Source organism: Homalodisca vitripennis, chromosome 6, assembly GCF_021130785.1.
Source record: "Homalodisca vitripennis isolate AUS2020 chromosome 6, UT_GWSS_2.1, whole genome shotgun sequence".
In the NCBI taxonomy this organism is placed as follows: Eukaryota; Metazoa; Arthropoda; class Insecta; order Hemiptera; family Cicadellidae; genus Homalodisca; species Homalodisca vitripennis.
In genome coordinates this window covers 159793444-159865532 of record NC_060212.1, presented here as the reverse complement: position 1 = coordinate 159865532, position 72089 = coordinate 159793444, and the positions used below count along the sequence as shown (strand labels likewise).

At 31.2% G+C, this 72089-nt stretch overlaps 1 pseudogene; it reads right to left on the bottom strand.

Annotated features, from left to right (window-relative positions):
• Positions 1–62320: 62320 nt before the first annotated feature.
• Positions 62321–62437, bottom strand: LOC124365646 (annotated as a pseudogene).
• Between the last annotated feature and the right edge of the window lie 9652 nt (positions 62438–72089).

Sequence of the window (72089 nt, the reverse complement as noted above, 5' to 3'; positions counted from 1 at the left end):
GTAAATCATAAATTACTGTTGTCAAAATTATATTAAAGCGATGTGTGAGGAATAGCTTTAGATTGGGTTAAGAGTTTTCTAAACTCTTGACGGTTGACATCAACAAGTTAGAATTGGTGAGCATCTTAGCCCACCCCTGCTTGTATTGTCCGGAGTACCAAAAGGATCAGTAATTTCTGCTGCACTGTTTTTAATCTTCATTGAAGATTTATTGACACAAAATGTCCGAGGTAAAGTTAATGCCTTTGCAGATGATATTGTGTTTTTTATACTGAAAAAGATACGGAAGTCTTGGGGAATAATATAAATGACGATTTAATTATGTCGTGAAGTTGGCTCAGAACATTAAATGTAAAAAAAGTATATTAATTTTAGTATGAAGGACTTTTGTTTGCCTTATCCAGTGTTAGCCTATATCATTAAATAAACTGACCTAGATAATCCAGTGGTTGCCAAAAAATTCAAATATTTTTAAATATTAGGGTGTTATTTTAGATGAAAATGTTAACTAGCCCGACCATATACTCATGTTGATACAACAATCAAAAGTTAATCAGAAATTTTTATTTCTTGAGAAATTGACTTATCAATGCTACGAACCCCGTATTTTGAATTGATTAATAAAAAAAAACTCAATATGGTATTGTATGCTATGAGTACGTTTAAGTATTTAATATAAAAAATAAGGTTACCACAAAATGGTTTTGTACGCATAATTTGTAATAAAAATGTTAGAGAAACTTCATTTAACCTGTATTGCCAACTAAATGTTTTGTCTTTGAACAGGCACATCTTTATGTTTTCAGAGTTCTAAGGATTTTTTTATTTTCGGAGCGGACTAACAATTTATTGTACAATACATGAAATACACAAAGTAGATTTTTTTAAATTTTCAAAATTTAACAAAGAAATATTCATAGGTTCCTTATCTTATGTCGATCCAAAATGTTTTAATAATTAATTTAATTGTTTAAAAAAATATTTTGTAACAAATTCAAATCCTGGATGATTGAAAAACTTGATGTTAGTTATTTATATGAAGTAGTAACTTAATAGTTATGCAATAGTAAAATATTATGATGAAGTATACAATTTTTATAAACTTCTTTTGTAATTTGACATTCTGACTGACATTAATGAATAGTTGTATATGATTACAGCAGGATTTAAAGTGAAGTATAATTAGTTTGTCAAATGTTCTATAACGCTTTGAAGACATGTTTGTTGATACGGTTGATATTGCAAATATGTTTGTACTTTTTTGACGTGACAACGTCTTAAATTAGGTTGCGGCTCGGAGTCACTCATGAAAAAGTGTAACGCCCGGTAACGTTACGATGCCCGTCCAGTGGGTCCGCCGCACGGGATCCGCACGGGATAAAGCAGATAACTGTGGGTCCGCCGCACGGGATAAAGCAGATAACTATGTTTATTCGTGAAAATGTGGAGTGCTTAGATTCGTCATTTACAACAACTACAACAATAAAGGTAAATAATTGTACACTGATATTTCATTATCGTAAACTATGATTGATTGATTAATTGTTAGATTGACACAAAAGTTGAGAAACTGAGTTTATAGGTTATGTCATACTATTGACAAATGTTGATAGTGTTAAGTAAATTATTAGTTTAAATCACTCTGCAATCAATCGTAATTCAGTCGATTGAGAAGAAACAGCGCGTATTGCTAGTCAAACATTTAAAATAACAAATTATAACCTCTAACCTGTCATAACAGTGCGACCAAACAAACGAACTAAACCGACCAATCACCACGCGCGGAGTTAGAATTTAACTGTGTTTAGCAAGAATTTCAAATTCCAATTTTAGTAAATGTTTTATTCAACTTTACCATTTACAATAACAAATTTTAATTAATTTCAAATTATGAACAATGTTTTAGTAAACAAAATATATTTCTATAGTTAAAATTTGTGCAATTCTTATTTTCATTCAATTCCTTGTCCCTTTTGTGCAATTTAATAATATTCATATCAATAAATATTCTACCGAGAAAAAGACGTTGTCACGTAAAATCTTCGCCCGTAAAACCGACTTTACAGGCAACCAAAATTTTTTTATTAATATATTGGTATTGTAGTATTTTTAATAGGTTTGTACCTATTAATATTAAAGTGTGTACACAAAAACCTCGAGGGCAGTGCTGGTAACGGTTTGGTATTTATGTTATGAATTTGCTCAATTAATAGTTTAGTTTACTATGTATTTTATATTACATTAGCTAATTACACTACTGGATAAATGATTAGCTGTAATTGTTAACAATGTCAAATGTAAAAAAACCTGTTGTATTGAAATGGAATGAATAAATTATATTATTATTACTAAAATACTTAAACTAGATATATGTACAGAATTAAATCGTATCCACTCGTTGCTAGAGAGATTTGATCACAAATAATCATATCTAAACAGAAAACGTAATTTGAAATTTATGACCTAATCGCAATTAGCTGTAATTCCTAACAATGCTAAATGTAAAAAAGTGTGGTATTGAAAAGGAATGAATAAATTATATTATTATTATCATTATTAAAAGACTAAAACTAGATATATGTACATAATCATATTGCATCCACTCATAACTACGATAGTTTGATTACAAATAATCAAATCTAAACAGAAAACGTAACTTGAAACTTATGAACTAATTACAATAATATATTTTAAATTAATCTCTAATCACAAATAGTTATACATTATAATATAAATATAAAAATCATCTGCTGAAAGCAGCTCTGGAAATCTGCCCTTTTCCGGTCGACATTTTATCTTCAACAGAAGTGGTAGACTAACACTTCTATCTCATCACATATTCATGTGTTCTTCCGAAAGTTTCAGCCAAACATTGTTATTGTCTTCTCCAGTGCTACCAACTACTTGATCAAACTTTTAGTATTTGAAATGTTGGCACTTTTACCAGACACATTCTGGCAAGTTACTGACACAACTCAAATAGTTATGACGGTTTGCCTCAAGCAAATAATACTTTAAATTTATTTTTATTTTAAATAATATATTTTCTCGTATATGTTTTTTAGCTAAACAAGTTAACCGTCATCATGTCATTAAATGTCAAATCAGATTTAGATACTCGTATACACTAAATTAGACTTTCAGACTGATATATACTTGTCTGACGGTTACATAATATTATTTATTTGCCTGATAATAATTTTTAAGCGCATCAAACTAGAAAACGTATAATCAAAGACCAAATTACCGTTTCACTATTAATAACTAATACCACGATCACATTTCGAAATTCACAAAAATTAACGCGGCTGATTATCAGTTTCATTCTTAGGGAATTTTTTTCTCGATCTCAAGTGATACTAGTTTGACTCCTAGACAATTACTAGCATAATGCAAAATGCTTTATTCAATAAATTACACCACTTTAGACCACAGGTGTTGAGGGTGTATTGTACCACAACCCTGATCATCACTTATCACACCTACTCAGTTGTGGACAACCCCTTTAGACACTACACTGCCTCTGACCTACTAATTTATATATGCCAGATGGACTTTACTTGACAAATTAACATAAATAAACTAACTTAAAAAAGCAAATTTTATCCATGTTGTCTGGAAATCCATTTTAAATGATTTTTTTAACTTTACTGAGGATTGAATCTATAATTTAAATAGCAGTTTATTGAGTTTATTGAATGAAAATTTTTATAGTCAGACTGGTTCACATTTTTTACCTCAATAAATATCAGTCTGTCTTAAAACCGTATAAAAACTATATTAAAGCCAAAATAATAGTAATATAAGTTTTAAAATAAGGTTTCCTTTCAATTACACATATCTAAAAACATGATTTATTTATTACAATTAAATTACTAAAACTTCATTTTTATTAAACGTAAAAGAGTAAGAAGTGTAATATAATTGTAATGTTGGTAACAACTGAACCCAAATTGATCCAAATGACCAAAATAGTATAAAACCACTTGTTGAAGATGGAGCTTGTATTGGCTACTGTTAACTTATTTACATTTAAACACATAAACCAATACTTAAAACTTTTATTTTTGTGATGCCTTTCGATAGCAAGGCTATCTTCGTTAGACACATCACAAAAGTAAAGTTTAAGTTTTAATTATTGGTTTATGTGTTTAAATGTAAATAAGTTATACGCCACTTGTATTTCTTTCAATCCATGGGGTTTGCATTTTTCAAAGAAAAACTTTTTTTAATTAAAATAAAATAGAAATGTTAAATAGTACAAAGAAAAATGTCCGTTACTTCATACACAATGCATCCCGCCCGAGGATCTATTACGAGATTGCTAGCACAGTATTTAGTACACGCCGCAGTTGTTTTAATAATTCTGAGATGCCAAAAGAATGTCATATGATAAATGTAAGTATAACATAGAACGCCAGAATGTATTACTGAGTGTACTACTGTATACTATCATAAAACTCCATAAAACTGTCAATTTTCCAATTACGGATAGGGTAGAAACTATTATTTTGGTACAATGACTATACACATCTTATGGTTGTACCGATTCTAACCAAAATTAGTATAAACAATCAATGTGCTGATTTTAACTAATAATCGTTTTTCAGTGCTCTTAAAGGTAAAAACTATAAAATACGCAATTACCCAAAGATGACTTTTAATTCATATATTTTTATGTCAAAACTAGCTTGATCTTTTATACTCATGATAACCCAGGATAACTTGTTTCCCTTGACTTTGGGGCCAGGGCAGCAGAACCTCAGTGCCTAAACAACTTTCAGTCAATTTTTTTCTGGGCATCCAACATATCCATAAATATGAACTATGCGTTGAGAGAGGAGTCGGGTAATGTGAAGCAAAACTGTGTCCTACTTTGAATACTAAGTTTAGAGGCTGATAGGGCAACAATCTTCTTCTACCACGAAGGCTGTGGCAATGGGAGCCTCCCCATTGTAAGAGTTCCTTGCGATCCCATAAGGAACTGGTCCTGAAATCACTACTATTTACAGTAACTATAATTACAACGACAAAATATTATAATTAATAGTTTTTCATACAACCTGAGTACAATAGTATGAAACATGTGTCATATTATCACTTGTAGCATTTTGTAAAGCATTACTCTGTTCGATTACTCATTATTTATTATGCATTTTCTTACTACCATCCTGATTAACTAAAATAAAAATTGAAAAGTGTGGATTTTCAACTACATATTTATTTTTATTGCTACGTCAGACAATATAAAATAATAATAATATTATTTAAATATTTTAAAAAACAATAACCAAATAATTTATAAACAAATTTGGTATCATTGTAGCTTAAACCGTCTAATTGCAACAAAATATGTGAAAGCTGGCCAGCTTTCATTTCAAAGTACTATAGACAATTCAGAATGGTTACCTGGTCGGTATCTCTTCTCCAAATTTCTGTATCGGGTATACCATGGTCATAGCTCAAATACGACCGCGTAATCGTCAAAGAGAATTTAATTTCCTACAAAAAGTCGTCATTTTTCGTATCTCAATCAATTAAGCCACAAAATAACATAAAAGTTAAAACTTTAGCTCAGTTTTGAAAACTTATCACGTAAACCCGCTTACAACCGAATATGTTATTACTAAATACGGGAGACTTGGAGGGAGCTCAATTATTTGTCAACCAACGGGCCAACACAAGTATTATCACTGATAGATATCAACTGTTACACAAGTGTGCATCTAGAAATATATCAAACTACAATTGAGAATGTTCCATTAAGTAGTTTCGGAAAAGGATACCAATTATCGTTTACTCTACTAGTTATAACTGTCTCGCGATACCACACTTACATTATTAAAAAAACACTAGTAATACAACAGGCAAAACGAAACTTTTCCCCAGTAGCAAACCTATTCGCAATTAACTTTTTTAATCCTGCCAATATGCTTTGAGATAGTTACATATTTATGTTTAGGAAAGTACAACCAAATTGTACATGATGCCGAACTACATTAAGCTTATACTTTCCTCGTATCTGGAAATGTAACAGTCTTAAAAGAGAATTCCACCGATAATATAAACAGTACCTTAAGAAACATGTATTGTAACCGACTTAGAGCAACAAGGTTCTAGTGATCATTGATTTTCTGTTAAATTTAGTATATCTACAACAAATTAATAAATAAATTTATGTATTATGTACAAAAATAATTATAGCTTGTTTGTATATAAATCTCTCGTCAACTAAATTCTGGAATTACAGCACGATTTGTCTATTAAATTCCCTGACAAACTTTCCCAGTCCAACCTATGACGAATTCCGATTTATCCCCAAACATCACCTCACTTTGGAGCCTGGGGCTGACCCCCCAGCGAGATAAAGGTATTATTAAATACTTCTGCATATTGGTGCATTATTTCTAAACCAAATTACAAGTTTTAAGTTTTTATATTTTTGTACTATTTGATTAAAATATATTTAATACTTGTATATAAAAGATAATTAAATAATATATGAATAACAACGTTTGAAGTGTTTTCTTACGAAATGATTACGTAATTACAATCTGCTTTAATAGTTGAATCCAATACATTATTCTCAGAACGTTATCTATACCTCGTCTGTATATCAAATGTGTCATATTAATATCACAAACTTGAAAACTAATATCACACCCCGGATACAATATATCACAGGCAAAGCACATCTCAGTATCGAGCGCTCTTATCTCGGTCGTTGTACTGAACCGACTTGATTAACAATTTATGGTTCACTAATTTATATAATCTGTTATCTCATCATGCATGAATTAGAATTTAACCATAATTAATAAATTTATCACTTTATTTTGAAATAAGAAACTGCGGTTTCTAGGTTTTTCAATAAATCTCTTTTATTTTTCGTAATGCAATACACAAATTATTTGTCTGATAATAGTTATTCAAAATAAGTCTTATAATATTTTACTGACCTAATATTCTTCGTATAATTTCAAAACTAGATATATAGTCTAAGATTATCTTTCCCTCGATTAACCAAGTGAAAGGAGAATCGAAGGATGCAAGATACATAATTTTTTACCAATATGAAATGAAATGAAATAAAAATTGCTTTATTAGGAGGTAAAGTTAGGTCTATATAAGGCAGTCCACTCTGCCACTTCACTGAACTGACATAGTCCAATACATTCCCACTTCTACATATATATGATAACTAACATGGCTCTGAAAATCTATATCCATTCACCTTCTGCCCATTGACTATTTGAGCCCAAAATCTGCAAAGTTCTTCTTTGGACCAAAAGGATCTTATGCACCAATTCTCAATCCTTATGAACTTTATATCCAACGTATTCGCAGAGATGGAAGGAAGGAAGTACAGACGTTAAAACGGGTTTTCAAGGACCTGTTGTGGATCCTCTATAGTTAATTTAAACATACAGTATATTTGTTGGATTAATAATTTTGCCAACAATTTTAATGAATACCTTTATACGATGTAATATACAGACATACGGTAAACCAAGTAGAGTTAGCACTATATTTAAAAAAACAGTAACAAAGGTCGTTTACTTAATGTGAAGTTATTACTCACTTAATCTTATTAGTTTGTACTCTTAAATCGTATTTTATAAATTTGTACTCCCTGCTCAATATAATGTATAAACTACAGGCAGTTAAAGACAAATAGCATAATGCCAATACAATGAGTCCATACACGTAATAGTAAACCTTTCAAGAAATAAGGAATCTGTGGTATTTCATATTCTTGACAACAAGATAAATACGTAAATAGTAAAAATATTATTGACACTGATAAATAAATTTCGAAGACAGATATCTTATTCTTATCGACAGCTAACCTAATTACTTTCCCCAGTTGCAACATATATACTAAAACATTTACGTAAACCTATTCTAACTTATTTTTAATGTACTGTAAAAGATACTTTACAGGCTTTTAGTGTTTATTTTTGACAATGAGATGGTAGTTTTAATTACGTTCTTATTTTCAGCAATCAACCTCTCGAAATAATTTCCTACAAATTTAACTTATTTGCTTCCCTGTTTATAGTTTAATAATATATTAACACGTAGACAACAAGCTGGATTGGAATTTAAACGATCTAAATTTGGTAACTTTGCTCTAAAATGGCTAAATTTTATATCTACTCATATATACAAACTAATAAAAATGTATTAAATTTATATTTAAATTACGTAATTTTAAAAGAAAAATGTAGGTAAAAAATTAAAATGTGTTTGATATATGAAGAAAGTTTTATCAACATATATAATGACAATTCAAAATACAGCTTAATTCAAATTTTATTTTATTAAATTACTTAGTTTCAAAACAAACTTGTAGGTAAATACGATCCGTACACCAATATAAAATTTGAATGATAATATTTAATTGTCATTGATCAAACTTGCTTCATATATTTGAATTTCATTTAGGTATTTACACGAAACTTATAACTGAAGCTTATAAATAGGCTTTGTGTAGAAGAGTACGAACAAGTCATGTGGAGAGTCCTGTTAAATACAAGAACTCACATATTTATTAAATTTCGCCCTAGAATAGTTTACTTACCCCTAGGGAATCCCTAATTGGAATGGCCTAGGGATTTTTCTTGGTTTAATACATGCTAAAACCCTCACATCTACGGTGTACAAAACTGTACAGCCGTAACTAAAAATCTGACTGCTGTGCAGTTTTCATTAGATTATAATAGCACTTTATAAAAGTTAAAACATTTTATCTAGACTTGCAGAAAAGTGTGAATGAGGTTCTTCAGATCGTGATTACTAAAATGGTCAGTATGTTTACATCATGTAAAAGTATTAAACCGTTAAGTAAACTAGAACTACACGTATGTACTGATAACATTTCAAGGATCTCCACTAATATTTTCTCCAGTATGTTTCACAACACTTGCTTAGTGAGTAATGCGTTATGAGGTACCTAAGTGAGATGGGTCTATTTATCTCTGAATAACTGAGAGCCTGTTTTAGTGCTCCAAGAGCGTAACAGTTTCCTTTTATGGGTAATATCGATATTCCATTTACATATTTCCTTCAACGGAAGTAACCTGCAATATTCTGAGTATTTTGAATACGACAGCATTGTTAACAAATTACGTTCTTTGTACGAGTGAATCACCTATAAATATGGGTAAACGATTTATTTTATATACCGATTTATTGAATTAAAACGTTGTGTTTCCTTTTTACATGAACAATTTTCAGTTCCATTCAAGCATTTATGGACTCTCAGCAAGATATTTGTTTGAACTTTGAGACCTAGCCTTAAAATATTAAGACAAGATCTGAGAAGCAATTATTGGTGACCTCTTAATAAGCTTTACTTTTCCTCACTTTCATTTGTAGTTTAAATTATATTAAATTACCTTAGTAACGGACTTGGTTTATTATGTAATGCAAATTTTCATAACAAATATAACATTTTACCGTATGAAATTCCAAAGGTTTCAATATTTACCGTAAATATTTACCATACTTTCTTTTTAACATAAAAAATGTATTATACACAGTTTGGTTAATTAACTTTTCTTAAATAAAAGGGGATATTATAGACTATTTTAGTATATTGAATCTTCTCGTTTGGGTTTTTTTCAACTAGCCACTTTAAACCGCGGTTACTGAGACTCTACCAGACCACTGAATATCCCACTGAACACAATCTAATATATATAATACCTATAACTTATCATGACGCAATGATCTTTACATGACATATAAAAATAAGTCATCAACTGAATTCCAGTAGGTCTTCTAAGAATATTAATTTGTCAGTTCACCTGAAATAAAATATAAATAACCAGCTTTATTTCATGGTTTATGTATTCCGTTATGAAAGTCCAAAATTTTTGTAATTGATTGGTTTTATATTCTATATCTCTAATTAAATCAATCGATCGCATCTAAAAAAAAACAATTATAGCAATTGAGAAATCACAATATTTGTTAGTATTTAACGAAAGACTCAGTTCTTACTACTTGATATATTTTTTTATTTTATTTTCCAAGGTAGACTTTTCAGACCAATATGTGTGCAGTTCTATGTAACAAAAAATACCTTACACGCTAAGTACATTACTATGGTCCAAAGTTCAGGCCAGAGTAGACTTTTTAGACCAACGAAAGTATACTTTCTTGATCTATTGAAAAAAGTAAACTGTATTACACTAAGAACATTTTTTAAATGAACTAGACTTTTCATACCAACGTATGCAACAATACAAACCCTACTAATCCTATTTGTATTGGTATCCATCGTGAATAATATATACCGCAAGAAGTTTAAAGTGTTTAAAAGTAGACACTTAAAGTAAGCAAAATAGGCTTTTATTGCCACTACGTATACTTTTTATCGCGACAACAATCCAAATTCTACTATGGCCTGTGAAATATAATTGATTAGAACCAATAACTCCAATTAATATAATTAACCTGAAATGAGAGTCAAAGATAATTTTATTTAACTTGGGACACTTTAAACCTTTCAAAATTTACTCTGAAATAATATTTATCATAATAAAAATAATGGTATTTATTTATAATATTTACACGTGTACTGTCGATCCACTAAACATTCTATGGACTTAAAATTTCTTTACTCATTCAATAGCCTAAATTAATTAAATTGTTATTGATATTTTTTTAACTAATTATTTAAATACTATGCAATGTTACATTTGTTGATAGAGAAGAATTTGTGTATATTATTGGTACTCATAAAAACTATTTCACTCCGATCAGGATTTTAGGAACTACAACGCCCTTTAAACTTAATTCCAATTATTCTTAAATTAAATATGAGATTTTAATATCCTCCGACGATTTTCAGGAAATGTTTGTAATGACGTATAGGGAGGATATATCTCTATGACGTACCGGTTTGGTAGGAAACCACGTGCAAAAGTCACTTTTAACTGCTAGTTTTACTATAAAAAGTAAAGTATGTGTCTTGCACAAGGTAGAGTGTAGTGAAGTATTAGTTAGAGGTATCGAAAAATATTAAATGTTAATGTGTAATATTTTAACTTTTATTGTTACTAAGGTTTCATATTCAAACTGTTGTGATTGGAAGACACATATTAAGACGAGAGTTACTTACACACGTAAACCTTCACTAAACCAAAATTGCTTCCACAACAACTTCAGGACGATGATGTTTCGCGTAAATTCAGGATGTTATCAATATCACAAATCAGCGATTTAATCTAAGCTAAGCCTATAAGTTATCAGCAGTATTAATAGTGAACTCTTATACACAAAACCTTATATGCGCCTCTAGTTAACAATATACCAATATTTTATTTCAGTACATATAGTTTTCAAAGTTGTTTAAAATTTCATTCAACAAACAAAGACACTGGTATTTGAACTGTTAAATATTTTAATTAAACATGTTATTGGATATACATGGTAAGACAAAATTTGCAGTATGTCGATTAGTGGTCTAATTTCAATATTTGATGTCATTTGATTTCTTAAAACATTTCCTATAAAGAGTTATTTTTAATCTTTTCTTAACACTTGTACTTTTTAAGATATTTAAATTTTTTGCAATGTTGTAAATGGCCACAAGTGTTACGTAAATTGAAAGTCTGCGTATATATATATATATATATATATATATATGTGTGTGTGTGTGTGTGTGTGTGTGTGTGTGTGTGTGTTTTGTTTCTTCTTAGTATAATATAATATACGTACCATCTACGGGGGGAGGGGAGAGGATTGTTTTTTTAGTGGGTAGGTCTGCCAGTCTGGCAGGAATCCCACACACTACCCCCACGTATATCTGCCGGAAGATGGACGGTGGAGTTTAGCGATGGTGGTGTCTTTGGAAGATCTTTTTTCAAACCTCTATAAAAAAAAAAAAAAAAAAAAAAAAAAAGTATAATATAAAAGAACGATTTCCTGAATCTATGAAACGAGTTTTGAAAACACCTGTATATAAAATCAAAGTACAAATTCTTGTACCACTCTTATTTATAGACATTTGCAGAACGTGTACGATAACTTATATTTGATATATAAATATATAATAAGGCTCCAGGTCCCTGTCAATTTACGTGTATGTCTTATAAATTGAGTATGATAGTTAATATTTACCACGTCAGATGAGAGAGCAGGATGTCACAATGCACTGTGAGCTTACAGGTACAAGAGAGGTAGTACGCCTCAGCACACCGCAATTACCATCCTGAAGCAATCAGAGCCCCATGAAGTTTTAATGCCGACTGAAATTCACAAATGATATCTCCAATTAAACGTTTTAATCGCATTACAAAATATTAAAGCTGTCCGTTAAATACAGTGTGGTTACTGTATGTATGTGCTGTAACATCTGCTACATTTTATTTTATACATTTAATAAAATAGATAATCATAGGTGAAAAGATGTATAAAATATTTTAGATTGTAGAAAGTAGAATTGTTAGGGCATAGATAAATTACAAATTTCTTAAGAAAGGATCCACGAAGGTAGGTAATCGTAAAGAGAGACTGTTTCTATGGAAGTCATCTACGATAACTGATTACAATGAGGTGGAACATTTGATTTGCTTCACCCTTATGTTTGGATGTTCAGAGAGCAATCAGAGGTTAAGGTAATGAGGAAATGTAGGTTAGGGAAAGGACTTTACTCAAGGCTCTGATTCGTGACTTTTACGTCATTTTCAGCCTTTGGCGTATTATTTAGTTTTGTTTCAATTTTCAGTGCCCATTAACCGCTCTGCGTGCGAGTTATCGTGAGTAAAATTGTATATTTGAATTGCGATTTTCATAACGCTAATATACGTCTCCTATAATGCATCTCTAGAGACCAAGGTGGGATTACTCGTATCTTTATAGGCCATTGGAGTGGAGGTCGGAGAAATTTTTGCAATAAAAATAGACAAAAATGTTCACCACCTACTCTAAAAATGTCCATGTAAACTTTCAGCACAATCGGTGTAGTAGTTTTTATGTATTTCAGTAAACAACACCAAACTACCTACAAACGCACAAACACATAAATTTAAAACTATCTAATTAAATTTGTAAAGTTGTAAGCAATTTATTGTTACCTAGTTACCTTATTTATCCATTTCCTACGATTTAGTTGTGAGATGGAAAGTAGTTGTTAGATACAATATTAACTAGCAGTTACCCACAGCGTTGCAAGCAATTTAGTAGGAGTTGCACGTGTATAGCCACTGTATAATTATAACATAACTTTTTATCCAATAAATTAAGTGGTAAACGTAATACATTATCTAAATACATTTTACTTTTATTTGTATTGTAAATCAAATTACGAGGAAACAATGTCCTTAGCTTACACATATTTTTAAGAAAAATCTTGTAGCATGTAAATGACTAATACTATTTTCAGTAGTAAAAGACTAAAATATCGTGTTATATGCATAAATAATTTATTATTACTAAATTATAATGTTTCAACTTATTCATAATGAGCAAACTCATAGATCAAAGTGAAAACAAGGGTTGGGTAGTGTTTAGTAAATTGATCAAATTATTCTCAGAACTCAGGTAAATAATATTTCTAAGCTCACATTTTTTTTGTGATGGACCGAACAAGGTGTCGCTGTTCTTCCTATGGTAAATATTGTGAAATATTTACCATAAACGGAATTTATTAAATAACGATTTGCAACTGCCACGTAATATTGTATTTATACAACCTGAATATCAACATTTAACACAGGATCATCCTAATATTGTTAAGGAATTCCGTTCATTTTAAACATTTTAAAAATATAAACCAAAAAGCATACGAATTAAATTAGGCCTAAAACAGTTAACTAATAAATATTTTAAAAGTCTTTCCCTATAATAATTGACAATATTCATTAAATAGAAAGCACTAGAGTTGACTTTTATAGGTAAAAAGTAATGCTTTCAAAAAGCATTCTATTATTTTACTAAAAAAATCTTTCTGTAACCCGAACATTTCGAACAAATAATGTGTGGTTACACTGGTAAAGGCAGTTTATCGTAGGACTATGATAATAGTGATACAAAGTGGGCTCAGTATAATTAAAGCCAATATCCAATACTGAACCGTGTCCGAGCTCACCACACGTGTCCATGTTGTTACCTTACAGCCAATGTGTGGTTACACTGGTAAAGTCAGTTTACAGTACATAAACTTGGTGTATGTGAATGAAAACTTTATAGTAATAAATCTATGATATAACGAAGCGTACTTTTACTATATAAAAAATAAAACCCCACATATTGATATATACGTTTAGTAGTAGGTTTCGTATCTAAATAAAAAACGAAATAAAAAAACAACCTTCTCTTGAGGTTTCAAGAACCGTTAGTTCGGAAGAACTGGAGACGGCTATTACAGTTTTTACAAGCCGACAGGAAAGGATAGAATCTTTCAATAATGTTTGAAGAACAGTGGAACAACTTTATCTTCGCTATCTATATCTCCTTTCTCGGAGAAAATTTTAAAGAAATTAAAACTAAATCCCAATTTCCAAATCTATTCTGCTTTTATGACAGGGAAAAGTTACAAATATGCAAAGAAAATGTACTTTATGGAGGTGTTCAAGTTAGCCACATTGAATATCCTAAGTCCTTAGGAATCCCACTTGATCGCCACTAACGATTAAAAGCCACCTTGAAAAGTGTCCTGGTAAATTCAAAACCAGAGCCTACTATAGAAGTAAAGTCATAATACAGAATCTAGTAGGGTGATCATTGCGTCGGACCTCATCAGATCTATCTCTGGTCTATTCCACGGCTGAAAAGTATATTCCAGTCTGGCTGAACAATTTACATACTAGAGTGTTTAACATACAACTAAACAGTGTTATATGAACAGAAAGTGCCACTCTGGGTTTCACTACTCTTCCATGGCTTCTGGTACTTAGTAGCATCGCATTCCCTGATATATACCACAAAGAATACTTACTAAAAGAATGTAACAAGATTTTTCCAAACCATGAATTGCCCATCCGGATCTCCCAAAATATTTTCAGGTCCAGGCAACCACCTTTAAATTCCAGTCTCCTAAGGATTTCGTTTTCAAAAAAGGCCTGGATAATGTGTTAGGATGCGTTTGATACCAAATTATTGATTCTCAATCAAAAAGAAAGCGTTAATCTACTTCGTTGTAAAGAACAAAAATCAACAAATTACTGTAAGTCTAACCCAAAGGAATGATTTCAAACTTAAAAATTACTATGTTTTAAATAAGCAAGCCCACATTAACAATTTTTTTTTTAAACCAAGGTAAATTACTTTTTTGTTACATTTGAGACATTTTGAGTGAAAATTGTTTGAGATCAATGTATTTTAGTCATTTTTAATTTGTTTATTTATTACGGAACTTTTGATATGGGAGAACTCTCATCTAGAACAGGCTGATGATACAGAAGTTTGTGGGGCCTACAGTTAAGAGGATATAATAAGAAAATTATTATAATCACAAGATGTCTGAAACACTATCACTTTTTAAAAGATTACTCGTAGATTCTTACAGTTTACAATCAATACATATATAACTTTTGTTGTTTTTAAAAACTAACCTAAATAATTTCAACATCAGACAAGACATTCATAGCCATGACACACGTTACAAAACCATGATAAATGTTCCACAACTTAGGCTCAGTAACATCTCGAACACTTTCAAAGTTAATATGATTGTAAGTTTTAATACATTTTTGCCTACAGTCATTTTAAAATGTAAAAACCGTTATATATAAATGACAGGCTAGTGAAGAATTATTTTACTCAGTTCATAGGTTTGTTACAATTGAACTATAAACTAAATAGTGCACTCGTATAACTAGCCTTTTATGTTTCATAGTTCAGTCTAGTTTTAAACGATGTTAACAAAGTTTGTAGTAATTTGTCGATGCGAATTTTCTTGTAACAAGTGATATACGAAAATTAAGTATGTGTATTTGTATTACTTGTACTTACACATTAGCGTTATATTTTTTAAGCAAAAAGATTAATTGAACTCAGAAAATACATTGACTGACAATGAAGAAACTAATCAAAGTATCGCAAAATAATAATTTTAAAATTAGCAGAAGGCTCTTCCGAAACAAAATTGAATCATCTCCAACAAGATTACCAGTTAACATTTCAATTAACTTTATTTTGTGAAAGTGAGATATACTTTTCTCTTTACACTAAGCTGATCTAAGTGATGTTGACAAAGTAGCTAGAGTTAAGAACCTTAAGAGATTTTCTTGAGTGGTAAGTACATTTCACTTGTCTTTATATAAAGTGTTTATTGTAACAAAAATACTCATATATATATATTATATATATATATATATATATTATATATATATATATATATATATATATATATATATCCTTTAAATGTCAATGTTTAGATTTTTTAATTAATAATGCTAAACATCCTTAGGTAAAATTAAGGTTTTAACCAAAGTTTACTTGAGAAAAGTTCTATTGGTACTGAACGTAATATGTTAACCTTGTACTCTTATGAAAATTTCAGTATTTATAAAATGAAAATTATAAGAAAAATTTAAAGAATTCCAATCCATCCTTATTGATTGATTTCATTATTATACTATAAACACCGACAGGATTTTAAAAACGCTCACTGCGTACTTTAAAATATTTTTCCACGGGCTAGAACTACGTGCAAAAAATAAATGCGTGCAAAAATTAAAAGTATATGGCTTGTCATTTACCCCTGTCTGCCTCTATGTCTTTTATTTAAAAACTCTTATTTTAAACTATTCAACATTACGTGTACTCATACCTTTTGAAATAAATCAATAAAATAAATTCTTATTTTTTTGCTATCAATAACAAAGATTATACAACAAGATTTAAACTTATACTGAAAATACAATACCACTGTATGGAGCAACGTGTTAAGGTTACAAAATAAAATATAAGTAAAAATATAATCTAGACCAGTTCTTCTTTAATATTGAGAATAAGGAAGGCATGGATGTGTTGCCTGCTACTTATTTCTCATACAAGAAACAGATGAACATTAATTTTTAAAGCTATGTAGAAGGACCAAACTTTTATCATACATATAATATTATTTACAATACTTAAAATCAAAGTAACTACATTTGTATCAAAGCTCTTAATTCTATATAACCACTTTTACAATCATTAATAATATTGTGAATTAATTACGTACCATTAAAAACAATTAACAACACTAGCATTCATATCTATGGGACAATATTACTTAGTACGTAGTGTGTAAACTTTATTAAATGGAATTCTATTTAATTACATAATAAATTAGAATATATTAAATATCATTAAACCAAACTTTAAAAACTGTTCTAGTGAACAAGATACATAAATAGAATAAGTTTGTTTGAGTCTGATAATTATATTTAAAAAAAAAACAGCTAAAACCGTTTACATATTACAAAAAAAACTAAAACAAAATATTTACTAACCTTATAAGAAAGGTAAAAAAACAATTTTCTTGTTCAAATGTTATCTAAAAATGTAATGGTTTATTGTAGAATCGGATACCAAATAACTGACTTATTGCATGGTTTTTTCAGACCATAAATGTTTTTTTTTTTTTTTTCACAAAAAGTAACACAACAAGAGATGGAATAACGACCAATAAAATTATTTTTTATGTTTTAATTTATTTACACTGTTGCACTGTAAAAATTATTGTCATATTTGCCGAACGTGATATGAACAATAAATGTCCCATCACTTCTTTGAAAACCTAAGTAAGAAAATTGTTTGCATATTAATGAATTTCTTGGTGTAATGAATATTTATACCATTTGAAACATATCAAACCATTTTAAAATCATTACCCACAGTTGCTTTAATTTAAGTTTATTAACAGTGATCCTTCCTACAGTCATCGGTTCAATAACAGAAATAAAGCTGTACTGCATACACACCATTATTAAAATTCCTTTACTACATGCTCTCAACTGTGGAACCCCACAACCTTCTTTAACCATGCTGCCTGACATCGCATTGCTGGTGAATTATCATACACTACCCTACTTTGTGTTATATATAATTTAGTTTTTTCTACTTTGATGGGGCTGAAGTAAAGTGGTAGCACAATCGCCCGAAAAACGAGAGTTCAGGGTTCGAGTCCCTGCAGAGCAAGTACTTTTTGTGATTCAATGTATATTGAAAAATTAAATTAGGTTATTGCGATCTATACAAACTTGATTAATGTAAGTAAAAGTAGTTTGACAGGTATTTGGTCTTCCGATCATATTTTAGTTTGGTTGTTTAAACTCATATGTGACAGATACAGAAAAATAGAAAATAATTGTTATAACTATTGATGAAACGCACTGACTGAAATTATTGCCCAGGCCACCAAGAATGGCTTTTAAGGGACCTCAAAATTTGAATAATAAGGTTCACAATTTATTCATGTTGGAAAAAATTCTCAAAATTTATCTTTTTGTTGTGAACCATTTAATAAACCAAGTTGTGGTATTTGCAAAATTAGGGATAAACACCGATCAATTCCAAAGTAGCGTCACTAAGAAAACTTACCAAATATCTGGTAAATTGGACTGTACCTTCAACCATTTAAGCTAACCTGTAGCTTTTGTCCCAAGGACTATATTGGGCAAACCTCAAATTCTTTGCTGGTAAGAATGACCAGTCACTGTTTTTCAATTAATCACAAAAACGAAAAACCCAGTAGCCTTAAACGCTATTCACCATAACAAAAGCTTTTAGAGTTGCTATAAACTCAAAGATATAAACAAATTAAACCTTGTAACAATAGCTCTCGAAATGATTTGAATATAAGGAATCATGAATTCGCACAACAACTTGCATTAAAATCGAAGCAACCTATCGCCAAGTTATTGTTTTCCACTTGAATCCTTAGATTCTTATCTACAAATTTACCTAAAATCAATATTATATCATGGTATATTATTTTTAAAATCAACAACTAATCAAAATTGTTATTTCCATTTAGAAAGTTTGTTATCTGGTGTTTCTTCTTGTGTTTGTTTATTTTTATTCAGCGTACGTGTATCCAGTGTAATTGAGAAAGTTTCAATAATCACAAAATATTGTGCAGTCAATAATTATTGTAGTTTTCATTTTAAACTACTCCAAAGGAATATAAATATATTCCTTTAGAATATAAATAAAAAAATTATATATAAAATGTAATATACTTAATATAATAATAAAGTATTATTTTGATCAAAGATTTTATTATTCAACAATGCTATGATTAGCCGTTTCGTAAACCAAGATATTCACTATCCTAAGCTGTACAAGTCAGAGTTAAATTTTGTATCATACTACTGTTTCTAATGGTGTCTACAATCATTCTTTACGTTTCTTCATAACTGTAAATAACAAAATAGATATCGTTGGCCCTTAAACTCCAACTAGTAAAGATAAAGTACTATATACTATACTATACCGTACTACTTATATAGGTAGTATAACTAACTGACACTTGTAGAATATACGGGAATCATATCAATCTGGAGCGGGCTAGTTATATTGAAATAAACTAAAATATGTGTTATAATAATTTGGATAAGATTATAGGAATTAAAAAAATAAGTGTTATTCTACTGCCGGTAAGGTAAAACAATGCATATAAATCCAATATAATAACTCAGCCAACAAAATATTAGATCTAGTACAATACCGTCTATATCAACAAATCCACGCTGCCGTAATTTCCTAAATATAAATTATTTTTATATTATAAGTTTATAAAAATTGTATAATAATTAAATTTAAAAGTTATTGCCTTGTGAGCAAACTGAAGTTTTTAATATTTTTCTTAATACATGTTGTATGACTACTGACGTAATGTATTGTATAGTATATCTGCGCAAATAAATTTGTAAAGAATATTTTGACTAGAACTGTACATACGGATAAAACCATTTCCGGAATTTAAAAAAAAGTAGACTAAAACAAATCACTAGACGCAAATAACGTAGTGAATGTAAATATTTTGTTTGATGTGCGGCAAAAAAGAAACTCTTTTAACATTCAAATCAAAGTCTTCTCAGAGAAAAACACCCGCTTCTCATCTGCATTACTCCAATCTACTGATAGTTTGATTTTATGTTTATGTTTTAGCAATACTCTTCGTATGCAAGGTTTGATACATTTTTGAAAACTAATCAAGACTTATAATAGTAATTATTATTTTTGACTGTTCGATCTATCTTTACATTTAATAATGTTGCTTGGTATCCTGTTTCCTTTTATTGTTGATTTAAAGAAGTTAAATAATTGCCGGATAAATTCGTAACGTGGAACATCTTTCGGTTTTAATTCAAGCATAAATACGATAACGCTCTTTAATTCCTTATCGGGCAGTGTTGACTTTTTTGGGAAGATTAATTATCATGCATTCATTAAAAAATTTCAAATATTGTAAAAATTGTATAATAGTTAATTTTAAAAGTTATTGCCTTGTAAGCAATTTTTACAACCCAAATGCGCGTGAATCTTTGAAAATTGTATTTACACATTTCATCATATCTTTCTTTACTTATTTAATACAAGCTGTTACCCACACCCTTGCAATTAGAATGTTTTAATCGAGGTACACAGCCTACTTGGTAAAAACATTTATTACATAATTTGTCGGAGCCCTGTAATTTTATTTAAGTCTATATTTAGTTATTTATATTTAGTGATCGTTGTTGATTTTAGTTATTGTAAGTGCATTCTTATAATAAAGTAGCATACACATTTTAGAAATGTTACACTAATAGATTGGAGGTCGATTCAATCTGTTCTGTGTGAAAATTAATTTATAAAGAACTACTACATATGTCATTACATCCATCTGTGCATATGTACCATGAGTATAAAATAAATCAATAATATCAATACACAAAATCACACGCAAATACTTTTTATTATTGTTTTATTATTTATTAGAGCGTTTGACTTTTCTGTATAAAGTAACTCATGTTGTTTATCATTTATTCAATCTCACTCACTACATATTATAGAATGAAATCATAAACTGTAACCAACCATATTATGTAATAATTTTAAAATATTACGATAAAGTATACTTCTTGATGATGTAAGGGTTGAATACTAAAACAATACACTAAGCAAAAGCTCACTCATCCGTACAGTTAAACAGATTAGAAGTTTAAGACAAAGTTTATGATTCCACAACCTCCACTCTTCCAAAGTAGTTTCCCTTTGTCATTTGCAGATTGTTCAATAACAAGACGTAATATAATTGTAATCTATTTCATCCGTTCCAAAGCTTGAATAAATACATATTTCTTGTGGTAGTTATATTTCATGGACATTACAGTCATGTTATTATTTCTGCAACTTAATTTTAAATACATTCTAGAAGTTCCTTTCTTATTTAAATTTTTTATAAATTTAAAAACACAACACTTCAATAAAAAGTATTCAATTTTCAAAGATTCACGTGTCTTGGGGGTTATAAATTGGTCATAAGAGAATAACCTTTTAATTTAATTATCATACCATTTTTATAATTTTTAAAAACTTTGAAAAAACATATTGAAATGGCATTTAAAAACTACTCAAGCAAGTTTTGAGGCATTTTTTCTACGAATTCATAGTAATTAACTATCCCAAAAAGTTAACACCGCTCGACAAGGAATTACAGAGTGTCGTCATCATCCTATTTATGGTTAAATTAAAGCCGAAATATACAATGAAGGTTCACTTCTGGCTAGCTTATACCTTCCTGTTTAAGGTACTCTGGGTACAGCAAAACTTATGTACAGGAGCAGCACACCACTAGCCGTAAATGCCATGATATCGTGGTGAAAGGATGGATTTTGAGGTCTAGTTTGCTGTGAAAATTGCCCACCACGTTGGAGTGGGTGGAGCTCCCTTAGTTTAAAAGGCTGTTACTACAAAGCCCAGCTAGGAGATAGAAAGGATAAGAAATACATCCTTAAACCCCTATTATTCCGGAAGCAAGAGTAAAGTTCATTTTATGACTAAGTGTAACGAAAGGGTTTCATCACCTCCTTGTCCTAAGTGAATATAAACACGTTGATTGGTCTAGTACCAATAGCGTATAAAGGTTTACTGCTTCGAAAAACATGTTGTGGCTACAACAAAGCTGTGCACTAAAAAAATTGTAATTTCCTATGTTTTATCCCCACCGAGCTCTGTAGCTTCGTAATAACATAGTGTATCCTCTGTGTAGTTCTAGTAGAGCTATTTATTGCATTTTAATCTTATTTGTTTATTTTTTTAGCGTTAAATCATAAAGTTCCGTACCATGCAAACATAGTCTAATTCTTTTCAGTGCGTATATGTCATAATTAATGTTGTTGTATTTGCAGAAGCAAAACACTAGCTCTCAAAATATTTCTATTAACTTAGGTTTGAAGTCTTAAGCAATAAATAGGCTCTAAAGGTTAAAACACAAACTGAATAGGGGTAATATGGACTATTTTAGCCGTGTAATTTGATGATTACTATTTCCTATGAGACATTTTATTAACAATTTTTAACACACTGTTTCAATAGTAGGTAAAATATATTTTATCATTTGCCGTTACTCTGAACAGTATTATAATTACCAAAAATCGGACTTAATTACGTCATGCAATTAAAAAACTCAAAAGCAAGAATTGATTCCTGCAAATTACATGTCAAACAATATGCGCCTGCCTGTCAGGACAAAAGTAAATAAAAGTTATATTACAATGGCCATATTCACTGACTATCCCAAGCGACATTTCTCTACACTAAATGGTTTTTATGATTGTGAGCCCGCTTCATTAATCAAGCTCTGCTCGTTTTTATCAGACACCAGCAGCTTGAATTTTTTAATCTCCTCTGTGTAAAACCACTTTCATGTATTCTCAATTACGGTAAAATTTTTTTAATGTAAATTAATTATCAATCCTTTTTACCAACTTCAAATACTTTAAATACATCGTATTTTCAGATGTCTGCTACGTAGAGTAGAAAGAAATAAAAAGTGTTCAAAAACAAATATTACACTCACTAACTTTAATAGGATATGAGCTTTATCTCTCCAAAACTAAATTAGTATTGATGTAGTCCAAAGTAAGGACAAAGTTTGCTACGTAGAGTATAAAATCTTCCCATATGAGTAACTCTTTTTTATAGTTTGAATAGAGCAATTATTAAAGTAGATAGATTTATATAGAAAATATGATGGGGTTTAACATGTAAAAGAATCCTAACCATTAATTAATGATGCAGATGAAGTTATAGCAATGAATAATCGATATAAATTAAATGATAATAAAGAGAACAAACAATAAAAACAATGTATACGAATAAATAATGATAGATAGAGCAGAGTACGTTAACAAAATAGCAGAATAGACTATAAACATACAAATTATTTGAAGCTGTAAAATAATTTTTATTCATCATGGAGATCCCGCGACTTTTGTTTTGAGCACCTATATGAGCTTACCTATTAATGCGTAAAGTGACAACATTTTACCTTGAGAAGAGAAAAAATATAAATGTATTCAATGATGGCATGCGTGGTTCAGTGTTGGGGTTTGTGGGTTAAAAAGAATTACTGTCATTTTAAAGTACCAAAGCATGGATTTCTATAATATTTTAAGAGATTGTGTGGGTTTAAGATTACATCAAATACGCTCAAATACATATAATACGCTTAACTATATTTTGTTTTTTTCCGATGTCCTACAAAGTTTAAATTAGACATACAAGTGTTTTATGCACACAACAGACAAAACAAAGATTTTTCATGAAATAATCTACTTACCACCCATGGGAGTTGATATGGGCTGGAAGCCATAGAAGACATTGTTTTCTCTGCTTGAATGACCATCGATTTACTTAGGTTACATTAAACTCTGGATTTATTTTCTATTATTTTTCATACCAAAATAAATGAAATATTTGAATAATAAAACCCGATGTGATAAACAATTTGCTAAAACCCAGAAAACACGTATATAATATTATTTTTTACTACTCACTATGTTAGTGATAACATTATGAACAGTCCATGTTGTTTATAAAGAAATTTTTTACTTTTAAATACATAATATCATTGTGAATACTAAAGATAATTTATCTTACATTAGTTCAACTTTTAATATCGTATTCTTTATTGCCTGAGCATTAGTGAAGTGGACCGGAAAAAATGTCATTTCTGTCTGTCTATCTATATCTCAAAAACGAACTTATTTATCTTTGCTTCAAGGGGAGTGGAAAATGTTTAAGGTACCTAAAAAGTCCTTAACAGTTTCTCTAAGCATGTAAGGCTCGCACTCAGAGCCGGGAACAATAATAACTGTTATTTAAGCTCCTGCAAATATCTTATAGCTTTTAAACTCATTTAAATCAGGATTCTTTTCCAGATACTTCTCCGGTTTAATCTAGGTTTTGTATTTCTTTATTCTGCTAATCATGCCTGCAATGTGTTCCCAGGTGTATTCATTCTCCAGCATTGTTTGTTTCCACTGTCAGATGCTGCCTTTTATCGCCTTTCTGTGGCTGTCACTGGCTACATAGAAAGGGAGTATGCTCCACTGTATCCCTACCCTCATGGTATTACTAACTTTGTGCAGTTTGTGTTTTATCTATCCTGCGAAGATAGTTGCGTAAACTAGAATGACCACTGGACTTTAAACTGTCCATAAAACTTCATTTCTGTATAAGCAACACTTGCTTGAGGATTGTGTATGTCACTATGTGGAAATTGACTGAGCATTAGGAAAAATTTTAGATTAGTCTTATGAGTATGATGGCAATGAAAAAATAGCAGAATAAATAAATTTGTAAGCAAATTTAGCACTATAATAATATGAGGTAATAACATTTAATATCTTTATTCGTAACATAAAAAGAAATAATATAGTAGAAAGTAAATGACCAGAGTTAGTGAAAAGATATGATTTCAGCATACTCTTTCGTTGTGCAATATCCTCTAATTTACCAAATTTTTAATATTTGAACACTGCTATGAAACCTAAGTTAAGGAGCAAAAATGTGAATGTATCACGTGACAAGATATCTCGAGGAAGATTTCATCTGTAGACATGAACTTTTGCATGATACTATTTTAATACTATTGAGATAGGCTATAGGCTATAGGCTATAGAGATACTATAGAGATAAATAATATATTCACAACGAATATACTATTATGTTTAACAACATTTGTAGCTAAGAAAAACATTTTATGAACTCTTAAATATGCTGGATTTATTTGGGGAAACTAAGCAGATTTTAACACTTTAAAATTGAAATAGCTAATTTTTTAGTAAGAAATAAAAAGTAATTTTAAAAAATTGTTTCAAGTTAAAAATATTGAACTCGAATGTAATCGTACGCTTAAATTCGATAAACAATAAAAATATGACCAAGTATCGATAAAAAAAGCTGGATAGAGACTAATTTTAAACTCAACAGAATACTAAACAACCTTTTTTATTCATTGCAAGCTAATCTCAGATCAACCTTCAACTTCAATATCATCCAAAATGTATTGAATACATTACAAAATATTTAATGATTTGACGAATTGAGCTTCAAATTTATTATTTTGAACTACACTGATTTAAGTTGATTATAGTATTTAAATCACAATGAAACTGATAGGTTAAATAAACACTTCAGGGGAATAAAAACATTTAGAATAATATTATATCTCTACTATTTCAATATTTATTTAATATACTTGTCTTGGAAGCAATATTTTATTGTTGTCTGTATGTCTCCATTTGTTATGAGTTTTTATTGGAAAGTTACATTAAAACTACAAAATAGTTTTTTTTAATCCATCGTCCAATAACGATGTTCAATCTATAGCAATCAATTATTTATAAAACCTCATGACATTTAGTAGTAATTAAAAGTTATTATGCCATGAGAATATTATACGGTACTGTGGAACTAGAACTACTAATGGAGAAAAATTGGCGAAGGAACGGCACTGCACAGCAGCAATGGCCCATTTGTTCAAATTGCTCCACCCACATTATGGCATTTACAACGGCATTCATTGTGTTATCCTTTATTGCTTCTTCATTTAATGTCGGAAAATGTTAATAATAGTAATAAATAATTTATCCCCCAAAATATCAAACTGAATATTAGAACCAAATATTATTGCCAGTGCTTTAAAATAAATAACTTTAACATGACTTTATTTGCATTCTACTTATTTTATTTCCAATTGTTACGTGCGCCTTAAAGTAATAAAATATAAAAAGTAGGTTAATTCTTTTAGGTTTTTCTTTCTTTCTTTAATAATAATAATTAGGCCAATAAAGTTTACATAATAAGGGAAATTAAGTGCCCTATAAGGCTGTGCCTGTGTTGGGGATACTGTACACAAAAAGAGTAAAAAATAAAAATAGCGGAAACGAGCAAGAATTAAATAATAACATTAGTTATTGTGGTTTATGCAGTAAATGATGTACTCGTAGTATTACTTTTCAAAGTTTAAATTTAGTATAATTCTTATGCTGTATTAAATAAAATGATGTATTCATGATTTAAAATTAAAATAGTAGGCTTTAAACATGTGACATTAAATATTAAAAACAATTATTTTATAGTGCTCTAACGTGTCTATTTACATATTATTATAACATAGCAGACTAGAATAACCATACACTAATTTTTTTTATTTTTAACATATACTGAATATCATCTTCACCGATCAACCATACTGTAATTTTTTTATAAAATATATTTATGTTCCTACTATTTGTGATCAAGTCTAGCAATAAATTATATGTCCTCGGAGCTATAAAAGAAAAGAATTTCGTTAAATGTGTTTTTAGAGTCTAGTACTCAAAAGTTATTTGCATTTCTTAATCTTCTATCTATTTTACCTACATTTTTCAGAGCATTTCCACTTCAAATATAAAACAATTTAATACTTTATAAATGTACATATAACGAAGGGGTAATATGTTCCTGCTTAAAAATAAGGGATAAGAATGTTCTCTTGTATTGTTAGTAGTGTTCCTAAATCTGTGATATAAGTTTTGCCCCAGCAGGAGAGAGCATAATCAAGCCTACTAAGAAAAAGATTTTATAATTAATTATAATTATTTATAATTAATTTATAATTAATTTTATAATAAATCTAAGAAAATTATAAATACGAAATTGATTTATCAATTTCCCATTCAAAATTGATGTAGATGATTTTCAATTTAGTTCCGTATCTGATACGATTCGCAGATACTTTATAGTATCAACCCCCCTAATTTTGAAGCAAAAATCAACACCAAACGTTGGAGCTTCTAAGCAGTTTAAAAATATGTAAACTATCGGATTTTGATTTATTTCTTCTCCTCTTAGACAAAAATTTATATAGTTCTTTTTCTCTGGACTGAGCACCATTTTATTAACTTGGAACCACCACCTCAACAATGACAGATCGAAAGTGATATGCTGCTCTACATCAACACGAATATGACACAAGGCAGTGTCATCAGCAAATGACGTGACATATCCTTTTAAATTCGCATTGAAAAGATCATTTATGAAAATCAAAAACAAAATCGGGCTCAGAACCGATGCCTGTGGGACTTCGTGCTCAATTTTTACAAAATCACTCAAAAGTCCATTTATTCTAAACCTCTGCTTTGTCGATTTTAAATAGCTGCAAAACAAGTCATACACGACACCTATAATTCTACAATTATACATGGTATTTAAAATGGTATTTCAAGATTTACAGTATCAAAGGCTCTCCTTATATAAAAAATATCCCACTTACGTGTTATTATCATCCATCCCATGATAATAAAATACGCAGATTCCTTACTAAACACATTTGTAACCCAAATTGATTTTTACTTAAAAACTTAGTTTTTAAAAGATATTTAACCAGTCTATGCTTTACTACCTTTTCAAATATTTTGAAAGGTGGTAACAAGGGATGCAAGCCTATGGTTGCTGCACTTTTTACTAGGAAATTTTTATGTAAAGGAACCACAACTGCTTCCATCAATTGATTTGGAAAAATGCTACTTGTTAAACTTAAATTTATTAAAAATAAATTAACGCCTGAAATATTAGGAAATACGTGTTGAATTCCTTAGTACTCAAACTATCAGTTCTTGGAGATCTATTATTTTTCAATCTTCTCCAGCTCATACATATTAACGGGTTCAAAAAACATAGACGATAACTCTATTTTCATAAAGAAATTTACAATATTTTGAGGAAAGGTATTAAGGGGGCTGGCCCAGTATCGCAGTCACTTTTGCATGGTTTTGGAAAACAATTTTGTACTCAGTCAAATATTGCCCAATTTGTTTGAAACTTTCAGGTTAAGTCAAAATAGACTTTTTATACATACTTAAGAAAAAACAAAATTGTAAGTATAAAATTTATTATTTTTTTAATTTTTTTTTGCAAAAAAAATCTTTAGTCTAATGGTTTTAACATGATAAATAATCTACCTTATGAGATAATTTCACAAAATAAAATGTATCTTGTTCCTAGGCAATAGTTTCTTGGCCTGAACTAAAAATATATCAAAAAATGTACAAATAAAACAAATTACTGAATTTTAAAGTAGTTTTACCAAAAAAAAAATTAAGTTTTTAGAAGGTAATAGGCTTGGAATATAAGAAATACTTTACTCACCATTTTAATTTTAGTTCAAGCCATTTACACAGCTAAAATGGAGATCTGGTAAAAAAGTTGGTGAAGATTGCTCTAATACTTTTTGAGTTATGATGTAAATAATAGGAAAAAAACGATGTTTTGGGAAATCGCAAACAAACATATTTTATTAATAAATTTACTAAAATGGTACTCTAAAATCCTCCAGCAGCATAAGAAACACCTTCCTTTTCCTTGTCTTGACTTTCCTTTTCTATTCTAAGCCTTCTCCTTACTCTCCTTTCTTCCAGACTTGCCAACATAGTTCTTTTATTTGCGTCGCGCACTCGTCGAACGTCAAAAGTCTCCATGCAGCTGTTGAAGTGTTTTCCGGGTTTAATTTTCAAGTGGTCTAGCACTTTTGACTTTGCAATAATTCCCTTCATTAAATATCAGGGAAGCTTCATGAGCAGCTATTTCCACAATATCCCTTCCTGCAAATCCTTTTTTAGGACACAGTGACCACAAAATACTGTTGAAACTTTCGTTGGAGTTCTGTGTTTTTTCCATAAGACATCTTTGGAGGAGGTTTGGCGTTGTTAGGTCTACAAATATTGGTTTTATCTCCAGCATGATGGCTTTGGGGATAGTGTTTTTATGTTTAAAAGTCCCAAGACTGTTTGAAGCAACTGCTTGTTGGTATGAATGACTGGAAAATAGAATCAAAACAAAGTCTTGTCTGACATACGTTTACACTTTTACCTGTAACTCAGCCAAAAAAAATCGTATGCCCATGATATTTACATCAAATTAATTGTAAATAAACAAGAAAAAATTAAAAAATATAAAAAAAATTGCAAAAAAAATTTTTCTTTTACTGGGCCAGCCCCCTTAACATAATAAGGTAAGGTAATAATATCAATACTATCAGAGAATTATAATGACTTTAATTTACACGTACCGATGTTACAATCTTTCATGTTAACAATCCAACTAACAGTACAATTTGAAAACTCTTTGTCATAGTATTTCTACTGCTATGCTTAGCTTTATTTAATAAGGATCCTCTGATCTACATTACTAAGCACAGTATTAAGTTACTTATTACACTTTTAGTGCAGCTATCTTGTTGTCATCCCCTTTTATAAATCATATACTATACATAATATGTCACCTTGACTCACTAACTCAGCATTTTTAACTCATTTTCCCAGTAGGGGAAATGAGTAAATTTTCAGTAGATCGTGAGCTATTTCATCGTTAAGTAACGAAGAGTTCTTAACGCTTTGAATAATACTTATTACAAACTTTAAGTGAAGGGACATAAATGCAGTCGAACTTAAAGGTAAACAGAATGTTTCATCATGAAATGTGAAAAGTTTTTAGGGTTCAATTTATGTAACTAACTTACATGTAGCTTAAGCTCGGTTTGCGAATGTTTCGTTTCAACACAACAATGCAGTGCAAGTAAAATCTCTTACTTCTTTAAATGTACATATTATCTTGTAATGAAATTGGATTCTTTCAAAAAGACTGGTAGTCCCAGTTGTGTTACCACATTCTAAAATCTATACAAAATTAGCCTATTGAAATTTTTCTCAGGGTTGCAGGAAAACTTTTTCATGACGTCACAGAACATGACCCCAGAGCACAATTGTTTGAGCACAAATGTTTCTACAAGACCACCCCTGTTGCCGTTACACATGTTATATAATTGGGATTGTGGAAACGCTTGCCTCAGAAATCATAAACAAGTTTGTATGTGAGCTTATAAGTATGTAAGCTAGGTTTTATTCGGCATTTAGCTCCAATATAATGGCCGTTTAAAATTTAATATATTCAGATAATAATATGGCTTTAGAAAAAAAACCTTTCTAGAATACTTATAACATTACCTAAACTCTTTTTAACTAACAGGTGTTTTTCTCTATAACCAGTTTTCCAAATATTGATTACATTAAAACACATTAAGAATGTTCCCGATCACCAAGAACTGGTGAATAAAATAATGAAATAGTTCAAACTTGGTGACAAAATGTTAATGTAAATACCTTGCCCACCTTCATTAGCCAACTTGGTGCAACATTTTGTTGTAATAAGGCGGCTGTTAAAATGTTTAAACATTCACAGTTCAGTTAATTTAGGATTTTAAAATGAAAAATAAGGAATTTTCTGTAATGCTAATGGCATTTTCTTAACTTTTATTTATTAAAAAATCTTAACATTTATTAAACAATTTTTTGAATCCCGAAATGTTTTGAAACTATTCATGATATGTATTTATTAAATCTCGTAAGTAATATTTATTTTTATTCCTTCCTTCACACAATTTACCTAATTTTTCTGAAGAAACCGGAAAAATGGTTAATATTCAAAACTCAATTTACTGTAAGAAATTAAGTTTAACTTTTTATTGTAATAATCCCCTATTTTATACTTGTCTCTAATCAAGATTCAACTGAAATATAATTTAAGAACTTCACAGACCTGAATCTTATGATTAATAGAAACAAAGCGACCCGACAATACGACCACTCAACAAGTCCAGACACGACGGACGAGAACCACAATGTTTTATGTTGAGGTCAATCGATTGTCTGGGCAACTTGATTGCTCTCTGGTACGTGAATTCAAACCACAATCCTTTCTGTTAAACTCCTCTCTGTGCAGATATCCAACATTGAATATTCTTCTGCACTTGGAATGTTTCTACAAATTCCATCAATACTCAATGGTAAATTTTATTTTAAAATATTCAATGTAATGTTATAGTTATAAGAAGTAGAATTATTTTCTGTACATATTATTAATAATTATAGTATTAAATTAAAACATCATATTTCATGTTCTTCATTTAAATTATTCTAAACGGTATTATACTACATCACTATATGACACATGTGATTTCGACCACTGCAGCGTTAAACAATAGAAAAATATAAATGACTTAATTTACAAACGTGACTCATTTTTACACTATTTTTAGAGCAACTCAAATCATATTTCGATAAAGAATTATATTAAATATTTTAAAAAAAGCAAATAGTTACACAAATATTCCACTAAACATGGAGATTTTAGGAACTGAAATAAATGGAAAGAAATTCCATAAAAATAATCATAAAATCTGTATAAATCATAATAAATATCCTAAAAATATTTTGAACAAACTCTAAATAAATCTAAAAGCCTATAGGCTATAGATATTTTAACTATAGTTCAGCAACTTAAAATATAATTTAAAAAATACCTATACAAAATTACAATTGTGAAAATAAATAAAGAATGAAATCCCAATAAATTACTATTTAGTAACCTAAAAATTAACTAAAATTAATAAGAATAATACTTAGGACTTCTTATTAAATTAATTAAGTCCCATTAATTAAATTAATTGATAGGAAATTTTTGAAATTAAGTTTATAAATTTTAGAAACACATAAAGCTGTGAGTACATAAAACATAGCGAATGGTCTCAGTCATAGAAGTCCCGCTCCGTGGATTTATGAGACTCCAGATGACATGTCATCATATTATTGTGTTTTTACACTTGGGAACGCCGCGCTGTGTCATCTGTTGTGATGATATTGTGGTTTAGATACATACACCAGAGCTACTGTATATCTCATCTAAAAGAGCTGCGTTTGTTTTAACCGCCATTTTTTGTACATTGCTCAACAATTGCTTTTATAGTGGGGGGTCATAAAGCTTATACGTACACGTTTTATTTATTAAATTATTAACATCTTTGTAATTTTAAAGTAAGCTCTTATATAATATAAAATTTTAATATTTTATAAATATGAAATTAAAAAATATAATATTTCTAATGAAAAACTATAATACTAGTGAGAACTGATTAAACTATAAATACTATTGATAGTTACGAAAATTATAATATGCAAATGTGCCAACCTGCTTATACTATAATTCACATCATGCTTCAATCCGTAATAAACTAAGAGATCACCCCAACACCTCACTTTTTGGCTACAGCTTTAAAATCATGTATCAAAGGTTTATATTTGAAAAAGTTATATATATATATATATATATATATATATATATATATATATATCGCTAATTTATTAAATATCACTTAAATAATATATTTGATGCATTACGTTATGCATTCTAAACCGAGACCTCAACTACTATAAACATAAAACAAGACAAACTATTTTCAATTGATTTCCAATACGAGGTTTTGGAGATTACATTTTGCATCTTTATGTCTCCACACATTATTTCTATATACGTATAGGACCCCAAATCTGATTAACAAAAAATGTTACATAAAACTGTGATCTGAAATTTAAAATTTTCGTAAGCATCGTATCGATAAATCAATTGAAATTAAAGTTTTACACTATCACTTCTAGTAAATGTTTATAGTTTTAATTAATAAATCTAAAAATCTTAACAAATTTTTATTTATATGCGCAGTTTATTCTCATTTCGTACCCACTCGTATAGATAAATCAAGTGAAATTCAAATTTTCCACTATCACTTTTACTAAATGTTTATAGTTTTAACTAACAAATTTTTATTTATATGCATCGTTTATTCTCATTTCGTACGCACTCGTATAGATAAATCAATTGAAATTAAAATTGTACACTATCACTTCTAGTCAATGTTTATAGTTTTAATTAATAAATCTAAATATCTTAACAAATTTTTATTTATATGCGCAGTTTATTCTCATTTCGTACGGCACTCGTATAGATAAATCAAGCGAAATTCTAATTTTCCACTATCACTTTTACTAAATGTTTATAGTTTTAATCAACAAATTTTAAAATTTTAACACATTTTTTATTTATATGCATCGTTTATTCGCATTGATTGTTTGTCTTAATTTAAGTAAATTTAAGTAAAAATTCATTTGAAATTTCACAAAACAAACTTTATACAAAACGTAAACGTGCTTAATTGGTAACCAAGTACAAACATTTGCGTATTGACAATAATTTTTAAATATACGTATATAAGAAATAAATGTAAGTCTAGGATGAAATAAAGAACCGTTGGCCTCACTGAAAAGCTCAGTAAACTGGATTGAACCAAGCAGATAGGGCAGAGCACTTGATTGTTTCCAATCAGAGAGAGAAGATTGTGGAAGCTTAAGTTCCTTTACCATTGCAGCGCTGATAAACGTATCCTTCTATCAAACATCAATTAGTTACGTTTTACTACTGTCTGTTTTAAATTAGTTAGACTTATAATATCACTTTCAACAGGTTTATGTGTTACAGTATTCATGTTTATAATGTTATATAATTATTTCAGTTTCCTTCTTTTTACAATAGAGAATTTTGGTCGGTATTTTTTTAGTGGAATATGAGTAATAACACTGACTGAATTAATAGAGAGTTTTGGTCGGTATTTTTTAGTGGAATATGAGTAATAACACTGACTGAATTAATAGAGAGTTTTGGTCGGTATTTTTTAGTGGAATATGAGTAATAACACTGACTGAATTAATAGAGAGTTTTGGTCGGTATTTTTTAGTGGAATAGGAGTAATAACACTGACTGAATTAAGTTATTTTCAAACCATTTGGAAAACCTAGTGAGGTTTCTATGTATACAAATATAATTATCATGTTAGTACATTGGTTATCATAAAGCTACCATATCAAGCTACAATGAGCACTTATGCCTCTTGGATGGTGGGCGATGCAATTCCTTCTAGAACTCTCACGAGCCGGTTCGAGGATCCCTTTAACACCGTTTATCCCAACGTTAAGTTATGAACATGTATTTATCGACTCCTTCTAAAATTGTACTTTCTTTAACTTTTATATTTTTTTGTTCACGTTACTGTTATTTTTTACGATAAACTTACTATTTTAATTTTTTTTTTTTTAATTTGTAGTGTTCACCCAAGATATTTTGATTGCTTTACTATTGATTGTTGTCTTTAGGGGAAAACAGAAATCAGTGTTGCTGTAGATAACAGAATTGGTCAGTTTTTCAAAATAAAACAATTTAGTTCAAAATACTCTGTTTATAATAGTGTTGCTTCTCTGTTTGCTATTTGATATTTGTTATAATTGTCCTGGACTGTCTCTGGATGTAAATAAATTAGCATAAAAACTAGTGGTTTCTGAATCTTAATGAAGTCTTTTAACGTGCCCAGAAACTATTTCTCAACTTAAATCATTGCTCACAAGAAATATGGTTGGGTTGATTAGATCCAAACTTGCACAAACGTTACATATAAGTTCCATTGAAACAGTGTGTAGACCGTAATATGACAACACACTCGTATACACATGAAAAACTATAAAATAGGTTTCGAATTCACTGAGGCTGCATGCATAAAAAGTCTGTAGCGTCGAGTACATGTGTATTACTATGTCTTATGTTAAAATTACCTTTTATTTTACTAAGTTTGTTTACAAACTTATTGATACAATGATGTTTTGACGCCATCATGATTACCTATAACAATGTTCTGTATGTTCTGTACCTATAAAAACAAATGTAAAAATGTTCAGTCACGCTCAACTAAACTTCTGAGAGTGACATGCACCATCATAGAACTCCTCGTCGAGGGCTATGTTGAGTTCAATGATAGTCCATGTTACCGAATGTGCCAAAACAGGAATGAAACTTTAAACAAAGTTTTCAGTCTATAGGTCAGTTATAAACTCGAGATATAGCGCGGACTTACAGATAGACAGAAATTAAACTTTTCCAGCTCCTTGAGTAATAAGCTTCGCTAATCCTTAGTCAGAAACACATAAAGAGTAATCAAACATCAACGGATAGTTACCGTCAATCAGGCGGATTTGATTCATCGCAAATTATATTACCTGTTCTGTAAAATACTTCAGCCAGAGCCCGGATATAAAGTCTAAATTATGTCACCCATTTTGGGATAAATAGATGTATAATTTAATAGTGGTCTTACCGGGATTTTCGTAGGTCTGAGTAAACCACTAAAAGTAAATTGGGTGGGTCAAACATTTAGCTACGTTTGTGTTTTAGTTGTAAGCTCACACTTTTTTAAATAAAGGTTTACGCACATCGCAGATAATGGCTTATAAGGAAAGGCCCAAATTTGGGATTTTACATTACCGGAGGTAGATAACAAAGGCTGAAAGTACATTTATACGTATTTATGTATTTCGTTGATTGAAGCAACAAGGCAAAGCCTAATATGACACAGAAATTATAATTCATTCAAATCACAAATGGTTCTACACACGAAAAACTAGAAATAAGCGTCAAGTAATGGATCGTTCTATAAACATGTTATAAAAAGAATAAGAATACACTCAGCATTGATGTTAAAAGCGGTCACATTATTCTGTGGATGAAGGAGAAATAATTATCTAGTAAATATGGTTTGACATTCTGTTTATTTTTTTTATCTTTTATGAAATACATTATATGTATCTACTCATAAATAAGGAATTAAAGGTTATTTTTTTATTAAAGATAAGTTTATTGGTTTAAATTAAACTTGATACAGTGTAAATAACAAAGCAAAAATTATTTATTTAGTATACACAGTTTACATTGAAGCAAATAAGGCGCAAGGGTTTGTTTATGTTATTAATATAATTTTGCGTTAATATTTTAGATGATGTTTTTGTTTTTTGAAATCCAAATATCTAATTTTTAATATTATATTCTAAATACTTTAATTAATAAATAATAAGTAGGAATTTGTTAATTAAATGTTTGCACATAAAATGAGTTAAGTCCAACTCATTAAATAGATCACTTTTAAAGTGCAACAGTAACTTTTAAAGTACTTAAGTGTATATTTTTTTTTAAAATCAATAAAAAAAGTTATATTTCGTAGTTTTTTTTTACGATTTTAATAGTATTATTGATGCGATTTTTCCTATTTATACATTTTGACACAACATTAAATAAAGGAGATCTAAGTAACTGTAAAACTTTTCGAATATAATTATTTAATGTACTCGTACAATGAGCTAAGCGAATTTTTATATGAAACTACTTTACTTTATATGATAAAATGGACCTTTTGAGTAGTCCATGATAAAATTACATGAGAGTTAAATTCAATTTAGATAGATGGGTTGGAGTTAAGATCCATAAGTAGGAACGTCTCTGTCTGCTCAACCATGACAGAAAGTTTAGAGTGCGTAAGTTTGTCTCCTACGACATAATTTAATCACATCTTACGGTTTCCATAAGTACGGTATTCGTTGCTGTAAAGTGCTAAATTTTATTTAGCGAGAAACTTTGTTTATTTCTTAACATATCATTAATGTATTCGTAAGCTCTATACTTTTTTAATTCTACTTTTAGCTAGCTATTATATACATACATTTTTAATTCACTTTACATTAAAATCCCGATGTTTACAATCTCATTGGTTATTATTATTAACCTGCTGATGATTAAAAAAACCTATGGCTTCGGCAATTTATATGAGATTTTTAATGTTTTTCAAGTGAATTATCATGTGCAAAGTAAAAGTAAATGCTTCTAGTAATTTATTTTTAAGTGTTGCTTTAACTTACACTCAGTTGATACAAACAATTTTCTGACGTTTACTATTGTTTTATTTCGGCCATTATTGAATTACATAACGCTTTTGACACCCTCTGTGTGTGACGTCACATGAATTTCAGCTTCCGACACATACTATCGGATATGTCTAACAATGATTGATATTGATTGTGTGTCCTGTACGGACTTGCACTCCTTCAACCTTTTTATCAATGCTAGCTGAATAAAAAAAAGAAAACATTTACATAAATCTAGGCCTGTACTGTTTCTGATAATTCTGCTATGGTAGTTGTCTGGACATATGGTGGACATGTTCCACTTAAAGTAGATGTACACAAGGAGCTGTCTTCAAGCTCTTTTACTTCGTACATTGTGATATACGTGTTATTTTATATATAAAAATAAGTATAGAAGATCTGCTTGTCAGTATCCATTTTGAGATCTGATAACTAGATACACTGGGTCACAATCACATGAACAAACTTAAATTTATTCGTAAACAACCATGTAATACAGCCCTAAAACTGAATAGTATATTGTATGCAAAATAATATACTTCTTCATAAAATGTTAAACCAGTTTCCGTAAGTTTAGTAAAACTCTGTTTTTACAATTCGGCGGCATGAAAATAGATTCCATTTGAGATATAAATAGCACAAAATGGAACGTGTTGTGTTATAGGGTAGAAACACATTTATGAACGGCTAAGCACGTAACACGTAACACATACACTGCTAGCAGTATTGTTAATTATTGCTGACGTGACACATAGCGCTGCTGCTAACAGCATCCTGCACAATCTGCACTAGCAGACAAACCAACTTCAGGCTGGTTTTCTTTCAGTCGCAACAAACTGTGTAATTCAATAATGTAAGGCCGCTATAAACATTTTCTATTAAGTACATTATTGTTTTGCCACTGGACATTGTGATTTGCGCAATAGTGTACAAAATCCAAACACAATTTGTTTTGAGTTTAAGTATTAGACATTAATTTATATATAACTAGCGGGCCGGCGCGCTTTGCTGCGCATTTCAATAATTTTTTGCAAAAGTTGCCCGCGGCTTCGCACGCAATTTCCCGTTGAAAACAGTACACTATATTCACTTATTCTTTTTCTATCACATTCTAAACATTGCTGAGATAATTGATAGTCGTTCCATCGTGAGCCTCTTGGGCGTATTATGAAGGTATGTACCATATTCCTGCCTCTATCTAGCTGTTACCCACGGCTTCGCACGCAAATCTTAAGAACCGAAGTCCTTAGTAAATTTTTTTTTTTACTATAATAAATTTTAGATTAAATTAGTTATATCTCCGATGCCACGATTGAGCTTGCTTTGTTGTCTCGATCGAGAGAATATGTACACACGGAGTTTTGAGAACCATACTTCTGTCAAAAAAAAACAACTAAGGTTGATTTTATAACATTCTTTATATTTGTAGCCAACGTAAGATAGTAATTATGATATCTGCATTACTCTTCTGATCAAGCATGAGCATGGTTTATATTAAATAAATATTGCAGTTAAAGGTGAATTTTTACGTCAAATTTGAATTGTATTATCTGGATAGTAAAGTCTATGTTTAACAGTGATTGCAAAAACAGTTTAAACAAAATTTGTCGTTTCTCTTAAGCTTACTCTATGCTTTAAAACTATAAGTGTAATATATGTTTACAAAGAACAGCTGATTAAAAAATTTGAAAAGACGTTAACATATGTTTTGCTGCAATGCATTTCTTATGGGTATTTCTGTAACCAGTGGGGCGGAATCCTGAATCGGGAAAGGGGATGGGCATAGCTTATAAACCTTCTCCGTGGAAAAATACATATACGTACAAATTTTCATCATGATCGGTCCAATATTTCACGATTCCATAAAGGACAAACATACAAACATTCATTTTTATATATATAGATTAAGAAATAATACGTCTTTCGTAATATTCAACTAACAATTATTTATTGATTGGTTGATTGATTGATAAACCAACTGATCGATGGATAGATTGATTGATAGATATAAAAAATAAATTGATAGATAATTACGAAATAATGACTCACGTAATATTAAAACAACTGTTATTGATTGATTTATTGGTACACCAACCAACTTGATTGGTACACCAACTAACTGATGGGTAGGTTGATTTATTGGTTGATATAACAATTTATTATTATTAATTATTACGAAATATTATTAATAGGGTGATATTCAAACTGTTGTTCATTGATTGATCGAACAACTGATATTGATTAATTTAAGGTTAGGTAGTTTTAAAACATGTACAACAACAAAAATGCTTAATTTTCACCCTATCTTTTGTATTTTTATTTTATCATAGTTTATAATTTAATGTTCAAAATAAAGTGTCTTATGTAAAATATATATAATGAATATAAATGTTAAACAACAAGGCTCTGTTAACACGGTAATTTAGACATTATGGAATGGGAATATAACTTGTTGTCGTTAGGAAAGTAACTTAATCAGTATAAAACTATTGCCAAGCATAAAATGGCAATAATACTTTAGTTTCAAATAAATATGTATAGTTTATTACATTATTATTTTGGAAAGTTTCATTTTGGAGTAAGAGAAGTATCTGCTCATAGTTAAATACACACTGTATTAAATATTAAATTAAAATCCATACTTGTGCCCTTTTCGCACAGAAAGATATTCATTATTTGTATTTTAGTTTACATTTAAAACGGCACGAGAAACGGTATCCAAGTGTTGTGCTTATAGAAGGTAGGTACCATATAGTAAAAAAAGAGAAGATATCCTAATTTAAGTGGATAAAACGAAACAGATATTCTGCAAATTCCGGAGCTTTGTCATCGACCCGTAACGGCAGCGATAGTAATCCAGTTACAAAGGGTTTAATAGATTGCAGCTGCCATGTTGACGCTACAGTCTGTACTTGTTTTGTACAACAAGTGTTATACAACGGTTACAGATATCTTACAGGCGAACCAAAGCGACCAAGTGGGAAATTTTTTTTATTATTTTTAACAAAACTTGAATAAATATATTGAATTGAAGTTACTGAAAGTCCTCCTCCGTAGACTATTGGTTTTAGTCTCGGCTCTCTAACCGAGAGTTCACGGGTTCAAATCCTGGGGAGGTCCAAAAATGTAATAATAACAAAATCCAGTGCACTTCGAACCCAGCATAGCTGGCGCTGAGGCTTAAATGAGATAAAAAAATGTTACTGAAAATATATGTATCTGAAAACTATAAAAAATACATATAAGAATTCACTGATCTAATATATTTTTGTTCCAAATATTTCAAATTATCTATTGTGATAGTGTATACAAGGTGTTTATAAATTACTCTACCAAACACTATTTTATTTTCAGACTAATATAAATAAGAAATATTACGTCTGCCTGCCTGTTTTTGCTTATAAGAAAAGTTATATAGTCAATAAATGTATACAGTTCAAACTTTAGAATATATTTAGTCTAATTAAAACTTGATATAAAAAAAGACTTTCATCATTGAAACTGGAGATTTTATGAAAAGTTTATAACAATATTGAAATATGAATAATTTTAGTAAACTTATTTCACTGCCATAAATCAAGAACGATTAGTAAATGCTCTACTATGCGTCGTTTCTCATGTAAAATAGGCCAGTCGAGTTATTAATGTTGTTTAACAGATTAACCAACCGATTATAGTTCCATTTAACCGATGATATTACAAACCCATTGCTTTCATTTTTAACATTGCTACAAAATTGATTGGATTCATTACATACTGTAATGCGCGACAAAACATGTTTGCATTGTTTACATGTTTACGGCATCACTAATTGTGCATTACAAAAGTTAAAATCTTATATAGACAATATCAACACACTGATTGTTATGTTCAAGATGTTCTTATTTATATTTACCAATTATTTTTGCCATAATAACTTCCATAATATTATTATTTTTTACGGTATTAAGCTCTAAAATGTTCAAGCAATGTAAAATGTTTATAGTATAAACGTTTGTCTTCATTTGAGGCTGCAAGAACAACTATTTTAGTTTTATATATATTCTCTTTCTATTTTTTAAAATCAAAACTACAATCTAAAATGTACATACATACAGACAGACGGACTGAGCATTTCTGAACCATGTTTACGTTCAATTGGTTTTGTCTGGACACGAAGAAAATATCCCCAAAATATTACCGGAGAGTTCGAAAACACCAAATATTCTTTATATATATGTTACCTTAAACATTCTCAACTGTACAATTTAGGATTAATAAAATTATTCTTACAACCTGATTCACCTAACGCTTTATGTAATACTCTATTACAGATTTTGGATCCATATTATTCAATGAAACTTATACGTACGAATTCGAAATACTTTTCTTCACAAAAGGGATATAGCCCAGAATTTTTAGAACTTTCCGGTAAATATAATTTCTATCATGAAGATTTCTTGCAATCGACTACATATCAATTCCGTTAATACCACGTGATTTCTTTCCGCTGTAGCTTCCGAAAGATGTGTACGTTGCCAAATAGAATTAATTTTACTTTATTCAAACTCCCAATATGTCGCAAAGAGAATGTTCATACAAGTGGCTGACTGCATTCCAGCTTCTGCGATGCGCAACTGGGCCTCGCTAGACCTACGACTGCCAGACTACACTCCTAGGTAAGAATATTTTGTTACATTAAAAATTTTACCATTTATTAACTTAATTCAATATTTATGGTATAGTACATTTTCTTTTGTATATTTAGGTTTGTCTCCTTTCTGCCCCTGTTTTCTTTGAGCATAAGAAGAGGCATGAAACACAATACCATCCGCCGTGATTCACTGTGTTGTAAACGAAACTTTGGTGTTAAACCTCTCCGGTTCTCGAGATCATGTATGACGACAACCCTACGCTTGCAAACAGACCAGAAGCAGACATTGACATAATCTTTGTAACTGATCTGATTTAATAGTTTACACACAAGGTGGACTATAATAGTTTAATAGTTAATAGTTTGCATTTAGTTGTATATTAAAACTAAATGGCTTTAGAAGTCAACTTCAACCAAAGGGGACTCACAATGCGTTCTATCAGCCACCCGGATGGTTTAAAAGAACGACATGATCGTTTTACAGCCCGGCCCACGAATAACAGCATACCTTACTAATAAACAGAAGTTTGACTATGAGTTTGACTATCTATTAACTATGAGTTCAGTTGTGTGTCACATACTTTTGTGTGTGTGTGTGTGTGTGAGCGTGATTCCTCAAGAATACAAAGTTATTGCTATACCTTATTCTTATTCTTTGTTTACTATAATATTGCCTATATCATAAAATAATATTATTTAAGGCACTGCCTTGAAAAAATAAAAGAAGTAATAAAATATTAAACTTTAACTAATATTTAAAAGCTCTGTAGAGGCATACAAAATCTCAAGTCTACAGCTCATTTGCTTCTTGAGATGTCCAGTGGACAGAAAAAAAGCGATTTTTTTCGAAAAATTTACATAAGATAAAAGAGAAATATTATGCCGGACTACAGAGTGATAGGGATCAATGGCGCTAAACCAAATCCCATAGATATACATTGGACATGCATCCTTGACTTGTCAATGTAGAAATTAAGTTTCGTGAAAATGTTATGTCTACATCCTTCTTGAGATATCGTTTCACAAGATACATTTCCAGTATTGTTGTATAAGTTTGGTCTTATAGCAGTGTTCAAATAATAATTGTTTACATAAACACAATATTTTTACTGAACAAATCTGCACACCAAATGATGGTGCTGGATATATAGGCTATATTTTATGTTACTCAGTTACATGTAAAAATGTGTGTTCTGAATTTTTTACAAATTTATTTATTTTGGTATATTCTCTTTACCATCATAGTTACTCATAAGACCAATGTTAAATGTTTGCTAACGCTCAGCCACCGAGAGGATTTTTGGATACACCATAATTGAACTCAGCTTTCATATATATGACGTATAGAAAAGAAACTTTTTCGGTAAAATATTGATATAAGGAAATGGCGGTGTATTTCCAAGCTAAGAAACGGATACCAATTTCTAAAGTGCTTTCCTTATGTTGCACATCAACCATAATATTTACATCCAGCGAGTTGTCCAAAATGGCGATTGTACATCTCTTGTTCAATTTGTTTACCTTATGTATTTTATTTTATTTCTAATATTTCATTGTTGTTTTTAGCCCAAGGATTGTTATATAACTTAAAGTGAGATACTTGCCTTCTGTCAACAATCCAGGATAATCGTCGTATAACCTATGAGATAGATGGCTTCGTCATTGTAGTTAAGTGTACAAAATCATAAAGTTAGGTTCACTGATATAAGTCATACAGATATACACTCCATTACTAATGTTACCTTCAGCTCTGACTGTCATGTATTCGAGGTTATCAGTGCAATCAGTTGTTATAACGGGGGTCCTTTACACTCCATTACTAATGTTACCTTCAGCTCTGCGACTGTCATGTATTCGAGGTTATCAGTGCAATCAGTTGTTATAACGGGGGTCCTTTACACTCCATTACTAATGTTACCTTCAGCTCTGCGACTGTCATGTATTCGAGGTTATCAGTGCAATCAGTTGTTATAACGGGGGTCCTTTACACTCCATTACTAATGTTACCTTCAGCTCTGCGACTGTCATGTATTCGAGGTTATCAGTGCAATCAGTTGTTATAACGGGGGTCCTTTACACTCCATTACTAATGTTACCTTCAGCTCTGCGACTGTCATGTATTCGAGGTTATCAGTGCAGTCAGTTGTTATAACGGGGGTTCCTTTAACACTCCATTACTAATGTTACCTTCAGCTCTGCGACTGTCATGTATTCGAGGTTATCAGTGCAGTCAGTTGTTATAACGGGGTCCTTAACACTCCATTACTAATGTTACCTTCAGCTCTGCGACTGTCATGTATTCGAGGTTATCAGTGCAATCAGTTGTTATAACGGGGTTCCTTTACACTCCATTACTAATGTTACCTTCAGCTCTGCGACTGTCATGTATTCGAGGTTATCAGTGCAATCAGTTGTTATAACGGGGGTCCTTTACACTCCATTACTAATGTTACCTTCAGCTCTGCGACTGTCATGTATTCGAGGTTATCAGTGCAGTTGTTATAACGGGGGTGTCCTTTACACTCCATTACTAATGTTACCTTCAGCTCTGCGACTGTCATGTATTCGAGGTTATCAGTGCAGTCAGTTGTTATAACGGGGTTCCTTTACACTCCATTACTAATGTTACCTTCAGCTCTGCGACTGTCATGTATTCGAGGTTATCAGTGCAATCAGTTGTTATAACGGGGGTCCTTTACACTCCATTACTAATGTTACCTTCAGCTCTGCGACTGTCATGTATTCGAGGTTATCAGTGCAATCAGTTTTTATAATGGGTGTCCTTTACACTCCATTACTAATGTTACCTTCAGCTCTGCGACTGTCATGTATTCGTGGTTATGAATGCAGTTGTTTTTATAACGGGGGTCCTTTACACTCCATTACTAATGTTACCTTCACCTCTGCGAATGTTCTGTTTTCGTGGTTATGAATGAAGTCAGTTGTTCTGACTTGGGTCATTTACACTCCATTACTAATGTTACCTTCACCTCTGCGAATGTTCTGTTTTCGTGGTTATGAATGAAATCAGTTGTTATAACTTGGGTCATTTACACTCCATTACTAATGTTACCTTCACCTCTGCGAATGTTCTGTTTTCGTGGTTATGAATGAAATCAGTTGTTCTGACTTGGGTCATTTACACTCCATTACTAATGTTACCTTCACCTCTGCGAATGTTCATGTTTTCGTGGTTATGAATGAAATCAGTTGTTCTGACTTGGGTCATTTACACTCCATTACTAATGTTACCTTCACCTCTGCGAATGTTCTGTTTTCGTGGTTATGAATGAAATCAGTTGTTCTGACTTGGGTCATTTACACTCCATTACTAATGTTACCTTCACCTCTGCGAATGTTCTGTTTTCGTGGTTATGAATGAAATCAGTTGTTCTGACTTGGGTCATTTACACTCCATTACTAATGTTACCTTCACCTCTGCGAATGTTCTGTTTTCGTGGTTATGAATGAAATCAGTTGTTCTGACTTGGGTCATTTACACTCCATTACTAATGTTACCTTCACCTCTGCGAATGTTCTGTTTTCGTGGTTATGAATGAAATCAGTTGTTCTGACTTGGGTCATTTACACTCCATTATTCATAATGGAAATGAAAATAATCGGATATCTGACATTTTATTTTTCACCAGAAAACTTTTTATCTTCGATCTTGAATGCAGCATAAGATTCGTATTTCTCTAACGTTAGCAGTGATCTGCTGTTCTGCCAACAGTGCAAGAGATCCTAACCTTGGCTATTGTCATTCACTTTGGTGTTCTCATCATGTGGGTATTGCAAACATGACCATTGTTTTTCAATTTTAGCATTGTGTTCTTTATATATCTGACAAAATAACGAAACAGTGTGTCCCATATAGTATTTGGGGAAATTAGAACATTTTTATTTTTAAAAGATCCGACAAAAAAAGTCGTATTAAGATATTGTTTTGTGTCCTGTAATTTAATTTGTTGGGAAAGGTGGATATTATGTTTCTTTAATACTTTGCTAATGACATTACGTACATACTGATAGTATCCACAATACATATAATCTTCTATTCAGAACTGTCTTCTTAGTGTTTTCTTCTGTTTTTATTAATCTTTTCTTGTTGTGCGAATAAATGTTCCATTTAATAATATATTTTATTATATTTAGTTAATTTTTTTTAATTGTAATATTTATGGGATTATATCCTGCAATACATAGAATGATACGGACTATGTTTATGTTATATGTGATACAGTATTAAACGTTCGAGGGGATTGTTTCATTAGATGTTTTTGTTATTCACTACATAAGTATTCGTATTCGTGGTCTCAATGAATACTATCTGTTAATTTACATTTTAAAGGTGCACTGAAAAGTCAGTTACTTCTGCAAATTAATTTTACAATTAATCGTGGACAATATTTTCTCCGCTGAAATCAAACAATGCAATATCACATAAAACAATTACAAATATAAAACACATACAAGTGTCTCTAGGGATCCAGCTGTGTGAGCTATGAGAAACGAGATGATGTGTCATCACATTAGTGTGTTTCTTGCACTTGGGAGTATTGTACCGTCAATTTTGTTATGTATTGAGGTCTCCCACTACAATAATTTGAGTTACATTGTATCCCACTTTACCATATCAGACTTTATCGGACATCATGTATTGATAGGAGTTCATTCAATGTTGTTACAGGATGGGTTAGGTTTGATATTGTTTAAAGTTCTATTATTATTTGATATTGCTTGTGTCTTAGTAAATACACAGTTAACTAGTCCAATAATACAAGTGTAAGTGTAAAGCCACAACGAAGTAATGAAATTATTGAACTTAAACTACATGCAGGATATAAGCGGTGATTGTCATTGCAAATTCCGCATTGTAGCGCAATGGGAACAAATGGCTCATTGTTGTCGGTGTAATGGCGTCATTCCGAGCTGATTTGCCCCGACTGTTGTTTCTGCTCCAGAGATTTAATTTTGGACTAGCTCTTGTGTAGCTCACAAACAAAGCCCTTCATCAATCAACCCATTGGGTTATTCGGGAACATTTAACACACAGACCAGGAAAATGTAAATTGTTTTCATTGTCTTGTGAATTGACCTCAGAATTGTCTTCATTGTGTAAACATTAGTATGTGGTGTAACATGTTTAGTTGAATAGTGCGTTTCGTCTGCACAGTATTGTTTTAGTATGTAGTTTTTTATTAGTATTCAAATTGTAGTAATACAATGTTTATTGACTCTACTGTATAGATTTGTAAATATAATTCTTTGTGGATAATAATAAAAAGTTCGATTGCATCTTTCTGAAAAATACTAAGATGAATAAGTTAGATTAGTTAGTGTAACAATATAAAAAACACACACAATTTCTGTTTAAGCCCTATGTAATATTTATATTACGTCAAACAGCTATTATCAAGTGTATGGTTATAGTTCCTTGTAGTTAGGCGTGACATAAACGTTATTTTAGATCATTTACATTTCGTACAATAGTCTACGGATTATAGAAGATCGTTTCCATTTAATATAGATAATCGCGTTATTATAGTTTAACATTAGCGAATTATATTAAATATTTTAATATAGTTAATAAGAGTGGCATATTTTTAGCAACATCCAAAGCAATATGTATTTGGTACGATTATTATTAGTGGAAAGTACTGTAGAAGGGAGTTTGTTTGTTAAGTAATAAATTTTAACATTTGAACATTTATTTATGGCTTATTAAGTGTCTGAAGAATCTTCGATAACTTTTTAGCATAAGGTTAACATTACATTCAATGCAGTTCACGAGCTCCAGACCTTGTATAAATACAGGTATCGTTGCTTATTTACTTGGTAATATACTGTGGGTCAATTACACTAATGAGAGAAGACATAGTTAGTATGCTGTATTGAAATATTCTAAATGGATACATGCTATGTAAAGGAAACATTAAATAGATATATGATACTGAAAAGGTGTTTTATATCCAAAGACCTATATTAACAAAATGTCATTTCCATGACAATTATTGAAACGTTCTTCAGTTATTAGCTTCAACGTTGCTTCTCCTTTCCTTTTGTTAAATCCATTGTTTACGACGAATAAAACAAACAAGAAACTAATGTCAAAGTACCAATACTCGCGTTTTAGACTAATTTTGAATAAAAATAATAAGAGTTACGACCGTGCGGATGAATAATCTATACAGTTGTTACAGTGTTGTGGCTTTTTCCAACAATAAATGCTTAATCGACTTAACTAATAAGGTTAGTTGTTAAGATAGTGGTATTAGAGTATATATGTCCTACGAAGCCTTCAGTCAGGAATCATTTTCCAATGCAATTTGGGGTTTATGACTAATATTGCGTTATAGGTTCGTATTTTTAAATATTTCCTAAACACTATAATAACATTGATTGTATCACTATGTGAAGTATGAATCCGTAGTCTGAATAGACAGTTGTATGTCAAATTTGCCATCCGCTTCACCTCCAGTCATACAATAATAGGTCTAGAACTCTTTGAACACTTTGTTCTGATAATTGGCTTTGCTGATACCAGCACCAGCTCACGAACAGGTAAACAATTAAATATTCTTAGTAGTAGGTACCGTTTACATACAGATAACGTTTATACTTATCAACCTGGAATTTACGTGCTTTTCTTGTTGCGTTTATGTTTGATGAAGACCTTCTCGGAGAAAATAACTCCACAAAGTTTTTGGGAATGATTCTAGACAAAGGACTGACCTGGAGCGATCATGTTGACAGGGTCTGTGCTAGAGATACCTCAGGTAATATGCTTTGCGCAATCTAGCAAAATTTTGTTCCCCAGACTTTTTAAAAATGGCCTACTATGGCCTAATCTATGCTCACTTTGCGTATGGGATAAGACTTTGGGGAAGTTGTGCAAAAAACAAAATGGAGCGCGTCTTTAGACTCCAGAAAAAAGCTGTCAGAATCATTACAAATTTGAATTATAGAGAGTCGTGCACCTTTATTCGTGGCAGGAACTTTCATTAATATGAATCTAGAGGCAGGGACAACTTTCGCACGCATCAACGCAGATTGACATTAGCGCAAAGTCTACCGCAAGAAGTTGGTGTCAGGTTAATCAACAGGCTCCCTGAAGAAACCAAAATTTCCAATAATCAAAATAAATTTAAAACGCGTCTCAAACTCCTTTTGGAGTCCAAGGCTTTCTACTCTGTTGATGAATTCATGTCAAGCCGCTGGGATATTTGAGATTGCTGGATCTGAGGTCAATGCGATTGTAACCTGAATGATTGTAAGGATTGTGAGTATGAGGTTGTGTGAATGTGTGGGTGAACTCGTGTAAATAGACTTAAACTGTTGACGATTGCGATACGATGTAAAAATTGTTAAAAGACTGCAATAAAGAGATTATTATTATTATTTGTTACAATGTTTAATGCTCAGTTGTTTCTAAACAAAGCTTAAAAATTCTATTAAAAGTCAATTAACATTCATATTTACAGTATTTAACTAAATTATAATGTACACCACATTGTTTAAATTTAAAAACTGATTGAAGCACGTTTTTGACGGTGAGAAACATGAAGCTGTTATATTTTTCTTATTCAGCTCGGTGTTTTTCTTATCTTGTTAGTGTCAAAATTTTTTTTTTTGTAAAAAAATATAGTCATGGCATAAAAATCATGAATGGGATGTACTACGAGGAAGAATAAGGTTACCCAACATATAAAGGATACGATTTTTTATAAACTTTTATAATTTTTTATTATTTAACTGTGGAGCATATACTGTTAGTTTGTCCACAAATTATGTATTTTAAAAGACTCTTAACCGTAACTAACCTAACCTTCAGATAGGCTATTAGTAGAATTTAATCTATAAAATTTACCATATTCAATTTAGGATGATTAAGAGAGCTGGGGGAGGAAGGGGAGAGATTATGGAGGCTTACGTCCCAACACCACTGCAACACTATTACACGCGGTATTTAACTTACTCTACGTTACTCTAATTAAACTGTTCAATTTCTGGTTCATGTTATTCTAAAAACTGAATTCCTCAATTATTTTAACCAGATAAAATTATTTAGCATATGGTTTTAAACGTTTAATTTATATGACGTCTCAATAAAGAAAATAACAAACTGTAGGTTCATATCCAGTTCAGTAACTCACATAACCGTTTGATAAACTAATTTAACTTTTTATATCACTGACCTTTTATTCAAAGCCACATGCCTCAAAAAATTCATAAAACAAAAATTCACTTTCACGAAAGCGTAAAATAGCATAGGAAATAAAAAGGATAGTTTTATTTTTTAAGAAATAAACGTATACTTATTCAAACGCTTCTAACATAAATTAATAATAACTTATATAATTTGTTTCAAATGCTATTTTTAAAAGGTAGAAAAATGCATTGGCTAAATACTTAAAAGTAACTTCCTGGTGGTGTTGCAATTAAAATGTTAAAACACTTTGGAACCAAGTAATGTAGGTTAGGGCACATTACAGTGAGTGGTTTCCGAGTCACACCAAGAGCTTTTAACGTTACTAATCTTTAAAAGTCGCGGAGACTTGTTGCAACATCTCTATATTACTATATAATATATCACAATGAAGAAGATTCTACTAAATTTAAAGGTACCTTACAAAAACGCTTGGTGAATTTTGTTCACAAAGACAAGAATACATATTATTATAAACCAAGAAAAACCGAGGTTTCATAAACACGGTATCATTTCATTTAAAGGGCTATATTTTTAAACTAAACGTTACTCATAAATTCTATTTTTTGTATTTATAGCCTGTAAAAAGAAACATACATTAAACCTTTTAAAATTAAAAATATATTTTTATAACTTTTGACATGTACTTTAAACAAAAGTCCAAAAACCCAATCCATAACAAAAATTCAATAATTAATAATATACAAAAAAAGGATTGATTTGTCCTGCAGTTTATATAAGGGACATTATAAATATTTTTCACGAACATTATATTAAAAATATGAAGATCAATAAATGCAATGTATTTATTGCTTAAGGTTTAATTAAAAGATCGCCAAATTTACTCATGTATAGTGTAGTTATTTTTAGGTAGACATTGTACACAAAACTAGCCCATTGCAATTTATGTTTCCATAACTTCATCAGTCATTACACCCAGATCCTTCACCTACCTAAAAAGCTACCTATTTCTTCTTTTGACTGAGTCGTGAGGACTATTTCACGAGGAATGTATAAACAGCAGTTTGGATATCTTTCTTAATGTCAGCAACATTTTTCAAATCAATATTGGTTGTAATGCAAGATTGATTTGTTGTAGTTAGATTGTTTGAGTTGTTCTAATGGCAACGTTAATTCAGTTGGATAAAAAAAGTTTTAAAAAGGAAATTTGTTTCACATACACAACAACTGTATGTGAAACTTATATTTTCACCATTTACCTATCTAATTTCATCATCACTTAAACGTCTCATCTCATTAGAACATCATTCTATTTCTAATGACATCGTTCCCTAAAATAGTCCCGCTATGTTGGAACGAAATGGAATACCAAGCTTAGCCAATGAGCTTACAATGAAGTATCAATAAGCTCGGACTAAATTTCCTGTTGTTTGGGATTTTTAGACGAGTGGTGGTCTAGGGTCTGGAGGTAACGTTCAGTGAAGTTATGTAGAAATTGTCCTTAAGAACTTTGATAATAATGACTAAAGCTACCAAGGCCAGTTTTGTATAAGCTACTCTGGCATACACCTGAAACTGAACCAAAATGTTTAAATTGAATTATATATTAAATTCCTACATTTTTTGTAATAATTAAAAACAATTATTGCTATGGAAACGATCATTTAAAAAATATATTAATAATATATTAACTACATACATTACTTTCAGTTTACGTAAAGGTGTAAGTAAATGGTTTTTGGGAGATATTACAGTTATAAAGAACGTAAATATAATTGACTGTGTGGGAAAAACTATAGTTCTTTTGACAGTTAATGGTACTTTTCTAGTAACCTGAAGCTGTGATGCCGCTGTTCTTTAACCCTTTCAGGGCCAGGACCAAATATGAGATGTTGCAAAATTTTTTCACATATCATATCCCCTGTGACTAGTCAAAAGTGCCAGGCTAAAATTGGCGATTTTGCAGTCTCTAAGATTAAAATTTATAACTTTTCATAACAATTAGAGAATGACCTAAAAGTTGCACCAAATTACTCGTATAGATATATACTATCAACAAAAAATATATAGATGTAGTTTTAAGTCATTTAAAATTTTAAAAAAATAGTGTTTTAATAGATTACATAAAATTTTTTTTATTTTTTTATTTTTTTTTGTAAATAACTAAAAAAGGAAAAATAATTTTACCGTGGGAAGCTATTTTATTATATTGTACATTTAGAAAGGAACAACCATACAAAATTTTGTGTTATTTCTCTCATAAATAAATTTTTTATGACACATTTTGTATAAATACGCACAATTGTACTTCGCAACAAGTGATAAAGCAACTGACTCGTACACTGCAAGAAACTTAAAATAAATATTCACATTATGGATGTACCGGTAAACAGATGATTGTAGGATCCATAAACAGTTTCAATACAGTTAAAAACACTATTTACCAAGAAATATTTACACAATTTTATTTAAAATTTATTTACACTTTTTCTATTTACAAATATGCTACTTAGCCTACAATTTTACTCCTGTGAGATCGCAAATTGTCAGTCATTGTAACTACTACACACAATAGCTAAGCATGTAACTACTAACACTACTAATATTTACAACCACAAAATAAAATAATAAAGGAGAATCCAGCATACAATAGTACGATTACACTAAAGCATAAAGAATTAACAACAATAGATCGAGTCAGCTGATAATGTCACGTGACAATTACGAAATAAAAATGCATAGACGTCCAAAATAAAAATGATATTCATATTAATTATCTACAAATATACCAGGGAATAAAACAAACATAAAACATTAATCATTTGACGTCGTATTTATTTAAGAAAACGACGAATATCAAAGCGGCAATATATTGCCGCCTGGCGCTTTTCGCGTATGTCACCGACGGCAATATATTGCCGCCTGGCACTTTTCAGACACGATCTGTGGCGGCAATATATTGCCGCCTGGCCCGGAAAGGGTTAAGAGTTTCTGGCTTAGCGTCCTGGGAGCTCACACCTTTCGAGCGTCCTGGCTTCCAAAATCTCCCAATTTCCATTACTGTTAGATATATAGCACCTTCGGACCTCCAACATGCAAAAGCTTTTGACCTCAGAATTTTCGTTTTGAAAGTCCCAATCCGCTGTAAATGTATAGCCACTAAATTATTCTTGTACCTTCAGGTTTCTAGGATATAGAATGTTCCATCCTATGCAAGTCCCTGGTTTATGCAAGCTTCCGGCTTATATAAGATTTCGAATAAAAATTGTCTCAGAATGTTTTGACTTCCGGTCTATAGAAAATCTCGTACCATGCGTCACCGTCTCTTGAATCCTCTGAACTCTCTACATTTAAAATAGGAACTATAGCTATTAAATTTACTATCCTTTTTAAAATCAGAAAGCTCTTAGCCTTTTCACACAGTTGCGCATCTAATCGTCTTCAGCAAGACTTACTAGCAATTTTGGAAGTCCTTTTTCTAAAATTGATAAACCTCTGAGACTTACGCTTGAAGGTTTCCGGAATCATGGAGCTACTGGACTCCACGAGGACATACAAATTTCTTCGGTTTCACTTTAGGTTGTCTCATTCACCAAAAGTTCTTTGTCTCTAACTCTTTCTACCTTGAATAATCTCTGGAACTCTCGATTTTTGGAAACTGCCAGAGCATTTGGAATCAATTAGAATAATTGTGGTTCCGGTATTTGGGTTTACCATTTGACTATAAATACAGTATCTAACCATTTTGTCCCCATCTGTATATAAAACAGTGTTAAACTAGTCTGTTTCTTGAACGTTGTTTTTAGTCAGCTATACATATCGTCGCGACAGACTTCTGTCTGTTTGACTTGGCTGTCCTTCAATCAAGATTTGATTCTTCATAGCACCCCTTAAAGGTTTAAACAGGATATTGCTTCTAAGTTGTCTCCTTAGCATTTTGGAAGTCAGTCGTTGAGAATCTATCAATCACGATTCGAGGGGGAATTCACCCTATTTAAAATTGAACAGACTCTGAATAATTACAAGTAATTCAAAACTGCAAAGATATGATTAACTATTTAAATAACTATAAATCTCTGAAGGGAAATAAACAGCTTGTCAGTGAATGCAATGTCCGGTTTCTAATCATCTAAGTGTTGTGATTCATCAATTGTACTTCTTAATACGATGCAATTATTTTATTTAGTCTCTAATTTGCGCATTCCCTATATTTAGTTTGTTCAACTTATTAGATTTATACGTATTTAATCACATAAGTTTTCCAAACTCGATATAACACTGCATTAAGCCTTAGATTGTAATAAAGTAAATAATTGTAACAAAAACTAGGTGTCTATTACAGTTTCAGATGAAAATATAATTTACTTATTAAGTAAATTAAATGCTACTGATTTCAGCTGACAATTTAACATTGAACCGCTTATAACCATCATTAACTGAACAATCAAACTCCGTTTCTTCCGAAGTTGACTGGCTATTTGCATACTAAGCAGGGAGGTACGCGACTTGATCCATGAAACGAGATCAGAGGAATTAACAAGAAGCAGTGACCCGTGATGGCATTTTATGTGACCATCAATAACAAAGTGTCTTTAGGGAAAAGTTTTATTAACCTTTACAATAGGTCACTTTTTGTTAATATGTTTAACCTATTTACCTGTATATCTTTAAAATGTCTTGTTTAGACGAAATATAGAGAATTGTTATGTTCCATTTTTCTGTTTTATTGAAACGTGTATGTGTGTTGTGTGTGTGTGTGTGTGTGTGTGTGTGTGTGTGTGTGTGTGTGTGTGTGTGTGTGTGTGTGTGTGTGTGTGTGTGTGTGTGTCTCCGGCTAAATCATTGTTGCTCTCTTCTACTTTCTTAGATATTGAGAAATTGTAGAATCAGTGATAAGCGTGTGCGTAAATGAGTTCCTTATATTTTATACATAGAGCTGCAAGGCTGTATCAACACAGCTGGTGTGTACATTTGTACTGTTTTAATGACTAGGTCTTGTGAATAAATTCCCAGAGGAAAAATAACTTGGGTAATAACGCACTGGAGCGACCGCGACCACGACCACGACCGCGACCGGTCGCATAATGTGCGACCAATACGTCGACTGGTCGCGCGACCAGCAATTTGAACAATTTAGTCTGGTCGCTACTCAGTTGCAATATGGACCTGGAGGAAATAGCTATTGTAGCGCATGTGTATACTCGTTACATTAAACGTAAAAAACGGAGGTTTTGGGTACATCCCCTTTTGCAATATAGGTCTACAAAAGGACAATTCGCAACATTTTTTTGTGAGTTACGGCAATATGATGAAAAGTTTTTTAACTATACAAGAATGTCTGTTTCTAGTTTTGATTATTTACTAAGTAAAATTGCAGATAGTATTAGAGGAATAGACACAGCAATGCGGTCATGTATTGGAAATTAAGAAAAGCTACTTGTTACATTAAGGTAAGTTTATTTGTGTTTATTACAGAAAAGTAATATTGCAATGTGCAAGATTGTAAAAATAAGTTTGGATATGAACAAAACGAACTTCAAACAAAATACTCTTATTATAAGACGTTATTCACTTTGTTCAAAACATTGAAAAACTGGAGAGCTATTACTGCTGTTGTATTCATTTCTTCCTGTTGATTGTGGAGGTGAAGTTTGTTGGCTGAAATGAAAGTTATTATCAATACTGTAATTAGTGCTGTATCCTTGAGAGTAATTAGTATTAGGTGTTGGGTAGTGCTGGGTAGGAACTGTATTCTGCTCAATGATATTTATAATTTGGCGTCGGACTGATAATTTTAAATGGTCTGGAACTTTTTTTATATTCGACACTAAAGACAAGAGGAATAACCTATCCTCATCACATCCAACTTCTGTATCATGTCTGCGCCTTTCATCAGCTGATTCTTTCAATATTTTTACTAATTGTTGACCAACATTATCCTCTGGTTTTCTTTTTTTGGCTGTTACCCGTGTTGCATACGGCTCTGCCGTCGCTGTAGTTGCAGTAGGTGTTTCAGATTCTGGTCCCTGGTCCAATTGGGTATTTTCAAGCTCGATGTCATCTTCATCTGGAGGATGTGACACATTGGAATGGGTATTGGTTGGTGGGTTGTTGGAATTCAAGAATGACAACATGTGGTAGTATATGTATGGTGTTTTTCTGTTAGCAGCTGAACCACTCTTTCCACCACTCAACCTCCTTCTCTCCCTGTTGTAACAATCCTTCACACTCTTCCATTTTTTCTGTAGGTGCGTACCTGAAAAAAAAACCAGTGAAGTCGTATCTCTGCAAATACAGCGCTTATTAAATTAGAGGTTTTGTTTTTCTTCAATTTGTAGTATATTTTAGTAGGAAAGTAACAAGCTGTACTACATAATGTTACTTCCAAAATATTTGCAGTTTAATTATACTATAAATAGTACAGCTCAGATTCTTATTTTCAGGTATCTGGCGACTGGAAATTCATTTGTGGACTTACACCACTCTTATCGTCTGGGAGTAACTACAATAAAAGAAATTGTTTCAAGAGTATGTTCTGCACTATGGAATATTCTACAGAAGGAATGTCTACCTGAACCAACAAAAGAAGACTGGTTAAGAACTGCAGCTGAATTTGAAAAGAGGGCAAACTTTCCTAATTGTCTAGGCGCTGTTGACGGAAAGCATATTAGAATTGTAAAACCCCCAAACAGTGCATCACTGTACTATAACTACAAAAACTACTTCTCCATCATCCTTATGGCAGTGACCGATGCAAACTATCAATTTGTATATGTTGATATTGGATCATACGGAAAATGTGGAGACTCTACTATATTCCAACAATCAACTTTGTACCAAAGAATAAATACTGGTACTATGGATATTCCCGAGGACAGACCAATATCACAAACACGTACTACACCAATTCCATTTGTGTTTCTTGCTGATGATGCTTTCTCACAGTCTCAAAGAATTATGTGTCCTTTCATTGGAAAGCAGCTTAATATGAAGAAAAGATTGTTTAACTACAGACATTGCAGAGGTAGAAGATACGTTGAATGTACCTTCGGAATCTTAGCCAATAAATGGCGTATTTTCCATCGGGCTTTGAATTTTAATATTGAGTTAGCTATAGACATTATTAAGGCGTGTTGTGTTTTGCACAATTACGTACGAAGTAGAGATGGTTTCCAGTTTGCAGACACATTATATAGGTTTCCAAGTGATGACAACATAAGAGGAGGCACACACAGACGTCAATACAATTCAAACGCAAGAAACATTCTAGCAGAATATTTCGCAAACGAAGGAGCAGTTTCATGGCAAAACCACTACCTTTAATAATAGCAAGAATGAAATATAATTAACAAGAACTTGTTGATGTTGTTTTTCTCATTACATGACACACTGGTACTTTATTAAATTAGGTAACTTATTTGCTAAGTAAAATAAATAATGTAATTAACAGTTACTTACATAGTGTATTTTTTTCTTTAATGGTTGCTTCTGCACTGCTAAGCAACAGTGTAATCTCTTGCCATGCTTTCTTCCTCTCATTTTTGTTGCTGTGTTCTTCTTTTGTCATGTCCCACAAACATTGCCTTTCCTTAACACACAGAATAAACTTTTCTGTATCGAAATCGACTTCACTCATTATTGCCTACCTAACCTCAAAATTAAAGACACTACTCAAAAAGAGAGAAGCTATCACAACAGCGACTGGTCGCGGACTAGTGCGTGTTCTCCCATGCCATCTCATGTTGGCTGTGGTCGCGTCACATCGTCTGGCCGCAGCGACCACGACCAAATATTCTGGTCGCCGCGGCCAACAGCTCTGGTCGCGGTCGCGGTCGTTCAATGCACGTTGGTACATGCCTGTCTATGTTAATTTGGTCGCTAGCGACCGGTCGCGGTCGTGGTCGTGGTCGCGGTCGCTCCAGTGCGTTATTACCCTAATAAGTGTTCAAACAAAAGTCATAGTAAAGTTTAAGCTTCCAGAATTAGTACTATTTATTTGACCATTTATTTAACAGGCGTAGCTGAGGTTGCATGCAAACCTATACCTCATTGCGTTCTCGAGGTTTCCTGCAACACAAAAAGTGTTGTACATCCACTTCGGCGTGGAAAAGAGAAACCGTGTTACTCAGCCTACTGAGTTTTAGTCTTCAGCGATAATCAGACAAATTTCATGATTGGTCATACACTATCATCGAAAACATTCTTGTGTATGTAGAAATGAAGTTTCACGCAAAATATAAAATCAACACATGATATCTTTATCGAAATATCTTGCTACTAAATGCATTCCCATTTTTTTTCTTTAAACTATGTTATATAGCAGTGTGTTTAAAAAGTTCCGGTGAGTTAGAAGGGCGCTACAACGTAATAGTGCTGTGACATCAAATCTTGTCCTCGAGATTCAACATTGATTTTCAACATTTTTTACTCTACAAATAAAATTGATAGTGAAATCTCAAATGACTGGGCTTAGTTCTATACAATTTTATTTACTCTGTTTTTCTCGTTGCTATTATGGTTACCCATAACGTATGGGGTATAAGACCAATGTAGAAGTATTAGCTAACGCTCAGCAAAATCCTATGGAGTGACATGCAACATCATCGACTCAGTTTTGATAAAATATAAATTAAGCTTTGTGTAATATTTAATGCCTATTAGTCAGTTTGTTTTCGAGATATTGTCCGGAAATACAGCAGAGAGAAATTTATTAAACCCTTCAAATGACTACGCTAAAGATCATCCAACTAGATACTCCTGTCAATAACATTATTGGAACACTACAATTTTGAAATAGTTTACCTATAACTAAAAATATTAAGAAATAACTCAAGTAATGCGTAAATAATAAAGTTCACATCAAAGTTTAACACTATTCAAAACCATTATTTTTGTGGATGCAGTTTAATTTGCCATACAGAAGGTGGGCAACAATATTATTTTCCGTGTTTATTGTGGCAGAACTTAACTGTGGGGGATGTGCACGGAGACCACGGGTTCTGCAGCTTCAAGTTCATCCCCGGCACCGATGATAATGTGGTGGTCGCCCTCAAGTCGGAGGATCAGGTGGTGGACGGGAAGCCCCAGTACTCTACTCACATCATGGTCTTCCTCATAGACGGCACTGTCATCCAGGACGAACTCAGGATCTCCGACCTCAAATTTGAGGGAATCGAGTTCATTTAACTATACAACCAACTTGACCATTGATACCTGAGACAATTTTAGTTTAAGTTTTAGAGTACATAATTAGTTCTTAAGCATTGTAAAAATTGTATCGTTCAACACTAAAATAAAATTTAAAAAGTTGTGTCATACCATTAATTTCCATACATAAATAATCCCTTATTTCCTTTGACTAATGATGCCGCAACAAAGTCATCCGAAACATTGGCTTTGATAATGACACATTAAGCAACATAAACGCACGCTTTTCTGGCACTGTAAACATCTTCATCAATAGGTCTTTCTTTAGTGAACCAGACTTTATGGTAGCTATTACTGTGGAATCTTACACAAAAAAAGAACAGATGCACTTAATATATACTACTAGCTGGTACCCGCGGCTTTGAAAGTGGTTTTGTTAATTCAGATTCCGTAACTTACTTTGTCAAATCACTTGTCATGTAATATGATGGTTCTCTATAACATTTTTTTAAACATGAGTAGGGTATACTATTATATTCATATTATTTCAGTGTTCATGGTTAGACGATCAGAGATTGGAGAACTAACTCTTATATCTAATTTGGCGTGTATAAGAGTGTTTCTGGTTAATTAGTTTATATTTCCGAAGCCATAACTGAGTTTGGCTTGTTGCCCTGATTAAGAAAATAGATGAATAGGTCACAAAAAAACTACTTTGGTTACAAAAACCGCTTATTTCTGGCTTCTTTCAGTCTAATATATTTTCAACGCCACAGTTGCGTTTGCCTCGTTGTCCCGACGAAGGGAATAAATTTACATACTTTTAGGACTAAGACGCCTACTTCGGTAAAAAGGTGTCGAGTTTGCCTTATGTACTTAATCAACAAAATGCTTGTTTATATAGGACTGTGCGTGCGTGTAGATGTACGAAACGTATTCGAGTCAGAAAGCGTTGACTTCCGGTCCATGATATCTCCAGTCATATATTAGAATTTCCCGCGTTATCCTGATATACTCGTACATGTAAACACGTAGGACTGAAAAGCCTACTTCGGCCAAAACCAAATTGCCTTTTCTTCAGGCCATGTGAATTAACAATGTGTTTAAGATGTCAAATTTGAGTTTACTTTATTGTCTCGACCAAGAAAAATATATGCATATGTAGTAGATCTCAGAAAACTACTTCTGCCAAGAAGCGTCTACTTACATCTCTTGCAATCTTCTTTTATTCTAAGATATTTCCAGTGCCATAGTTGAGTTTACCTTGTTGTCACGATGGAGAAAATATACATAAATCTTAGGATTGAGAACAGAAGTATAGTTTCAATAAACGTATAATTATGAAACAATTATTATAATTAAAATAGTGGTTAAAGTAAATAAGCGTATTTCCGTTTTGTCATAGTACAATGTTTACACAGAACAGTTGATTACATTAGACAAGATCTTTAAATTCATATAACACAACTTTAGAGATCAAGATTTTGCTGCTTTTTGATATTTTGCTGCTTTAGAGACCAGTGGGGTATAACGCCGGAGGATCTTCTAACTAATCAGAGAATTCGAATTTTTCTTTTAATACAAATGTGTTTCGTCAGTAATTTTATTTATAAATTATTCTATATCAAAATTGACCCATTTCAATTGACCCTATATTTTTAAAACTTTGTTTCTCAACCTACAATGTTTTATACTGCAAGTTTTTGTAATTATTTATTTACTTGACTGAAAAAAACCATCTTAAAATGTTTTGTTTTTATGAAGAACGTTCATTTAATAAACGAATAATGCATTTTCTGTCTTTTTTCGTATGTGTTAATTTAATTTCACATTCATATTTTTCAACTTTGTGTTTGTTTATTATTGTCCTATTTTATCTTTAGCATTAAATACTCTACAAGTTTTGGTTTAAAGGTTTGCGTGTTATTACCCATTTAATGATGTTAATGTACTTCAAGTCTAAACTAAACACATTTTGAGACTCGATTTTGCATATTTTATCTGATATCTCAGATATGGGTGGCGTACAGGTCTGAAACGTATTTGATTCAATTTTGTAGTTAATTTCTAACAAGCGTTTCGGGACATATGTTTGTATGAACCTTTTCCATTATTTTGATGATAGGAAGCTTTCCACCTGGGTAAAATTGTCGTGTTACTCGTGGGACACCCTGTATAAACCTGTATATGTAAAGAAACAGCACAAATGTCAGCAAAACAACACAATTTAGTTTCCAAAATCCCCGTTAAATTGTTAATGGTGGCAATGGCCTTATTATAATTAAATATTCAACTTTTAAAGTTGTTCTTCAATTCATTTTTCCTTGAAATTAAGTAAAGCCTGTATAATCGTTGTCAAAACAATACATGCGTAGACCGGCTTACTGCAATTGTGCACATCATCACCTAGTGCCGAGTTAAAGGTGTCTTTGTGTTCTTTTCTCATAGCTTTCCAAAAAGTTTAGTTTAACAAGAGTTTTCTGCTGAGACACTTCCTTTCGCCGTGTTTATCTCTGTATATTGTTTATTTATTATTTTAAATTAGTACAGCTAAAGGAGATAGGACACCTGAGTTCTTGACTTGAGATTAAGTTTTCTGCCATCTATAACAGCGCTTGTAACAAACTCCTCGTCCATGACACATTAGGCAATATAGTAACAAAAGGTCCTTTGTTAATTTAAATTACACAATAATAAAATTGTAAATTAAAAAGGAGCATTTAGAGCAAACCTAACGTAGCTGTAATTTACAAGGAATGGATCGCCAATATTCTAACGCCTTTACGACTGATTTGTCTAGTCTCGTCAATACACTAATTCAGGGTACTTGCGGCTCTAGGTCAAATTAATCCTAGTCTCCCCCCCCCCCACACCATAGGAGGGATTTTCTAAGAGTGATCCTCAGAATTGAGAATTGTGAGCAAGCCAACTCTTTTATTACACGTGGTTTAACCTTTTACTGATTGGTTGGTAATCGAGAACCGCCAAGTCTCAATTCTTCATGAAATATTAGACAGGAATTTCAGAGGTACTTCAAAGCCAGTTTAAGTCTTCAGTCTCAGAGCCCCACCCTCAAACGTAAGTCTCAAATGGATTAAGATATGAGAATATAATTCAGTAACTATCAATTACCTCAGGATTGTCATTTAAAACGGATGTGCTTAAGTCCCTCCTTTTTAAAATTGAAAGGCTTAATGAATGATATATTATTAAGGAACTGCTAGTAAATATTCATATAAAACATTAACTGACGCATTTAACAAGCCCCCGAAGGAACTTTCAAAAATTGCCAGTGCGAACGATATATCACGCTCACACGGCGGGGTATTGGTAAAAGTATTCAATAAGCAATTGGCTTCGGTATTGCCTCAGCACAAAGCTCATCCAAGTCCAAGTCTAATAGAACCTAAGGGTGTTGTATATAGAAATAAGTTGTTAGACAATTAAGAGGGAAAACTTTCTACAGATTGAATTGACTATTTATAATCACTTAAAACTTAAAATATTAATAGAAGGTTTACTGTTGCAAACTTGTTTACAAGTCAAGTAGAAAACAGTTTTAATATGTTTTAGCAAATATATAAAAAGATAGATAATTCTTTGAAAAATGAATGTTTTATTATACTTGTGCTGCTACCTGGTGGTGTTGCACCAAAGCAGCACAAAACTCACACCACTAGCGCTACTACCGATTAACTGGTTAACTACTGGCGAGCACTTCCACATTATACTGCAAGTGTAGCAGGCAGGCGTCACAGTGTGTAAAGTGTGGTAAAACCTTATCCTTAATAATTATCTGACTGTACAATAAACTATTGAATGTAGTTCAATTCTATTATATTCTTGTTGTATCAATAATTCGAATACGCTTAAAGGTGTTCCAAAAATTAGTGTCAAGCAAAATCACAGAGATAGAGCTCCTCTAAAGTTACTCAAACAACCTAAAACATGTTCTCCGACTTTTTTAGTTTTCGATTAATTCATTTTTGTGAATTTTTACTTAACTCTTGACTATCATAACATATTTAGCTATGACCACATAAATAGTAAAGAAAGTTTCTTAAATTAAAAAAATCATTAAATGTTAGAAAACTTGAAATTTTCAATAGTTTAAAAATCTTTAAATACAAATTAAAAATAAAAATCTTATTTTTTTCTTAGTCATCATTTCAAAAAAAACTTGTAAATTTTATTAGCTAAAAATACATTAGTGTTATCCTAATCACTCCATACCTTAATTCCACTCAAAACGCATAGAGGCGAAAATTATAGTTTACATCTATTCATGGTGTTTTTAAAAATAACTGAATGTTAGAAAACGTGAAATCTTGAATGATGTTAAAGTGTTTGAAAACAAATTAAAAATAAAAATCTACCCATGGTTTTTTGAAAAATCGTTGAATGATAGAAAACGTGAAATGTTCGATGATTTTAAAATCTTTGAAGACAAATTAAAAATAAAAATCTCATTATTTTGAGCTACAAATATAGCAGTGTTATTTTAATCACATCATACCTTAAATTCCTCTCAAAGCGCATAGAGCCGAAAATTTTAGTTTTACATGAAGGTTATAAATTTAATTAAAACTTAATCAATCATGATTCCTGTAATTTTAATTTATATGTTTTAGTTTGTCAAATACAAGTATTAGTTCTGTGTAACACACAGTGTAATAAATTAGTAAATTAATTAGACTATACAATTTATATATTTATACAATTTATATACAACTGTGATGGAACGCGGAGTCACGTTACTGCCTATTTACAATGATATCTTCCCCACACAGACTTCATTGGCTGCAAACTATAGGCAACCGTACTATTTTAATTATAGAGCTCAATGTTGCATTGTTTACGTTCTTTGCGTAAATTAATCATTTTACTTAAATGTCTTTAAAAACATAAATTTTATGTAAAATCAAATTTTCAGAGAATATAAATAACTTTTTAATTAAATTTTAGCAAAAGGGTGGATCTATAGGTCTAGTCTACTGCGGATGATGACTGCTGGAGTATGTGAAGCTCCCGTGTTTAAGAGCCCGTTCATAGCCTAAACATGAGAGATCAAAAGAGGGATCCCTACCAACAACCTTACCGATCCTTAAAATCGTATTACCCCGTAGCAAGTGCAAAAGTCCTTTTAGGATTAAGAGCCATTATGAGTTCGTTGGCTTTCTTTACAGCGAAAAAAACTCAAAATTTCTGTGACAGGATTCAAATTATAAACCACAAAGATAAGTAAACAATACAGCACACAATTTAAATACATAAACAAATAATTCAATATTGGGGGGATCTGCTTAAAACCTTGAACACGCAAATATATACCTGATATCTTGCTGTCTAGCAGAGTAAACACAAAATAAAAATCACGACATAACACAGATGTCGTGCATTTATTTTATTACACAGTGTTGCTTTTAATATTTTTTCGTAAAAGTTTTCATAATTTTTATTTTTATTCTGTAATATAACTGCAAAGAAACTGTTTTCCATCTAATATCGGAAAGAGGGGTACTCAAGTTTCTCGATGGTTAAACAAAATATCTGTGAAACTTTTCAAATTAAAAAGTTTTGTCCTTTTACCAACTGGAACATAGGCCAATTAATTATTATCGAATGGAAAATTTAAATACTTGTATGTCTCTCAGAACTAATGAATTAATGGCTTACTTGTCGATTTAAAACCGGTGCACAAATCACACTAAGGGTGTGATCGTCTGAATTTCCTTGTAAATTAGTAATAAAATCCTTAATATAACAAACTGGAAATTCTTTATTTAAAATTTGCTATCGACTTTCATTGATAAACTAGACATAATCTTATTAAATAATTAAATTTTATGTGAGCATGTAATTGAAGTTCCAGTGTGTAAGTGCTGGTATTGATCTGTAATCGATTTGGAATGTTCCGTACTTTGTTATATTATTTAGGACGTTAATTTCCTCTACTCCGCTATAATTCTTACACATCTTACCGATTGCTATGTTTTACAACTGATTTATCACATGATTTTCGAATAAATGTTACATTTTTATTTTGGTTTCAAAGCAATTCAATACAAAACTATGCCTTTTACAAATAAATTCAAAATTTTATTAACCTACTATTTGTTTATTACGTTCAGTTCTTGCTATAAGGAACAATTTTATTTTATTTATCTCCTTTTTACAATATGTGTTCATACAAATGTGTTGCATCTTTTAGTGTATTGTTTATTGGGTTAAGCAGAAAAATTATGTATTTATAATATTTTTCAATTCAAAGCAACTCACGTGGAAAAAGTAAATAAATCATAAATCAATTGAGAATAAAGTACGTAATTTGATGAAAGTACAAATAGTCAACTAGAGATTACAGTTTAAATATAAACATTAGTAATATTATTTAAAGCCATAATGATTCTTAAAGTTGTAGGTTAAATACATAGCACAATACAGGGTGGCGCAAAAGTCACTGGACAGTTGGTTAAAATAAGAAAAAAATAACAGCAAGACGTAGTACAATACTTTTCGTCCGTGATGTTGGTATTACTAAATGTTGGTAATTATGCCTTTTTAGTGATAAATATTTGGATATGCTTCAGAATTACGCGGTAACAGGACTCATGGCGTTTGCAGAAAACTTTCAAGAACTTTACTTTCAACACGATGGTGCTCCACCACATTACGCCACTGCCGTTCGCGATTATTTAAACGAACGTTTCCAAAGAAAAGTTATTGGTCGAAGGGCAGATATTGACATGCCCCCACGTTCACCAGATATCACACCAATGGATTTTTTGCTATGGGGAGTACTCAAGGACTCTTTTTATTCTCGAAAGCCTCATACTATTGACGAACTGAAAGACTAAATACATGACGCATTTTATGATTTGGACAATGATCCCACACTATGCCGTAGAGTATGTAACAGTATTCCAGAAAGACTTCAAAGATGTATTAATGAAGACGGAAAACAATTTGAATATAAAAAATAATTGTAAGTATTGTTTGTAATAAAAGATTATTTCAAATAAATCTAGTCTTGTTTTAACCAAATGTCCAGTGACTTTTGCGCCACCCTGTATGTGGGGAATAAACATTAAATATATTTTAAATTAGTGTATACAGTTTTTTATAATTGAATACTTGTTAATAACGTGTTTTAATCCTTATCGATAATATAATAAAATCATAAATCATAAAATCATATTCTATTTATTGTTGTTATGTTATGAACTTATTTATTGTGAACGAAAATGTAAACGGTGTTGCATACGAATTTTGTAAAATGGTAGGCCAAGCGATCGATAATTCTAGGAAACCAATTAAAAAGTCATCTAGATTCAAGAGGCTAAAGCCTTGGATTACAAATGATCTAATTAAATTAATTCGCGATAGAGATAAATTGAGCAAAAAAATTAAAAAAAAGCAGCCTTTTAATATAATTCTTAAAAATAATTATCGAACGTTAAGGCAATTTATTGCCAATTCTATCAAAACGTCTAAGCGTATTTACTACAGGGCTAAATTAAACGAATATCAAAATAATCCTAAATTGTTTTGGACTCTAATTAACGAATTGGCAGGTAAAAAAAATAATAAGGGGTTATTTCCGGTTGAAAGGTGTCTGCCTAATGTACCAAAGTGTTACTCACGGTGTATGTAAAGAAGTCGCTAACGATTTCAACATGTTTTTTGCTAGCGTTGGACATAACTTGGCAAGTTCAATTAACACCGGGGGTGCATTAATTATCGATGATGCAGATTACGGGCGAGACTCACTGTTCACGCTTCGGACTGTCACTGAACTGGACCTATTCAGACACATTACTGCACTTACGTGGCGGGTCCGCTCCTGGTTATGACGGCGTCGTCACAGCTTCTGCACTCAAAGATATAATATTCATATTTTCTCTAAACCTTTTCTACATATTTTAAATCTTAGCTTGGCGTACGGTATATTTCCTGATAGTTTTAAGTTAGCTAAAGTAATCCCACTTCACAAGGCAGCACATTTACGGAGAAAAAAATAACTATCGTCCCATTTCTTTCTTAAGTGTGTTCTCTAAGGTGCTGGAGAGAATCGTCAAAGAGCAGTTTGTAAATTACCTTCAACACAACCATATTTTTAGCGGAGTGTCAATACGGGTTTAGGGCTGATAAAAACATTTCAGACGTTCTCTTTGATGTAAACAAAGAAATCTATCATACTTTGTCGGATGGTATGAGGAGCTTTTTAATTTTCCTTGACCTAAAGAAAGCATTTGATAGTGTAGATAGAAACAAATTAATTTACAAATTATCAGCTATAGGTGTAACGGGTAATTGCTCTCGCATGGTTTCAGGAGCTACCTTGCGGACAGACGGCAGTTTGTGTCTGTCTGCGGTGGTGAATGGCGATGAGCTTCCTGTGGATTATGGTGTAGTTCAAGGAAGCACTCTGGGCCCTGTATTATTTTTTGATATATACATTAACAACATTTCAAAACTGCAGCTTCCATGGTAAACTATTTCTTTTTGCTAACGACACGCTAATTATTATCAAAGGTAAATCTTGGCAGGATGTTCAAAATAAATCTTTAAATGACCTCATGACAATTAAAAAATGGATGGACCAAAATGTTTTATCACTTAAACGTCTCAAAAACTAAATTTTATGCCCCTTTCTCTTACATCAAATTCAGATTACAACTTACACAACGATTTAATTATTCATAATTGTAACAATCACTATAACAATGCCTGTGGATGTAATAAAATCGAGAAAGTGTCGTCGTACAAATATTTGGGTGTGTTGTTTGATTCTCGAATGAAATGGATAGATCATATTAATTTCTTAAAAAATAAAGCAAGAAAGTATATATTTGCTTTTTAGGCAGTTTAAATAGCATTTTGAGTTTTGATGAAACTAAATTCGTTTATTTTGCTTATGTGCAATCCCTTTTTTCTTATGGCATTCTAGCTTGGGTGGGTGCTTTTCCTTCACATATTGAAAGTTTAGATATAGTTCAGAAATCTATTCTGAAAGCCGGTTTTGGGAAGTGTAGACGATATCCCTCTGATTTATTGTTTCGAGAAACAGGAATTCTGCCAATTAAAAAAATGTTTATTAAAGTCTTATTTATTCATATTTACAAACATTTCGGCTCAATTTTTTCTACTATCCCACATTTTTATAACACAAGATATGCAAATATAGTTCGGAATTAACACTATTCACCAACACAAATCATTTGCGACAACAAACAGTTTTTATCTAGCACACATTTTATATCGAAAATTATTATAATAGTTTTAGAAATTTCAAGCTGTTCGTGGACTCTCCCTCTCTTGAAGTTTTTAAGAAACATGTCAAGGAGTTTTTTGATTCTCATAAGCAGTGAGAGGGCCCAGTTACTTATCTCTGTTGACTACAGACGGACCTAGACTGTTCTGACAACTGACTGACGGCATTGTCCCCTCCTCTCCTCTTCAAACTATAGATAATAAAATCCACTCACTTAAGTAATTAGCCTATATTTTTGTAACTTTTGTTCACTCAATATTTTCATTTGTTTTTGTCTACTTTCTCCTCTATATTGCTGATTATCGGAATTCGAGGTCCGTCGTTTATTCTGCTTTAGGATGTCTTCTTTCAATTATCAAATTTTATAAAATTAATCTACACTCTGCTCGAGATAAAATTCGAATCTTAACAATTTCAACTCGAGTCTACGCACAGGCCATTAAGGCCCGTGTAGGCTCTTTTCCCATTATTTGAATTTATCTAGAAATTATTGTAGCAAATTTAATGCTGTTTTTACTAGGTATGCGTCTATGGATGTGGATATGTATGTATATGTATATACATGTATATGTATATATATGTATATTTCATCTATTTATTCATTATATTGATTTATTTATGTAACATAAGTCTTTTTTTTATATTATTTAATGTTAATTATTTAATTTTAGATTTTGAATTGTATTACCAGAATACTATTTGTATGTTCATATGAATTAGACAATATACAAATGCTACATTTGTTATCATTTCAATGTAAAGATTCATTAATTTTGTATTTCATTTCTTTGTGTGTGGAAATAAAAGTGATTTGATTTTGTAGTTGTACTTTAGTTTTTAATTATTTATTTATTTTATTTTAGGCTTATTGAACAATTTTGTAAACAATAAATTAAGGAATTTGGTATTGGCTAGTTATATGAATATTCTGACGATGTCAATTGCATTTATATATGTTTAAAGACAAATAAAGAATCTTGAATCTTTAAGCTGCAATATTTTCAAACATATTTCTGTAAACTTAATTAAAATATTTTTTTTACATTTTCTATCATAATGGAGATTGCTATGTCATTAATTTGATTTTGGGGTCTAAATACATTTCGGGGTTGTTGAAGAATTCGTCATCCATGTAAATAGAATCTTTACGAGTCCTTGCATACATCTTTCGAAATGTTCGTGTGAATATTGGGATATAAGTGCGAATTATGGAATATTTCTAAGTAGTGGGATGATAAGTAGGTTGTTTCAAGTATACTACGAATTTTTCCACTTGATTAAAATATTTAAATAGGTACTCTGATTTTAAGATTATAGGGGTACATTACTCATATGATTTAGTTTAATGTTAACGAATTTACGGTTAATAAGGTGAATATTTAATTGGAAACGTGACCCGTATAACAGGAGAGATAATGAGACACAGCGCCATCTTACAGCTTTGTTAGTGTCAGTAAACTGCACCGGGCTCCTGCACTAAACTGTGTATAACACTCAGCATACTGATTTTGTGCTGACTTCGTTAAAATATTTGTGGTCTTAACCAAAAATTAACGACCATTAGACGAAATCATGATGACTACAATATTCCTATTCAATCTCAATTTACTACTTAATAAATTTACTTGCATGTTAGTGTTATTTCTGACAAAGATATAACGCTTATTAAATATTAAAATTCGCGTAAATTTTCTTATTAATAATGTCTATAATAAAACTAAAGTCCAGTGCTGTATTTACCAAGTTTCCTTATGTCCAATGGATAAATTACAACACAAGTACAACCAACCAAAGAAACGTACAACACGTGTACTTTAGAATCGTGGGTTTTATGTAGTCAGATCAAAGTGAAATTAAAATGATGTCACTATTTTTTGTACCACAGAACTATGGCAAATATCCGGCAAAATAATGTTTCCTTCACAATCCTACCATCGTCAAAAAAATGGAGACTATTGCAAGAATATAATTTACAATCAATTGACTTCAAAAAATAATCTGATTTATAACTGCAGACAAACAAGACTATTTCGTAGTACACCACGTGTCTTTACAGGCTTCGCTGAGATTTCATGCAAAGTTTCAAATCTAAAGCTCTTTTCAATTCTTACAATGACCTGCTGATAGATAGACAGGGAGTCAGGCATACAAAAAAGGTGACAAATAATCCCCCACCATATGTCACATTCTTGTAGAAAATAAAATTCATGCAAAACCTCTAAAGTCAAAATATGAAATTTGTTTCAACACACCTTGCAACATGATACATTTAGGTTTTTCATTAAATGGATTTCATATCAGTTCTTAAATAATAACTTGGTCTACACACCAAGTTACCATAAACATATGTGTTGGAAAGGCAACGTGTTAATATGTCACATGTTAAAATCTCTTTTGAATGTATGCAAATTTATTTATTTTGTTATGTACACGTTCCCATCAAGGTTACCAACGTAAACATATTCACTAACGCTCGACCAAATCCAATGAAGTGGCTTGAACCATAATCGAACGCAATGTACCTCAACAGAAATGAAGTTTCATTCATAATTCAAAGTCCTTCGTCAGGTCAGTTCCTTTTCGTACGGTAAAAGAGAAGTAAAACATTTCTAGCCTCACGAGGCTTCTCTAAAATTCAGCTAGTCAATATGGGAATGGTGTCCTTTTTATTATTTCACATTCATGTGTTAAAATTAGATAAATAGGCTATGTATTCCGATTTTTTATAAGTTGATTATTATATACCATGCCCATTAGACTTTAATCAGGCTAGGTACCACTTCAAATTGTGCAATGTCTACATGAAACGGTAAAATTTCTCTTAGGCTAGCGTATATGGCTATCTCAAAACTAAAATCAAAGGAAGGGACTATACTGTACTGCTTAAAGTTGTCAATACCGATTCAGCTCGGCCAGAGACGTCACAATGTCAATATTACAGTGTGACATCTGAGTCGGCAGTTTGAATATTAATACAGCCCTGACCTAGGGGAATATATCCAATTTTTCATCTATAAAACTTTAGTCACACTTAAGACATTGTAAGTTAAAGTGAATAATTCGATTTGGGGGAAATTAGAATTACAGATTATTGTTAACATTGGAGGAAAGGATCTTTTTAAGGTTTTGGTTGCAGAATTCAGAGACTTCAGGCTAAATTAATAATAATTACTATTAATTTGTTAGCCTGTATAAAAATTCCACAACCAAACTGGGACTAGAACCCGGGAAACCAGGGACAGCATTATAAGATAGTTTGGAAGCCACTTAAAGTATCATTGTACTGTATATTGTTTTATCTATATTGTTTATAACGGAATATAAATAGCATTTGTAATTTTTATTGATACAGACATTTTAAATCTGAAATAAAGTATTACTTCTAGGTATTTCGTATTGGTTATTATATTCCTGATCATACTTAAGTTTAGTGAAATGACCTCTGCATATTTTCCTGGAGTCATTAATAAAAAGACACCATTTTTGCAAGGCAGACGGAAATGCATGCTATTTAATACAAGAGTGTGGCATTTGACATTTGTTATAAGTACATCGAGATTTAGACTATGACACAAGAATAGACCAAACGGACCACAAGCATGTTTATGTGAGCCCGCTAGAGATGAGCATTGTTCAAGGTCGTTGTACAACGAAGAAAACACCAAGGATACAATATATTCAACGTTTGGCGGTTGGCCAGCCTAGTTTTGCGTAGTGTCTGCTACTCAACACTGCTGCCAACTGTTCTGAATTCAGTAC